General features: G+C 40.8%; 4 protein-coding genes across 4 annotated transcripts in view; 1 reads left to right on the top strand and 3 right to left on the bottom strand.

Annotated features, from left to right (window-relative positions):
- gmds (GDP-mannose 4,6-dehydratase) overlaps positions 1–19422 on the top strand; it is a 122792-nt gene extending 103370 nt beyond the window's left edge. Inside the window, exons 10-11 of the mRNA XM_044044534.1 lie at positions 18321–18389; positions 18925–19422. Of these exons, the coding sequence (XP_043900469.1) occupies positions 18321–18389; positions 18925–18987 (132 nt within the window). The 3' untranslated portion in view covers positions 18988–19422. The remainder of the gene's footprint in view (positions 1–18320; positions 18390–18924) is intronic.
- A 3999-nt stretch (positions 19423–23421) lies between these two features.
- Positions 23422–25473, bottom strand: LOC122780936 (forkhead box C1-A-like). The gene has a single exon (XM_044044375.1). It carries the CDS (start codon positions 25307–25309, stop codon positions 23840–23842), a length of 1470 nt encoding a protein of 489 aa, XP_043900310.1. The 5' UTR covers positions 25310–25473; the 3' UTR covers positions 23422–23839.
- Positions 25474–34716: 9243 nt separating this feature from the next.
- On the bottom strand, positions 34717–38497 carry LOC122781046 (forkhead box protein F2-like). The gene is made up of 2 exons (XM_044044540.1): positions 37333–38497; positions 34717–35356 (listed from the first exon to the last, which is right to left on the bottom strand). The coding sequence occupies exons 1-2, from the start codon at positions 38303–38305 to the stop codon at positions 35166–35168; spliced, it is 1164 nt and encodes a 387-aa protein (XP_043900475.1). The 5' UTR covers positions 38306–38497; the 3' UTR covers positions 34717–35165.
- Positions 38498–42048: 3551 nt separating this feature from the next.
- Positions 42049–43600, bottom strand: LOC122781029 (forkhead box protein Q1-like). The gene is made up of 2 exons (XM_044044521.1): positions 43588–43600; positions 42049–43557 (listed from the first exon to the last, which is right to left on the bottom strand). Exon 2 carries the CDS (start codon positions 43444–43446, stop codon positions 42526–42528), a length of 921 nt encoding a protein of 306 aa, XP_043900456.1. The 5' UTR covers positions 43447–43557; positions 43588–43600; the 3' UTR covers positions 42049–42525.
- Positions 43601–72089: the final 28489 nt, after the last annotated feature.

Below are 72089 nucleotides of genomic sequence, written 5' to 3'. Positions count from 1 at the left end.
CTAATGTGCTTATGTCTGAAAACATTGCATGAATCAGAGAACTCCTCTGTTAATAATGCTGGAACTTTAAAGTGACTGCAAGTAAACATCCACTCATGAAATGAAATGATGTTGTCAGGAACCAGAGCTAATACCAAAACAAGTTTTGTGCAGTCCTCGTACCTTCGATCAAACGTTTTTCCTCCAGGTCCTGCACTTTAGGTAAAGTTCCATGTGTTTTCATAGATTTTTAAGCCAGCAAATGTAATCAAAGCGGAGATAAAAATTGATTAAAACCATTAACTGAAGCACCACCAGGTGCTCGGGCCATCATTATCACATGTCTACAATATTCTCTTTTGTGGATGATCAGGAACACAGAAGTGCGTTAACTGCTGTGCTTCTGTTACAACTGCAAACTGCCTTGTTTGTAATGGTATGGAGTAGCTACATGTTATTTTTGTGATTCCTTCATTTGAGGTGTTGATGTTTCCTTTATTTAAAGCCTTTATTTGAACATAATTGCTTTCTAGTAACGGCTTAAAAGACAAATATACTCATGATCAAACACTCAGGTGTCAAACAAACCTCATGAAAAACCTCATGTTTCTCCTCATGCAGTTCTCAGGGGTGTTTACTAATATGTGTGCAAAGCTTTCACTATGAATTAAAAAATGAATTCATAGACGCACAATAAACACTGACACAGTAAATGCTTTTGTCACAGGAAATCAAAATATCCCGTGACATGGATGCCTATGTTTTCATGTTCTTCATATGTGTGGAGGTTCTTTCCACATACTTAAGATAATTAAAAACATGTGCAGAAAAGTTTAGAAAGGAAATTATAATCTCAAAGTGACTTCCCAGTAAAAGTAGTTGCAGGTTAAATGACAGATTAGAAATAAATCTATAGGTGGTTTCTATTACAATTATTAGCTGTTAAGGATTATTTTCATTCTTTTATTATTATTATGTCAAAATATATAAGAAATGACCTTGTTTGAGTTCCAAAAGCCCTTAATGAGGGATTTAGATGTTAAAACCAACAGTCAAAAATTCTAATGTAGTCATTTTACATTGATGTGATCAAATAATAATAACCTGAACATAGAAAATGTTGTTTCTAAATAAATGATGAATCAAGGATCCACAGTATTGCAGCATATTCTCTGACACTGTGTTTGTCCGTTCTTTTTTAAGTTAGAGAAGTTGAATGAGACAGGGAACGGGAATAAAGAGAGAGAAACACTTTTCGCCACTCTCTCAAATCATTCAGAGGAAGGGCTTAAAGTGACTGAAGTGTTTAACCTCTGATCCCACGAGACAGGAAGTGACTGACACGGAGCTCACAGCTCAGCGTTGTGCCTCAAGTGAAAAATCTGTCACCCGGCGCATGTTTCATTATGTATTTGCTGTTTAGGTGCAAGAGAGTTTGGTGTGGTGCAGAATGTGCACGTGGCTGTACATGAGAGGAGTTGCTCCTCTGGCTGTTTGCTAATACATTTGTAATTCATCATTGTCCTTGTCAGTGTGTGTGTGTGTGTGTGTGTGTGTGTGTGACATGAGCTCATGTATCTCCTCAGCCCCTTGGGACAGGAGTGAGCAAGCACTGGGCAGACTGTGAGGGGCTTAAATATGCAGGTGTGCTCCACATGTGGTGCAAGTGCTCTTGTCTGTCTGTCTGTCAGTCTGTCTTTGTGCTTTGCACTTTTTGAATCCTATGCCCCGAGGCAGCATGGCAGACAATGAGATTGTCCACAGTCATCAACGCTGTTCGCCCAGAAGTGAAATGCACAGTTTGAAACCAAATTAAAAAAAAGCGAGCAGCATTTTTGTGAGACAGTCACACGTGAAAAACAAAAGGCGTGTGGTTTGAAGCTGCTAGCGTGACTTTGAGTAAAGCTCCAGGTAACTTTCATACCTTCACCAACTGTCATGACTGCTGTTTCTCTCCATTGTGCAGAGCTGGCAGTCCCACTTGTCAACCTGTGGGTCTGTGCCAGCACTCTGCCTTCATCTGAGCTTCAGAGGCGTGTTTGTGCTTTGTGGTCTAATGGGTATGATTAGTTTTGGTTGCCAGGTGATGTATAGGAGGATGACTTGATCTCTGATGTGATCAGATAGGTCCCTTTGTTTGGTTCTAACAGATTTGGAAAGATGTTGAGAGATTTATTAGCCTTGAACTGATAACTGACTCCCAGTGAGCGCCTCCTCCTTTGTCTCATGCATGTGATCCATGAAGTGAGATTCACTCACTTTAAAGTGCCTGTGCTATGCTTTAACTGCAGATTGTTGTGTTGCTTTTTACTTGCTCGTAAAAGTTAGAAATGGCCAAGTCTTGCCTTGTAAAGCGTTTACAATCAATGAGTCGCTCGTCACATCCTGTGCAACCCGCTTGTTTGGCTCCCTTAGTAATATGGTAAAAGTGACGCTACTGGCACAGTGGTGACAGTTGTGTTTACAGCTGCCCCAGAGGCCTCTGGGTAAGAGGCATGCCTTCTGCAACACAGAGGCTCTAAGCAGTTGATTGCAATCGCAAAATAATATGCCAGCTAATCAGTGAGAGCGGGAGGGATTTTGTGGTCAGGTGTGTCTAAAACTCAGCGTTGAGAGTAGTGAGTGTTCTTTGCTGTTTATAAATGGTTCTTTCTATTTGATGTGGGAAGTCACGTGTGCTCGGTGTCAAGGATGAACATTATGTTGAAAGCTCCTCAAAAAAAATGTTATGCCAGAAGCAAGACAATTGCACATTATAGAAGCAACAGAAAGGATAGAAGTGTCGTTGAATTATATATATATATAATATATAATATTGAATGACAGTTGCTTTGAAGAGTCGCATGCACAGGAGACAAAGTCTGGACCTGCTGCATCCACAAGCAGTCGTTCCTTTATTTGATATGTTGACTTCAAACCATTCCACCACTTCCATCTCTACTAGAAACACACACCTTTATATATCTGTAGTACATATATATATATATACTGTATATATATATATATATAATGTAGGCTTCAAATACAAAGTTTCTTGACGAGTCACTTGTCATATAACAGCTAATTGATTTGAGTTTGAGGTTTCCTCTCATTCCCTCATCTGTGCAATTTATCCAGCGTCATAATTAGTCTCAGTTAGCATTAATGGCACTGATTGTTGATGTTGACGGGTTTTGTGTACATGTCATAGAGTTGGTGTCTGTGTCTCCGTGCATGTGCACACTGTGCAAGTGGAGCCTGGCAAGTTCATGTGTCGCTGGAGGGGATAAACTGAAACACAGCGACTGACAGCTCTGTGGTGTCAGAAGAGGAGGAGGCGGAGGCAAAGTGGTGATTAATGGGAAGTTGTCTCTCACTCTGTCTTCATCTGTCTCTGTATCCCATCACTGTCATTGTCTCAGCTCACCCTTTTGCACTCGCATCTCTGTCTCAATCAGAGTGATGCAACAAGAATTGTTTGGCCTCACAGGAATGTCAAAATTCTTCTACTATTACATTATACACACTGACTACCTAGTTAGTGTAGTTTGTGTGTGTTCTCTTTCCACCATTTTTTTCCCCCACAAATTTTGGAATTCAGGAGTCTGTCGCTCCCTCTGATAAACATTTACGGCCAACTTGCAGTACCAACACATCCCAGTAGGGGGCCACAGCCCACACTTTAGGAATCTCTGTAGCACGGTCATTATTGCGTTGCTAAATAAACAAATCTGATGATGGCTTGTTGAGATGTGATGTTTTGAATAGAAATAAATAGAATTCAAAAACTGCTGTCACTTAATTTTCCACTAGTGTGTTGATCTACTAAGAAATGTTTAGCGTCATCACACTGGCACCTTTGCTGTTTCCAGTGAGATGACATTGTGCATGCCATGCATGTGATTGACAGAAAGGAATCACCACCCGAAGTTCCCATGTACTGAGAAACACAAATGTAAATCAGGCTTTGTTAGAGTCACGTACCAGCATTCCCTGCAGTGCAGTCATGTTCTGTTAATACATGACTGATAAAGCAAGTTTATTCTTGTGTGGCACAAACAAATGTTAAAAGCAAGAGGCTCCATGCACAGGCCTGTGGGAGTCAGTGACGAGTATGTGCTGGATATGTGTTTGTGTTCATGGTGAGTGAGAGGACTGATGCTGATCAAATAAACCCTGCTCTTATCTTTGCTCTCATCCAGCTGCTGTATCACATCTCATTCTCAGTAGTTCCCTGCGCCATTCTTCTCTTTTCATTGGCAGTAACAGTTTGAACACAGAGTGGCAGAAACTGGCATGATACGTGAGAGTTTGACACGGCACTTGTTCTGCCTGTTGTATTGTATTCGTTCCACAGGAAAGAATCAAACGCTCCTGCATCAAACCCTTAAAATAGCTCCATTGTGACACACCACACCTTGGTATCTGTCAACTACCTGTCCATGAGTGTATATGCATGCACTGGAATCTCAATTTGAAAGTGGATGATTGTCATTGCGTTAGTTAGAGATCAGTCCTGTCGTCATCGGGAGAGGAGCTCAGACAATGGCACACGTAAGAGAGTCCATCTACCTCCATGCTGCTATTAATGTCTATTTACGATGATAAAAACTTAAATGTCTAATGTCTTATTGCCAAGTACAATAAACACTGAACGCAACAGACAACAATGGAGTTTATCAAGCTGTGTATAAGAATAGACTACAGGCTTCAGCCGCTCTTATTCTCTCCTTTACGCCAATTCCACTCAAAGGGTCCAAACCATGCAGTCCTATTTGCAGTTTTCAAAATAAAGTTCTATCGAAATCGATCACAACGTAGTGAAAAGAAAAAAGTTAAATTATTATGTGATTCCATGTAAAATAAGGATGTATAATAAAACATTAGTGAAATATACTGTGAACAGTGGAGCTATAGTTTTTATATCGTCTGTCTTCTACATTTCTTTGCATATATTTATTGATATTTATTTACCTTATTTCTCTTTTACTTCTGTTTCTATCTTGTTATGATTTTGGCTGCAGTTACACTACAAATAATATGGAAGGAATAAAGGAATCTTTTATAAAGTTTTATCTTATTTTTTGAAAATATGTTTTATAATATATGTTAGTTTATGGTTTGTTTATGGCTTGTACTTCATACACAAGTCATATGAAGTACTTTTACTGTGTGCTTTTCAAGTAACCCGGGGTCAAAGTTCACTTAGCAACCGTTATGAAGTGGACAATTAAGTTTCTAAAACTCCAAAATTATACAGTAAATATACTTAATATTACCTGTATATGAAGTGCAAGAGGTAGTGAGCCAAGGGAAGTGAAATCATATACTACTAATAAAAATGATCGACAAATATTACATTAAACAGTAAAAGTGTTTTATACAACGAGATAAGACTTTACTTTATGTGTCTCATTTGCAGGGTTAGGGTTAGGGGTTAAAGCCAAAAATCACAACAAGGTAGAAATAGAATGTATTCCATAAATATATATATATATAAATGATATAAGACATGTGCACATGAGACACTATAAAACAGGATGAAAGACTATAGCTCCACTATATACAGTCTATACAATACATTTCACCAATGTTTTATTTAACATAATTATTTTTGACATATAATTAACCTTTTTCTTCTCAGTGCGTTATGTTGGCTTTTGATGGAACTTTATTTTGAAAGCCAGATTGGACCGTTGGAAGAGAGAATATCAGCGCACTTCACATTGAGGAGCAGCTGATTTGACCACGGAAAGTCGTTTAAATGTTATTGATGGTGGAAGTTCAAATCTGTGAATATCTTTCTGACTCACGACAGATGATATTTTCTCCGTGGTCATGTCTTCTGGTTTCAGAGTCACCCTCCCGTGTGAAGCTCCTCCCCTGTCACAGGTCACTTACACGTTACGCAACCTTTGGGTCACGTGACTTGTGTTAGATGGAACTGGAAGAAAAGACGCCCTTATTTTGAAAAATGAATAAAGGAATGATACACGGATTAGGAATGAGCAGCTATTATTGTCCTGCTCCATGTCTCTGGCAGTGCAGTGGTGTCAGTCAGAGGCCAGCGGGGCCTGCTGAGGACCGCTGGCTCTCAGAGGTGCTTCATCTCCAGGCTGATGCAGTTAGACCTCGAGGTGAACCGCAGCTGTCTGGAAGTGCTGAGGCAGCAAACTCTCCACTTTTCTCTGGGTGGAGTTCTCAGACTCAGGCAGCGTTGGGAAGCTGGCAGCTGGTTTAGGACTTTCGTATCATGCAGACATCGTCGTCAGTGACTTGTTTTATTCCACATTTGCGTCTTTGAATGGTTTAGCACGCGTGTCAGAAATGAGTCTGTGTTTATGCTTCACCGACAGACTGAGCTCCAGGATTCCTCAGATTCCTTTTCGTAGAAGCCATTGATGAGGAAGAGGAAGTGCGAGGTAATGAGAGACCCTGAAGTTCTGTTTGCCTCCTTAATGGATGGATGTGAATGTGTGAACACCAGACGGACATAAAGAAGCGAATGGCTTTTATGAGCAGCATGATTTATCCATCAAACAAGCCTTTGTCGAGCTGTGCTGTCTGAATGTCTGGCACTCGACACATGAATCAGGGCTATCAGGGCTGAGTTTGACTGTTTGGCAGAGGCCCATGGCTCTTTCACACAGAGGAAGCATGAAATATTAGCATTATTTTAAAAGCTTTCCAAGATGGTTCACAAGGAAAGACATTGATTGTGCAAAGATTGCTGAGAGCCAGGCTCTCTACTGCTCTCACATTCTCACTCATAGTTCAGTCCTTGCTTTTTAATGACTCTAAACTCAAGTTTGAATCGCCCCTTTTTTCCATTATCAGTGTAGCTGTGAACTAACTTTTATATTTAATGTGCATTAGCATCGTCATCCTCATTATTATTATTATTAGTGGACTGTTTATCTGTTTATCTGGTCTTAACTTCCTCTGTGTTTACATGCTTGGGCAACATTCTGAATAAGTCCATGTTAAAGTTTATATTACATAAATAAACGACACTAATCGGTCAAAAACAAAGCAAAGTCCCACCCGCAGTAGGAGGTTTGCTATAAATATAAAGTCTAGTTTGAAGTAAGCACGTGTTTGCATGTGAGAAAATGATCACCTGTCACTTTGACTGACACTAAGCCCTCGCTTCTGCATTTGATCTTGAGACAAACTGTCGTTGTAAAGCATCATGTCACCACAATCACAGGCAGATTGGTGTTGAGGGTTAGTGCAACTTCACCCACATGCATGTGAGGCTCGGGTGTGGTTTTCCTCAGTGTAGAAGCTGTGATTTAGGACAGTGTGCAGTCTGCTGTCACTAAATGGCCTTTCTCTGACACACACACACACTATTTCCTGCATTTCGAGGTGCACATTTTGTGGAATACAGCCAAGTTTGTCTGTCTTCTTCCTCTTTTCCTCAATTTTCACAAAAGTAACTTATATAGTCTTTGTATTATAAAGGACATGATCAACTGTAAATATGTCCACAAAGTTAAGGCTTCCTATTATTCAGAGGAACCATACACATTCTTCAGATTGGTCACAGTTTTTCTTGTTCTTCCCACAGATTATTGCCACCATAGAAATACTCCTATAGTTATCTGTAATTTTTCTGTGAACATTGTTGAAAGTTTCAAACGTACCTGCGCTTTCTTCCCACGACAAAGGTCACAGAGACGTCAGATATTCCACCAATAACAGCGCCGTCCACACCGCGTCACGGAAGATGACCCCATTGATATGTGGCCCCTAATTTATTCTTTTATTATATTCTTTTATCCTTAGATTTTTGTTTATTGTTCCATTTTGTATTAATAAATGCAAATAGAAGTAAATACAATTGATTTTTTAATTATTGATCTTTAAATAAATTTTTTTAAATGAACAAATTAAGATGCAATTATACATTCTCTTTAGTAACTGAACTGAATTGTGAGGCAGCTAAAGATTATCATCCTAGTTTCCACTATTCTCTGCTTTGGCACTGTTCAGGTCGTGAGGTACTTTAAATGGTTCCTGTCATTCATGACTGATGGACTAGAACTAACACAACATGTGACAACACAAAGATTAAAACGTGTGTAGTGAAGCAAACTGAAACGGACAAAGTCATGTGATGTGCTTTTAATGTCACATGTTCTAATGTTTCCTCCTTCCTGTCATAACTGCACTTGCTGGTTGTGTCGTATATTTTGAACGACGCATATTTATAAACCTTAGAAATGAAAGTAAGGAGTTTTTACCAAAAGTTTTCAACAGTTTTTTATTCATGTTGAGATCTTGAGAAGCCCCGTGTTCCAGGTTTGGTTCCAGGTTTGTTCCAGGTTTGTTCCAGGTTGGTTTCTCTTTGCAGGAGCAGGTCATCACAAGCTCAGTGTTACCTCGCTGTAACCTGAACCCTCCACAGCTCTCAAATACAGGCTTAATCCAGGGTGTAACAGAGACACACCAACACAATGGCACAAAGAGGCCAGCAGTGTTTTAAACATGTCCGACCCATTGTGTGAGTGGTCCCTGAGATTGGACAACTGTCTGTCAAAGTGACACTAAAGTGGGTGTGTGGGTGAGAGAGGTGGGAGAGGAGATACACGGCTTCCGACGGATACCGGTCACTTGCCACGCGTGAACTGATGTGAATTTCGATGACAGGAGGCTGTAACCTCTGGGAAAGGGTCTGTTGGGGGGGCGGGAGTGAAAGAGAGGGCTGAAAAATGGGATTGACCTTTAACCCTCAGTGTTAGTAATGTGATACTGGTATCTCTATTGTGGAGGGAGAAGAGTGATGTGAAGGGCACAGGGGAAAGGGAAGGTAGCTTCCAGACCACACAACTGATTAGTACTTCCTGTGGTCAGCCACTTTACCACAAACATAAGCACACACTTTTGTCTAAGAACAAACCTTTACATTTAAATCCACCATCTTTACTGAATGCAATAATGTATGTCAATCTTATTCTACGTAGAATATGAGTAACATTTTAGAAAGAGGTTGTTGTGAGTGGATTTAGTCTCTCAGTGTAGGAACTACAGCAGGACATGGATTCCTCTGTGGCCCGACGCACACGGCAACGTAAAGAAACGTATTTAGTTTCCTGTAAACACTGTGTAGTTTCAGGAAATGTCTTCATCCACACAAAACACCACTGAAATGACTCTCAATGCCTTTGTGCATATGGCAGGCCTGTATGTGACGCTGCAGCACTGCGACAGAAAGAAGAAGACATGGAGCACGTGTGCTGTGTACAGACATTTGTTTAAAACAAAGCTTTATTCGAATAAGTATGCATTACAATGTGTACAGTCTGGTTTTAACCCGACTCTGTATGTGATTAGGTATAGAGTTCTTCATATGAAGGTGTACGTGTTTCAGTTGTTGGGGGAAAGTTAGAGACTTTCAGAATGAAATGAAAGTGAAAATTAGAGGGAGCTTATCTCTGTAACACACACTGTTCAGATGAGTGTGTCAGTGTCAAACAACCTACAAGCATGTGAGTAATGAACCCCCATGTTGAATGTTTTCCATCTTCCACAACTGTGCAAAATATTAACACTTCATCTCAAATTGGAGGCGTCTGTCATTAATATCTATGTAGAAATCTGCAGTTGAGTTGAGATCGGGTTCCAAGTTCCAAGTTTACATACGTCGCAGGGTGTCTCGACTCGTGATTTTGATTGATTTGAGAAAAGCAAGTGGAATTACTGGTGAGAGTGTCATGGTGTTGGCACAGCTGAAGAAAAAGGGGATTTTCAGGCTTGAACTTCGTCTTTTCATAATAACTCATTAATATGCTTGTACCTCGTTTTTAGTCCAAGGGCAGGAAAAAAAAAACCTCGATGGAGGTTGGGCTCATGCGGCAGAAACATGACTCTGCAGTGATTTATTGTTTAACTGAGCCGGCTCTGCAACCGATGCCATAAAATGCCTGGCCTGCAGCCAAACTCGGGGTTGTGTAACACCACAGGTTCAGCTCGCAGAATGCTGTACCTGGAAAATACACCAAATACAAGCCTGGTGTTTTTATTACAGAGACCAATGATGGACTCATTGAATTGAATCGTTTGTGGCAGAGCTTTACTCTGCTTGTTGGAGGGAAAAAGAATAAAGATTGTAGATTGTGTGTGTGTGTGTGAGAGAGAATGTCTGGCAGTTTGGTATTTCCTGAAGGAGTTTCCTCCTACCGTCAGAGCGGAACCACCGTGGGCCCCTCAGCAGTCCAACCCACAGACTGACCCGGTACTGCTCCCAGAGAGCAGGAGAAATGCTTGGCAGTGGTTTGGAGCCACGCTGAATATGAAGGTGTTCAAGTATAAAGCAGCACTGATAAAGATGATGATGATGATGATGATGAACTTTGGAGTGGGTTATTACTAAGGCAGGAATGCATGGTCTCGCCAAGACAATGTCTCCACTTCTGCTCCAGGCCATAGACGAGCATTCAATGTTCTGAGAGTCTTATTGTTTCCGCGTTGCCCATGTTCACATACACTCTGTCGTTATTTGTGCTGCAGGGATAGGTGTACCTTTAACAAGTCACAGTAATTCATTGGCAGCTGAATGTCTTTGAGATAGCGAGGGAGTACCAAGCCTTGTGGGCCAGCATTCCTGTGCTGTTAGCCAGCGTTACCCGGGCCTGATGAGAGAAACCTGCCAGATGAGGAGGAAGGAGAAGGGGAGGAGAGGGTGGTTTGTTGACAGGGTGAGGGAGAGAAGGGTGAGTTATGTCAGGCTGTGTCTTTGCTCGTTCCAGCTGGGCTTCATTACACAGGGAACGTGGCTGCTGGACTGTCAGATGGACGGTCCTCCTCGTCAGCAAATGAGGGGAGAATGTGGGCGGGGCTTCAGGCTGAACTTGGACCTGTGCTTCCTCTCACTGCTGTACGACATGAGAGGATTTTAAAATGTGCTCTTTCAGAAATCGTTTAAAGTTATCTTGAGTTTAAAGGCAGCACCAGGGTTTCAACTTCAGCTTCTTACCGATGCAAATTATACACAGAGAGTCCACTGCAAGCACAGCAGCCATCCTCATGTGTGTCACAGCAACAGAATATGGGCCGTATAAAGAACACAGAGTCATCTGAGGTGACTGTGTGAAAACAGTATGACGGATGAAAAGTTGTACTTAAGTATTGTAATGGGAAACCACTGTCGATTTGCTGCTGTGGTTTTTACTGAAGCAGACGTTCCGTGCCAATGTTTACGTCTGAGGGAAACAGCATCAGGATTCACCATCCTGACCAACGTGCAAGACACTTCACCCCATGTTGCTCCTGACTATGAGTATGAAAGATGAATGATAGAAGCACTGTGAGTAGATGCTGTGCTGCTCCGGTCTCTCCCGCATAGATTTGGAGGTTATATGAACACGGCCATAACTCTTATCACCGAACTCTCTTCAGGAAAGTGGAAAGGAAATGACACTCCACTCGTGGTGTCTCTTTATTTTTTATACAGCGTTATTGTGGAGTCACAAGGAGACTGAAACACAGCTACAAGTCAATAAGTCAATTATCTGGAAAAGGCAGGAAGGAAGCGTGTCAGTGAGTGAAAGATGGAGGTGTAATATTGTGTGTGTGTGTGTGTGTGTGTTTATGAATCAGTGAGTTAGTCAGTGTGTGTCTTGCAGAGTTTCCTGCAGTGTAATCGGAGTCTCTGATGGAATGTGTGAACCACATCCGACTCCACTTCTTTCAAACTCCTGACTCACTCAATATCCTCAACAGCTCAGTTCTGCCAGGACTTCTGAAATAGGACAGGTATAAACCCAAAGTGAGAAAGCATCAGAAACACAAAAGCATGCAGAGACCCACATCACAGACCCCAATCTCATTTTCAGCATGTTTGAAATGACCTGGAAAACTACAGCAATTCATAAGAGAGGAAAAACAAACATCAAAACAGTGTGACAGAGGTCACAGACAGCAGTTGACCTGTAGACGCCTGGTCTCATCACATCATCACTGCATATGTCACTTACTGTGTTTTTGTCACTCATAGTTCAGTGTGTGACGTTCCATTTCTGGCATATGTGTTCACACCTGTTTCATTGTTCACTTCTTATTATTATTACTGTACATTTTTATTTGATTCATTTTTATACTGTATGTTATGTTGCTTATTTCATATCATAGTGTAGTACTGGCTGCTGTTGTAACCAGTGACCAAAGCTAATTAGAGCTCTCCTCTCTCTCTCTCTCTCACACACACACACAGCACACACACACACACACACACACACACACACACACACACACACACACCATGCCAGTTTCTTGTAACTTGTAATTTGGTAATTCAGCTTTTGCAGGTAATGCCTATAGTTGCAGTGGTCATATTAATATGACTTGATCCAGAGTGAAAAGTCATAGCAAATACAAAGAGGGAAGTGGGTAAGACTCTGTACAGACAGTAAAAAGCCTGTTTGAAATATCAGCACTGACGTCATTATCACTGGTTTTTGAAAATTCCCTCTCTGAAGTCTTCCCTTTGCCACATGCTCTCACAGTGCCAAGTTTGTGTCTTGCATCGTAATTAAATGAAATTCGATGATGATGATGCGTTTCATTTGTATAGTTATCACTGTTTAAAAACATTCTCCGCAGTGAAACGTGTAATATATGATAATTATGTATATAAAATGAACTCTAATATTCTCGGCTTAAACTCACAAATCTGGATCTGTGGAAACCTAATGTATCCTCCTGTTTTACAAAAGTATTGTACCTATAGAAGACCGTTCTCTCATTCTGCCCTCTATGTCATCCAACACCCCCCAACACCAACGTTGGCCTTGTCCCTCCGTGCTGTAGGGGAAAGATAGAAGTGAAGGGATCAGGGATTGGAATCATCTGACCTGAGACATTCAAGCCTCACTCCCTCTCTCCTGCTCTCACTCTTCTTCTCACTGTTGGATTTAATGCAAACCCGTTCAATAGTGGAAAATTATATTTTTGACTGTGTAGCACTGCAAAAAAACAACACTTTTCACTGAAATCCTTCTCTTAGCACCAACATAGCCCAATAGCAACATACATACAGTGTGGATTGTCCAGATTAGCCATAGTTGGGCAATGGTGTTAGATGTGTTATTGTTCACCAACAAAATCCTGTACACAAATGTGTCAAAGTTTGAACTTTTTTTGGCTGCATACTGTTAGAGGAGAGTGAATGCGTAGATGCGTGAGCTGTGTAGATGTGTGAGCTGTGTAGATGTGTGAGCTGTGTAGCTGTGTGAGATGTGTGAGCTGTGTAGATGTGTGAGTGTAGATGTGTGAGCTGTGTGTAGCTGTGTGAGCTGTGTAGATGTGTGAGCTGAGCTGTAGATGCGTGAGCAGATGCGTGAGCTGTGTAGATGCGTGAGCTGTGTAGATGCGTGGAGCTGTGTAGATGCGTGAGCTGTGTGGCTGTGAGCTGTGTAGCATTGTGAGCTGCGTAGCATTGTGAGCTGCGTAGCATTGTGAGCTGCGTGAGCTGTGTAGCTGCATAGCTGTGTAGGTGTGTGAGCTGTGTAGCATTGTGAGCTGCGTAGCATTGTGAGCTGCGTAGCATTGTGAGCTGCGTGAGCTGCGTGAGCTGCGTGAGCTGCGTGAGCTGCGTGAGCTAGCACAGCGACCCCGCGACCCTCATGTGGAGGATAAAGCAGTAGAAAATGTATGGATAGATAGCGATGGTAGCTCAGTAGTGGAGCGAGTCGCCTTTCAACTCGAAGGTTGTGGGTTCGATTCTAGTCTACGTGCAGCTTTGACTAGATCAGTGCTATATAAACACAAACCATTCACCTTTTGGCGATGCTGTGTGCACTTTTTCCCACAGTTGTAATTATATAGAATATAAATCTGCTTAAACACTAAGACCTTGTGTCAAGACTTAAATACAGTGCCTTCTATTTTTAATGTAACTGCTGTATTGTTCTGATGTCTGTCAACATTTCGACCTGATTTAAAACTTGTTTTCAAACGTGTTTGACTGCCTTGGTCATGTTAGAGTATTGTAATGAATCTGAATATTTAAAAACGCAGATTTCTTCCCTGCCTCGCCTCCTCACTTCCTGTAGAGCACAAACAGCTTTTGTGCTCTACAGGAAGTGATAAGTTGAGGTGCATTAGAAATTGACCAGCTGTGAATTTCAGACTGAACAGTGACGAATGATGAGGCTTTTGTGTTACGCTCACAGCCACTGTGTTTGTGTTTGATGGGATTAATTGTTGTTGTACGTTGACTTTGGGTTTGAGTTGGTGTGGGAACCCGTTGTTTGTCCCTCCTCTGTGTCCCCATCACTCTCTTTAAAGTCATTTATTCGTCGTCAGGATCAGGGTGGAAGTTCTTCCATCAGAAGTCGAGCAAGGTTAAAGGTCAGAACATCTGGGTCTGGTTGAAACATCTGGTACTGCCGGGGACACAGAGGCCGTGGGCTCTTGACTCTCACTGTGTTCTCGGACTCTTTATCTGATTGTCTTTGAAGTCTCATGTCCGCTGCTGTACAAATACCAGAGATGCTACTGGACTTCCAAAACCACATCACAGCCTCACAGCACGAGACAACCCTCACAGAGAAGTGTACGTCTTTGTTTCTGAGAATCCTAATCCTGTCGCTTCCCAGTACAAAGAAACGTTGATGCATTTTACGCACATTCTTCCACCTATCCTTACATACAGCTGTTGTGTTTACATGCTGCCACATGCTCGTGTGTGTGTGTGTGTGTGTGTAAGGATCAGCTCCTGTGTGCTGTCTGATTTATTGGGCGGCCTTAAAGTGATACCAGAATTCCTTTGCGTTAAATGCCTTCTCCTGCCTGTGCCTTTTATGCACCACCGTTTATATATATATATATATTTTTATGGCTTCTCATGTTTATTTGAGTGGATCTGATATGTGAAAGGATGGGACGTGTCCAGTACTTAAGGACTCTCTTCCCTTCAGAGTGTAATCTGAGAAAAGCAGCCAAGTAAGCAGAACCATGACAGTCCCAGTTCGATGTTTGTAATCAACAGAATGATATTGTGCTTATTGACAGAATTATTGTTCACACCTGGTACCAACATCCGCCCTGAGAGATCCAACCACAGGTGGCGTCATTAACATGCAGATATGATGCGAGCGCCTGTAACATGGTCTCAAATGTTCAGAAGATGAGGAACACATTTTGTCACAGCTACGTTGTTGTGGTTTTGGTTTTTACCCGTCATGATCAGCGCTGCATATTATTGGATTCATATGAAGATTATATTGTGCCTGCGTCTGTGAGTAGTCCATGTTCAGTCTCTCTCTCAGGAGTGAGTCCACTTGGCTGCAGAAAACTCTTGTTAGTAGTTTGGAAGCAGCTTTGCTTCCACCACTAAGCTACACTGCAGATGGATGTGTGTGTGTGTGATTCAATGATTTAAAAAATATTGTATTTTATTGTTTGAAAATACACTTGTTCTTTGCGTGTGGCAGCTTCCTAAGGCCCGCCCACAAACAAAAACCCTAACCCGTATTTTCAAACAATAAAATACAATATGTTTTGAATGATTAAATTGATATTTTATTTGCTTCTTAAAACGTGTTGCATCAAAATATTGATGCAAATCAATATTTATGGCAGGGTTAATATTGTCCTGGCATCTCTGTGGTAGATGCACACATGCACAGGTTAGTGGAACACTCTAAAGCAGTGCTCTCAAAGTTGCGGCCTGAGGACCACATGTGGCCCTCCAGTCGATTTCATGCGGCCCTCCAAACCATATCAAGTTGTATCGAGTCATTTCTATGTGTTTTTAATTTTAAATGAATAAATTAATTTTGCATCATAAATAAGTTTTTTTTTTATCGTTGCATATTAAAACAAGCACTTCTATTTTGAAATGATCCAATCCAAAGTCACTGTAGGTGTTCATCTCTGTGTGTTGACCCCTCGCCTTTCACACTGCGTCAGCTGGGATTGGCTCCAGCGGCCCTTATGTGGAGGATAAATCAGTAGACAATGAATGCATGAATGAGTAATGTTGTGTGTCCAGAGGCATGATAGCGTGCTGCCGCTGACTAGTGCTGCTCAAGTATTGCTTATTGGACCTTTGAGAAAGAGTAGAGACGACTGACAGCTGTTCCACAAAGAGAGATGTTACGTCTGAAGATACTGTATCTTCACAGTAGATATTTTAAATGACCTGTGAGAAAAAAGCCGGCCAAACAGGAAACACATGAATTCGGTAGCTTCATGTTGCTCCTGGCGGCTGTGATGAGCTGCATGAACATGAGGGCGAGCGGCAGACGTGTCGTATGAAGCAGCTTTGAGAACAGAAACCAAACAAAGGCTCCTTCACAGCTCTTCAGCAAACCAACCTTCTTACGTTGTTCCTCTTGTGTTTTTGGCGTCTGCCTCTCACAGGCTCCGCCTATCAGATAAGACCTGCCCTCTTGGCATTTACGCAGTCAATCAAATCATTACCAATCAATGATCAACAGTGTTACACAGTCATTTAATGCACCATTCATTTGCAAAGCAGCCGCTTGATGTTTGCTTGATGTTTTGTTTTTTTATGCCCCTACAAACTTACAAACTTTAATAAGTATAATTATATAGCAAGTGGATTATTTAATGTAATTGCAGGGTGCGTCGCCCTCACGTACTTACATTAAGTCAGATAATAAATTATGTCTAGTGTGTGTAGATAAGTGTTGTGAAAATGTTTCCAGTCATGGCCTTGGAGGTAAAAATGTAATAAAGGTTTTGTGTGGAGCTGCTCACATGAGAACGAGCTGTTTGTCCTGCTGTTACAGATGCAGGAGGAAAACAGGGCTGCGGCTTCCATCTGCCACTATTTAGTACGCCATATGAAGTTAAAAATAAAAAGCCTGCTCACCCGGAAATGAGCCAGGTTTTCAGCTCCAGCGCAGTAATCCCACTGTGTCACAGATGAAATCAGCCTGTGTGTGTGTGTATTCAGTGTCTCTGTGAGACATGGGGTGCCTCTTCTCTAAAAGGCTGAACGATGCCAATGTTGCTGCGAGCGTTCTTCTGTAATAAGATCACCAAGAAGAGACATTTTCAGGCGGTCCGGTGTCAGATTAAACAGTTCTCTTTATGCCCTTAATGCCCCCCTGTGTGCTTTATTTCTGCACTGCTTTCAGACCATTGGTCAGGATTGGATCAGGATTCTACTTCCAGTTAATGGAAATCTTGTGTGTTTTAAGATTTGTGTCAGGAATTTGGAGAATACAGGTAAAATGCAGATGATGCGCTTCCCCACGGGTATTAATAAAATGACCTTAACCTTTGAACTTCAACGTTTTATCATTGCAATGCCTGCCTGCACAGAACCAGGTGCATAAAGAATAAAAGCTATTCTTTATGCACCTTTCTGTGTGGAAGAGAATGTCGCCCCCTGACAGTCTAATTCTATATATATATAAGTCTGAACATATATATATATATATATGATAGTCTGAATATATATATGACTGTCTGAATATATATATAAGTCTGTATATATATAAAAGTCTGAATATATGTATATATATACATACATATATATACATATATATATATACATATATATACATATATATATATATATATATATATATATGTATATATATATATATATATATATATATATATATATATATATATATATGTATATATATATATATATATGTGTGTGTGTTTGTGTGTATAATCAGACAGATATATGTGTTATATATGATTTATGTTTATCTCCCATTAAAGGATCTCCTTTTATTTTGGAATTGCCTTTAGTAATGAGGAACATACTGTATCAGGGAGGATCTTTCATGACAGTGTTTTATGAAATCTCTGGGGGCCAACACATTTCTGACACCAGAAAAGAAAAAAGACAGAGGGAGGTAACATTCAGTTTATACAGGGAAAATCTCTATTTCTTCCTCTCTGTCTCTTTGGTGGTCTGAACCAGGGTCTCACCAGATCTTGAACCTGGAGCAAAACACAACAGGGTGGGAAATGAGTGCAGGGGTTGGAGAGTGCAAGGTTGGGGTTGAGTGGGGGCATCTGGGGCCTTCACTGGGAGTCCCACATTTCCCACAGAGTCCTACAATTCATCATACTCTGGCACCAACAGCACTGTGTCTGGACAGGTGGTGGGGAGCCCAGAGCAGGGGAGTGATGGTCAGTGAGACTGTGTGACCTCTCTCCCCTGAGAGGGCTGATAATGTGTGTGTGTGTGTGTGTGTGTGTGTGTGTGTGTGTGTGTGTGTGTGTGTGTGTGAGAGAGAAAGAGAATAATCACTCTTCTTCCACTGCTCCCTTTTGAAGACATCATGTTTGGACATCAATTTGAATTCAATACGTTTATTACAGTACATCTAATCAACCCCGCCCCCTTTCTTTCTCTTCAACAGGAGTACCTACAAGGTGACAGCACCAAAGCTTTTCAGAAACTGGGTTGGAAGCCAAAGGTGACTTTTGAGGTGAGTGTTATTATTATATGTTGGTTCAAATGGTTAAAAAGACAGTTTAGGACTAAAACATGGCTGCCAACAGGAACACAAGCAATAATATCCCTCGCATAGTAAGATGGATGATAATCAGTGACATGTGACACTGTGGCATCAGTGAAGCTGCTGAGTGAGTTTGTGTCACTGAGGTAAATAAACAAAGGATTTCAAAAAGTCACAAAATAAACTGCTGCAAACAGCTGTGGATCAACAACTCAAAATCACCACTTTTCTCTGTGGTCTTTGGTTTACAAAGCAACAGAAACGTTAATTTCCATTTGTTAAAGGCTGTCTAATGGAGCAATAAAGCATTCTCCTCAGAAATCATTGGTTTAAGCATGTGTAGATGATCTAAAGTCATCTGTTGGTGTCTGAATGTTTGACTCATCTAAGGCTGAAATGTTAGTCAAATCCTTTTATGATCGATTCATTGGTTGGAATGTTTTTTGTTTTTTTTTATTAAATCATGTGTGTGCGTTTGTGTGTGTGCGTGTGTGCGTGTGTGCAGGAGCTGGTGAAGGAGATGGTGGCTGCAGACATTGAGCTCATGAAGAAAAACCCCAATGCCTGATTGGTCAGCAGGAAGGAAACATGTGAACACTCCAATCCTCCATTTCTTCCATCGCTCAGTGACACCAGCTGAGGAAGGAACATGCTTTTTTATCTTTCCTGACTTTTACTAATGAAATCTATTGTTCTTTTTTTATTATGATGGTGACAGTTATTGCCTTTATCTTTTTGTTTTTTTTATCCTGTCACTGATTTAGTTTTGTCATCACATCACGATGATGCCTTACATTCCTGCAGAGATCATGTCATAAATTATATTTCAGGGAACATGAAGTTGTTTGTTTTTTATGTCTTTTAGAGTTGATTTATATGTCTGCTTTTGATGCCTTTTTAATGGATGAAATGAAGTAACTATTTGAGTAAATGTGAATATATGGGTTTATTATTGATTTGACAAAGTGAATTATTTGGTGCAATAAAATCAGAACTTTCCACACGTACTGTCCTCGTGTGTTTACTTTGATTTTAGACTTCATCACAAACTGCAAACAAACCGTTCTCCAGGTTTTAAATACATTTATATAACACTGTTCTAGTCTTGATGACCACTCAAAGCTGTTTTCACTGTGTGTGTGCGTGTGCGTGTGCGTGTGTGTGCGTGTGGATGTTTCTTTTCTCTTTGAGCCCACACTCCCACAGATCCCGGCAGTCAGAGATGGTGTTGACCTGGATTTGCGCCAACTATGCTTTTCATTCATCTTATAGACTTTGTTGTTCACCCTCGCTCAGGTGTCTTCTTTCTCTCAGACATGCAGCGACATATTTAGCCTCCACTTTTGTTTCTTTGCAGTGAATCCTCATATTAATCAAATTTAAAGTCAGCTCTTTTTGTATTTTTGCATAAGCAGTTTAGTAAAAAAAAACAGGTTTTTGTTTTATGAATCAATGTCATCTGCTTTCATCCTGCTGCATTATTAAATATATATATATATATATATATATATATATATATATATATATATATATATATATATATATATATATATATATACATATATTAATTACGTACATTTAATGATGGCATTTTAGGGGGAATTTGGTATATTAAAAAATACTATAAATTAATGTATTTATTAATCTATATATTATAAATTGAGCAATTTCTATTTATATAAGCATTTAAGAAGATTATTAGGAAATCCACAAAAACAGCATAAAACACTCAATATGTGCCTCAATAATCCATCTCCTCTAAACTCAGGCCCTGACAGTCGCCAGCTTTCTTGAGCTTGGCATTAAACACACACACACAGGCAATAATAATAATATAATAATACTAATAAAAGGTATTTAGTTGTCGTTAACACCAGAGAATTTGACTTTAATATAGAACGTAAAAGACACAATATTATTTAAATGTAGTTGATGAAGGTTGAGTCAGTTGTATAGTTTTACACTGAGCACTGTTTATAATTAGTCTGCTGTTCATGACAAGTATTAAAAAATACGTTCTATAGACGCGTTATATACAAGTAAATGACATGAGGTACACATCATTAAATAATAAAGTCTGATTCAGCTTCTGTTTACACTGTCTGTTCTCACAAGATCAGCTCAAATCTGTAAATGCAATGTCGTTATTTATTTCAAAATAAAAACATGCACAGTTTGAAATTCGATTATAAATTCTAGTATTTAAAAGTAAAGTGATTATTGCTGAAACGAACGAACCGACGTGCCTAAAGTCCACAATGCGTATATTATTATTATTAGCATTATTAATATTATTATTATCATTATTATTATTATTATTATTATTATTATTATCATCATCATTATTATTATTATTATTATTATCATTATTATTATTATTATTATTGTTATTATTAGATGTTAGGGGTCAGCGGTCGGTGCACGCGCAGGCTGAGCCAGGTGGGATTTTCGGGGACATTTAACAGTGACATGGATACAGCGCTGCGTCTGTGTCGCGTGATGAGAAACAGATGACATTGTGAGGTCGTCTCGGCCTCTGGGCGCGCGCGCACACTGAGCATGAGGTCTCCACACAGGTGCACCTCACGCTGCCAGTTGTTATCGGGTTCACTGTTGACATGGTAAAGAAATGGGGAAAGAAATGCAGATGTGGACAATAAAGACAAATGTCTCGTGCAGCTAATATTAAAACTGATCATTTGTTCTCACAGAAACGCTAAAAGGAACTAAATATAATGATGTGATGTGATAATAATTAGAATAATAATTCAGTGAAACACATGATCTCTGCGAGCTGACGCATGAACACATGAATGCGTCTCTAATAATAATAATGATAATAATTATAATAATAATTTTAGCTGAGCTCCCCTGAGACACACACACACAGATTTCACTTGTCAGGCCTTCAGTGTGAAATGATTCTATTATTAACGCTGTTTTGTGATCAGATTCTCATCCTCTTCAGTTTATTTAGACTCGTTTTATTTATTAGAGATGACTGATTTGGGTGAATGTTATTTTACCTGGCTGTTGTAAAAGGTGCATGTTGTGAAAATATCGTTTCATTTATTTTTATATTAATGGTCCATTTGACTGTTTATACTCCCTTATTATATTTGAATTCACATCGTGTTTACTTATGATTTGTATATGCTGCTCTAACACGTTAGCTGGCTAAATAAAGTCTAATATCTCATTTAAATTCATTTAATGCGCAACAAAGTGAAATTTAACAGCTCGGGATATCATTTGTGAAGGATGAACTGCTGTGAGTGTGTGTGTTATATTTGTTAGTGTGTGTGTTATATTTGTTAGTGTGTGTGTTATATTTGTTAGTGTGTGTGTGTGTGTGTTAATGACAGATGCGGTGACAGCCATCATCAGCATCAGCAGCAGCAGCAGCAGCAGCAGCAGCGCAGCTCACATTCCACCTCAAACCTCAGCGTCGTGTTAACATCGCTGTGTTGATCCCTTCAGGCGCTGTATGTTTGAACACTGCTGTTAATTATCAGAGCTAGTGAAGTGACGCGGTAGCGCAGTAATTCCTTAATCGCGTTTTTTTTTGTGAATGAATGTGGTGTTAAAGCTGAGTCTGACGAGGCCTCCTCCTCCTCCTCCTCCTCCTCCTCCAGCTCCGACAGTTACAGCCGTGTTCTCTGTGGTATGGATGGTGACGGCTTTTACTGCGTGCGCCTCTCTGCGCACTCTCCTGAAGTGCATCGTTGATCCTCAGCACTGACCTGCACCCGCTTCTTCTGTCTCGTCCTCGTGATGAATAATGACTCGCGGCCCTGAGTGAACTGTCATTCCCTTTTCCTTCCTTTCCTTTCCTATATATCTATATACATGTATATAGATATATATATAGCAGCAGCTATATATATATCTATATACATGTATATAACCCTAAACCCTAACCCTTTATATATATATATATATATATATATATATATACATTTATATATATACATATATATATATATATATATATATATATATATATATATATATATATATATATATATATATACATAATATATATTACATAATATATACAGCATCAGTGCACAGGTTATATTGCTACATATAAAGGAGTAAATAAAACAAAAACTATTATAGTTGATTGTAATCTAACGAATAAGTCCATCTTTCAAACACTACTACAATATACCATTCTTTTTTGCTTTTATTTATTACTATTACTATTAATATTAGTTATTTTTTTCATTTATATTAGTTTTTGATTGTTACTTTTATATATTATATTATATTTTATATAAATATTTATAGTGTTATACTATTATAGTATTTATAGTATTATATTCAATCAGTAAATTATATTCATATCACATCATAATAGGGCGTGCACTGTGATTACAGAACCTACAAGCGAACGTAATACATGTTTAATTTCTATTTATGAATTCTATGAAAATATGAATAAATATAAATATGAGGTGAATGACGTGTATAATTTGCAAATATAGGGATATCATATATATTACATTTACTTATGTAAACAAATGAGCTATGTGTGGTGATGGTGTGTGTGTGTGTGTGTGTGTGTGTGTGTTGTGTGTGTGTGTGGGGGTCACTACGTTGTCAAGGAAACACTGACAATAGTAAAGTGAAATGCTGATGATTGTCAGTGAATGTGTCTGACGGACGGAAGCCTGCGCGGTTTGCGTTGACAGCCTGTTCGTGAGTAAACTGCTGTGCACCGCTGCCACGTGCGTGTTTACTATATTTACACTCAGGCCCAGGCCCAGAGATTTATTTTGAAACCAAATCTAGCCTTTACAGCGCAAACCATTGAAATGAAATATGAACAACTACTGCGTTTCATTATTATTATTGTTGGCATAAAGAGTAAAACATTAAAACTACACAACATCTATTCAAAAAGTCTGTGACTTTTAATTGAACCTGAATTGAACACAATCAGGTTGTTCTGTCATATGTTTGAAAATAGCATCCCTGTGCTAATAAACCACTCCAATTAAAATCAAATAGGAGGCATTTATTAACCAAACAAATGTAACGCCTTAAAAAAAAGACAAAGTGAATCAAATAAATCAGCTTAGGTTACAAAGTTATCCCTCAATTTCTGTACAAGAGCTGGGACAAATAACGGCAGCAACGAGAGAACTGGAGAAAAAAAACCGTTTACGTGTGTTTGGTCCTCAACATCCAACCACTCCCTTTCTCTAAAATAAATTACTATATTAGATTATAATTTACAGTCAGTGGTCGCAAAAGCTGATGGTGTTTAAGTCAACTTTAAAAACCAGTTCTCAAAGCGAGAGGAAAGAAAACTTACGTGTTTGTGGTGAAACACACGCGCGCCGTCCGTTCATTCAGCGTGTGAATAAAATAATATAAAAAACATATATATTAGTGTTGATTTCAAAAAGCTTTCAGAACTTGCTGCAGTCATAAACAAAAGCTCCTGAGGTTCGGTACAGTGACTGACCGGAGGGGAAGGCCATCTGACAGCTATTATTCCCGTTGACCGGGGAGCCGTTCAGCCCGATCCGCTGCGACTCGAACATCTCCCGCACAGAGTGAAAGTTCTGCTGCTGCGCCGGGTAACCCGGGCTTAAGTGGGTCAGGTCCCCGTACCAAGAGGCCAGCCGTCCCTGGTGCGCGTGGTGACCGTCCTGGCCCGCCTGGCTCACGTTGCCATGGCCCAGCGGGGACGCGGTGGTTGTGGTGATGCAATAGTCGGACAGCGCTTCATCCACTGTGGTGGACGGAGCCAGGTGTCCGCCGGACACTCGGTCCCCTGCGTACAGGCTCATGGCCTGCATGTTGCAGTGATAGGTGGCGTTGGCGTTGGTGGAGATGGAGTTCTGGTTGCAGGTCGCGGGGCTGTAGGCGGAGGTCTGGTTGGGGCCATAGTTCAGCGACAGTGATGGGGCGATACCTGTCCGCGAGGAGGCGATGAGAGGCGGGGAGAGCTCGGCGTGCGGGGACCCCCGCTGAGAGGTCATGATGTTGTCCACACTGAAGCCCTGCACCGAGGCCTGGCCGTGTTGATGCTGCTCGGGTCCGTCCATGCTGAGTGAGCGGGTTGAGGGTACACTGTGCGGGCTGCCTGCAGCCATGCTGCTGCTGCTGCTGCTGCTGCTGCTGCTGCTGCTGCTGCTGCTGCTGCTCCTGCTTCTGCTGTCGGGGCTCTCGATCTTGGGCACGGCGGCGCTCAGGGTCGGGGACGCCGCCTGTGGGGGCGTAGAGGTCCCGTTCTCAATCTTAATATCCTGGATCCGCACTGGCTGAGATCCCTGCACCGGCGGGTCCGGTTCCCGGCCCGGGGAGCGGGAGGAAGGCTCTTTCCCCTGCGCGCCCCGGTCACCCTTGTCCCTCTGCACGTCCTTCTTTTTGAACCTCCTCCTGCGTCGGAGAAAGCTGCCATTCTCGAACATGTTGTATGAATCCGGGTCCAGTGTCCAGTAGCTGCCCTTTCCAGGCTTCTTATCGTCCCGGGGAACTTTGACAAAGCACTCGTTGAGGGACAGATTGTGCCTTATGCTGTTTTGCCAGCCCTGCTTGTTGTCCCGGTAGAAGGGAAACCTCTCCATGATAAACTGATAAATCCCATTCAGGGTAATCTTCTTCTCCGGTGAATTCTGGATCGCCATGGTGATCAGGGCAATGTAGCTGTACGGAGGTTTGACCATGTCTTTCGGCTGGTGCTGAGGGTTGTACGGTCCATACGCCCGGGCCATGCTGGCCGGGTACTGGTCATGAGCCGTATGAGTGTACATGCTCATGGGCGCAGGCATCCCGGTGTAGCCGCCGCCGGCTCGGTAGTAGCTCTGGTCGCTGCTGATGTACGGCACAACTCCCAAAGTGTTGGGGCTGGAGACAGAGTAGCGCGCCTGCATCGTGCGCAGTGCGTAAAACCTCCCCAAACTGCGTCCTTCCAAGAAACCCTCAGTGTCTCTGTCAAAGCCCTCGCGACTTTCGTTTTTGCTGTGAAAGTGTCTGTTTTTGAAAAGCTTCACTTCGTGGACGCTGCTGCAGTGAACATCTGGGACACTGAGAAAGTTCAGAGTCTACAAAGCAGGCAACTTTTTTTTTTTACCCTTCACATTATCCTCCCTTTGGCTGCCCTGGATGCTCCTCCCAGAAATTGAGCTCCATCATCCAATTGGAGGAAGAAATTAACCTGTAGAAAGCGCCCCCCCCTCCCCCATTAATGTACTTAATAACATTATGACAATGCGTTATTATTATTTTTAGGTTTTCGGAATATTTAACTACAGTAAATGACATTTAATGTAAAAAAAATAAAAAACAACAACAATGAGAGTTTATTTCGTTTATTTTTAAGACATTTAACTACTTTAAATTGAAAGATGTGCAGACAAATCTGGGTAAAAAAAAAATGGTATCCTCTAACACATTGTGTGATATCTGCTCTTTCAATATCACACCTTCACTTTTAGTTGTTTCTTTTTCCTAAGTTGAGGATTTACATCTGTGTTATTTAAATAAAGCTCAGGGTTCAGTGAAGACTCATCAGTCAGTTATCCTCAGAATAAACAGATGGACATGAAAGAGCGCGTGTGTGTGTGTGTGTGTGTTTGGGGAGAGATCATTTGGTCGCTGGGTGGGAAAAATTGATCCTTTGGGTGCGAGCTCGCGCTGAGGCCTCCAAATGCTGTTAAGACGGCGCGGGTGTGAACAGAGACACCAGAGACCACAGCACTGTCGAACAGCGCGCGCTGTTTTCAGATCGTGGGAATAATCGTTAGAATCCACATTTATTTGGTCACCTCTTGATAATTTAGTTTTATTTTTATCATCTTATAATCACTAGAAAAAAAGCGAATAATTAGCAGGATAACCACATTTTAGCGATGTCTTTCCTTCTTTTTATCAACTCAAATTATTTGTCTTCACATTTGCTTTGAATTTACTCAAAGATAAGTGTCACAAGAGGAACCTGTTGGATTGTAACATGTGTGCGTGGGTTTTCTCCGTGTTTTCCTCCCACAGTCCAAAAACAAGTTCCTTAAAATCGACTAAATAAAGATAAATGTGTAATGGACCTTATTTTGGCAGAATTGAAGATTGTTATTGTACAGAGGTTAAACAGCTGTAACATTAAATCCACAGGGAAATAAGAGAGAGATATTGTCCTATAATATTTCATTATTATACAGATATTCAGCCTTAGAATATATGGATATAGTAATATTAAATAAATACATAACCACATAAATAAACGATATATGCACATAATATTTACAGAATTATAAAGATATATAATATGTGTTATTATTTTACTATATAAAAAAACATATATTGTACCTGTGGGAATGAAATATATATTATTATATATATTACATTTGATATGGGAACACACACACACACACACGCTCTGTGATCCAGTGAAAGGAGCTTGTATATTTTATAAAACGAAAATCAGGCCTATAGTTGTGGTCATGTATATAAAAAGGTTTTTTTAAGCGTATTTTTATCTCCTCAGTGGTTCATCAAAGCTGCAGCAGAGGAGATAAGAAGGAGATCATCATCATCAGAGAGCAGTGATTTTCTCACTTGTCTTTCTCTTTTGTTCTTTGTCCGGTGATTTGCACGTTTTACTGCCACAGAGGAGGCAGATACAGAGGGACTGTGTCACCTGTGAAGTCCAGCCTTCTGCTGTCCCGGTGCGGCCGTGACTGACCAGTGACCCCCGCTGTGGCAGCTGGACCAAGCGAGGCTCTCTCTGCCGCGCTCTCAGGGTCTGTGACCCCCGCTGACCTGCAGGATTATAATTCTACTAGTGATTAAATATTTAAAGGGTGTTTGTTTTTTTTTGTTTTTTTTTGACTGTTTAAAGGCATTTGAGTTTTAAAAATGTCCGTTCACATCTGCAGCCACAGCTGACACCTCCATGAAAACACACCACGTGACAAGCAACACAAAAACAACAAACACATGTCAGTTGTGTTTCACTGATATAAATTGACCATATAATAGAAATGAATCACGTCTTCTTTGACCTGTTTGTAGCTGTCTCACAGTCACGCCAACCTCATGTTTTACCACGACACACGACTGACTCCCAGTGGCCAGGGCCTGGAAATGCACGTCATTAACGCAGCAAGCCTGGTTTCCACGACAAGGAGGTTTATGACTGGTGAGGCACTGATGTACAAATATGAACCCAAAATAGAAGCTTCTGTTTCAATGTCGACCTTAACTGAAACATTCCTTTTATTATGCTTTAATCAATTCAATATTGTTCAACAATACAATAGCAAGAACAACAAAATAATGTTTTTTTATTATGTTTTCTGGCTGATCTATTTTTTTTATTAAAATGAAAATGGTGTATGGTCTTTTTATATGTATACTATTGTAAGTCCATGTGCCTACTTCTCGCTGCATAGAAGAAGAGCATGCAGAGACGTGCACCTATTACCTGTGCCTATGGGGCTCAGCAGTGCCCCCCATCAGTGCGGCACGGTACTCTCTGCCTCACCCTGTGCATTTTCACTGCACATTTACAGACAAGGGGGACTAACTTTGTGGCAGCTTAAAAGAGATGAAAGCATGCAACTCAGACAGCACAGTAGTTCGGAAGTACCTTCAAGAGAAAGGATGTACTTGGTTGTTCACCCCTCCTCATGCTTCCCACATGGGCGGCTCCTGGGAGCAGCTCATTGGAATTACCAGGCACATTCTAGAAGCTATGTTGCTTCAGACATGTCCAACACACCTTACACATGAAGTCCTGAGCACCTTCCTGACAGTGTGATACTGCTCAATTGTATGGAAAGCAAGTTCAAACCTAATGTCGAAGAAGAAGGAGGTGTTGTTCAATTGATTGACAGTCAAACCCACAGAAATGAATGGCCCATGGGACTGTTGTTAAGGCATTTCCAAGCTGCAACGGCAAGATTCGTAAAGTGGAAAGGACGGAACTGCCAACGTGTTCTTGAGACCAATCTCTGAGATTGTTATTCTTGTTTCAGAGGCCTTATGAGAAAATGTCTTATGTGACGTGATTAGACATTCAACTTTGAGTTTGCATGCATAATGGTAGTGGTAGATAATGGTATTACATCAAGCGGCAGTGTGCTGTATTGTAAGTTAAGAATAATAATTTAATGAAGTTAAAGTTAAATAGTTTGTTAAAATGAAACAGAATGTGTACTAAATTTCTGTTAGTTTGTAGAAATAGCTGCAAAGTTAGACCTTGTGTTGGTTTGGTTTTGGAAATAGAGTCAGAGTGAGTGCTCTTACTGCTGTTCGTACCATCTTTGAATCACGGTGCATTGAGGCTAAAATGTGTTTTTCTCCGGAGACACAGCAGACAACTTATATTACTAGTTATTGCTTTTAATGTTTTCTACTATGCTATACTATATGAGTAGCTGCGTGTATTTTTGTTAAACATTGTAAGAAAACTAGTAAAGTCATGACTCAGAGTTCAGTACTAGCTAAGCTAGTTAGTGATTCACCTGCAGGTTGTAGCTGCACACAGAATGTTTCTTTGCACTGACAACATTTTATGTTTTGTATTGTTTGTAATGTTGCAATTGTACACATGTGTAAGACAGTTACTCCAGTAAAAGCAAGAAAAGTCAAGCCTTGTGACGCTACTGACTCTACTGATCAACATCCCACCCCTCCTGTGACCCATGGTTTGTTGATAAGCAGAGGTAAGCCCCTGATTCCTCTATTTTTGTTTACATGTTTTGTTTTCCAACATATATATGTAACAGTGTATGCACTTGGTTTTCATTGTTAAATTCTGGTTAAACTTGGGCCTACAACCGCATCATTGTGTATTTTATTTTGAAAGTCCACAGCGGAAGTTAGTGTTGCACTTAATGCTGCTCATTTTGCTTAGCTCTCAAAGTTGCCGTCCCGCTCGCTTGTAAATGCAAACTATGTTTCATGGATGTGTAAACTCTATTAGCATTTACTGTATAATATGTTTGTTTAATGAAACGCTGGCAAAACCTGTAGTTTTATTGCTTTACGACGGATTGCTAGCTACTGACAGCGCGAGGTGTGCCTGGTCTGCATGTACTAATACGGAACTCCTCTTATATAGTTTAGCGGGAACAGACTTGACAGCTTATTAAACATTCATTGGCTGCCAGCCATTTTCAGAGCGGTGGCCGAACTGACGTCTATTGCAGTCAATGGCCACTGCGTTGAAAACGGTTGGCAGCCAACACACAACAATATTGCACATTCAACAGTACAAATAACATACCTGCAACATGGGGCTAATACACAATCAGTGTGCAGTTAATATGTGAATGCGAAACTGAGCTTTGGCAGGTGAATGCTCTGATTTAATGTCAGATTAATGTAATGTAATTTGACTGTTACTCATTAATACAGATCATTAAGATATTTTATGTTTTTATATTTTATTTAAAATATCTTTTTCTAAGCAAACGATGCCACTATACGATCACTACGCTCAGACTCCACATCTTATTAACTACACACTGGTTGTGTATTTGTGCCATGTTCCAGAAATAAATCAGTCGAGTGCTCCATTCAGCCTGTCTCCGTGAAGTTTATGCAAACAGCAGCAGAGTGTGAAGCATTTGTTCTCCACCACTGTTTGTGCATCTCTGCTATTTCATTAAACACAACAGATGACTCCACCGACTCGCCTCGGCACGATTAGGTTGCATCTCCACTACAAAAAAGTGCCTACTTAACGTGGGCGGAGTCATCACTGCACGGCTGAGTGAAACTGCGGTGACTTCGTTTTATACGCGACACACACACACACACGAGTGACTAGTGACTTTACAGCACACTTCTGTAGTTGTTGGAGATTAACCATGTTTTTAGGGTTGTTAATTTATCTACAGTTCGGTGCTGTTCGGCTTGTGTGTGATATGATATGTGTGTGGGAGGTCACTTCCTGTGACGGGACTCAGCGGCTGGCAGTCTGACCAATCATCGCATAGTACCTGCTACCTCGTCAGTACGTCGAGTACCTGGTACCAGGTACTAGGCTAGTGGAAACGCTACTTAAACCGTGCTGTTGCGAGACGAGTAGAGCTGGTGGAAATTCGCCATAAGTGTACCGAAATCAAGATTTTAGACATTTCCTTGCTAATTGTTGGAGTTTAACTCACCTTTTCTGTAATTTTAGGTCTTTTGAACTGATCTACAGTTTGTTAATTAGGGTTCGAGCAACTCTGTTGCAAGAACCCTATTGTAATCGTAAGGATTATACTTCTTCTTCTTCTTCACCAAAGTAAATCGCGTTTTAGAGGCCCTGAACATGGCCCAAAACTCACCAATTTTTGCAACCGCATCAGACCTGGTGTAAAATTACGTTTATTAGTGTTTCGGGGAATGTGAACTGAGTGGTTCGTTCGTGCAGTACCCTTTTTTCGCCACATGATGGAGGCAGCTGCCTACAAATCTATCAAATCTAACATTTACAGTTTTTCATGCTGCTCTAACAGGGATTGTTGTATCCACTTGAAACTTGATATGTGAGACCTCAGACCTGTCCAGAACATGTCTGTAGATGACCTCCCTACAGGAAGTAGAACTCCCGAAACAGGAAGTAAAGTCTAACTTTGTCCGATCTTCACGAAACTTGATATGTGAGTCAAGGGACCGTCCCTGAACACGTTTACGGACACACCTTTCACCCAACAGGAAGTCGGCCATTTTAAACAGGAAGTGCCCTCTAACTTAGCACAGGGACGCTGAAAATAGTCCGAGCTGAAAATAACTAGGACTTAAAATAACTAGTACCGCAAGCGGTGAATGAACAGGAGATGAGCTAGAGGACTCGCGCGGCGACGTGGACGCATGGAGCCCTCGAGCTCAAACCCATTCATTACCGCTTGCGGTACTAGTTTTTTTTTGGATTTGCGTAGGCAGTTTAAGCAGCCAAATCACACGTTCAGTGCACAGTACACTCACAAGTCCATATTCATCGACAGTTAGCAGTAATATTACTTTTTACTTTGTTCATCTACGTCAGGGGTGCTCAATACGTCGATCTCGAAGGTAGTGTGGGTAGATCGCATAACTTGATTGATATACAGGGCAGCCAGTCAGATGACAAATTACTTTTTCTGACTCTTTGGTCACTGCACATGCGCAAACAGCGGCGCTATGTGCAGCAGCAAAACTAACAAGATAGCTAGCGAGTTACCTCCGGACCAAGTAACAAGAAAAAAAATTATCACTTTCATACGGAATGGGAGGAGGACTTTTTTTTCCACAATGACATTTTTGAAGTGCGTTTGATGATCATTTGGAAGTGTGCTTGAGGCTGGCTGTCAGCAGCTACTGTCCGGACTATGCATCCCTGGCTGATTCCATTCAGTGCAAGTCATCAGAGTAAAGTCTGGTAATGACAACAAATGTGCATAGTTCATTGTGTTGTGTTGTGCAATATGGGCTCATATTGTCTACGATGCCCTTGCCTAGCCCTGCAAACCTCCATGTCTGGGTGAAGAATGAAACGCCTTCCTGCCCACATTGCTCTGACAGTGGCTCATTAGAACATCTTCTCAGCAGCTGCCTTAAGACAGCACAGGGTCGCTATCAGTGGCACCATGACCATGTGCAAAGTCCTCAATCAGTTGGGCATTATTGGAGTAGCAAAGAAGAGGGCCATTCAATCTGCAAGTGAAGCTGCAGAAAAAGCCACTAGGTAGCTTTGGTTGAAGAGGGCTGAGGGTGTATGAGTGCTGGACCATGTCTAAGGGATGTGTCTGAGATGTAGTCGGGGTCTGATCAATCCTGGGTGAGGGTATATGATGTGAGATCTGAAACACTCTATGACCCCAGGATGCATCACTGATGAAGCATCCCAGTGCATCCAGGTGATGTTTCTTGAATAATATCACATTACAGTCCTGAGTTATCGCAACAAGGACCTGCTGAAGGCTCACTGGTACAGCACAACTGCTTACCTCTGCTGAATATGACTGGCTGGCAAAGTTGGGCAGCCCATGGCTGGAAAGGAATTGGGTTTGTAACCATCCCAGGATTTGAATCCACATTTCCCTCAGGCGCAAGTGTTGCCCACTGCCTCTGCGCTGCGTTTGTGTGTGTTCACACCTGATGTGTATAAAACCATGGTTTAAATGCAAAGGCATTCACTGTTATTAATTGGTGTGTGTACAAATAAAACGTATTCTTATTCTTATTAGTTCTTAAGTTGAGGGCACTGCTGGAGCAGATGATTTCCTGTCCTCTTTTTTATTGTTTTATTTTCTGACGAATACAATTATTATTAAGAATAAGAATAATAAGAATCCCTTTGTTCAGAAACACTGATACATCTGAACTTCCAACACATTCTCTTTTTTATTTTCTCAACTATTATTACAATGTTCATTTGTTAAAGGAAGTAGGGTACACATGGGCAGATTTGTTTCCCCCTTTGTGGTTGTCTAGTATCCCTCCAGTAGATGGCACCCTAGGCAACTGCATATAATTATGGCCTAAACCCACAGTCAACTATGCTGTCAGGTATGAAGGTGCCAGGCCATTGAGACCTTTAAAAGCAAGAAATAAAATCTTAAAATCAATCCTTAAATATACAAGCAGTCAGTGTAACCAGAGTTAAGAACATGAGTGATGTATTATATGTTTTGTCCCTGTAAGAGCCACAGAGCTGAATAACAATAGTCAGTGGAGACTCTGGAAGAAGCTTGTTTTCTTTATTTCATACTAAATCCAGTTAATGTCAACATCATGGCAGCACAAACTCAGGTGCATAGCTCTAACACATTCCGTGACAATCCACTATACTGCCCACTCATTATTTACAAATGTAGTTGAAGCAGCTCTGTGGTAGAGCGAGTCATCTTTCAATCTGTATGTAACACTATCAGCCACTAGATGGCACAATACTCCACTATATTGAAAATAATATTTTTTTGTCATGGAACGGCCAGCTGTTGCAAGGCCAGTGTTATGTGACTTTTAATTTGGTATTGTTCTGGATGTTAAGATTTCTTACCACACAACCCCGCAGCCCTCATGTGGAGAATAACGCGATAGAAGATGGATGGATGTAACATACAGCTTATTATTATAGGACATATATGATAGATGATATTTGTATGGGTCAGCTTGAGCTACAACAGGAAAACACCCTCTCACGTTCTTCAGTCTGATTGGTCTTGGCCAGTTTTTCAGTGCAATCACTTTTGTGTGTCTGAGAGAAGGTTCAAGGTCCATGACGTCGTTCAACTCCAAATAAATATTGAAGTAACAGATATTAAACATCTCAGAGTTACAAAATGACGTGTGTTCGTCCTGAGGGAAGCTGCACATGAAAAACCCCTCAGAGACAAAAAATAGAGAAGCAATACAAGTCTCATCTGTTTACTGCACTATAAAAATACCTCGAGAAGCAGATCCTGTCCTTTTAATGGGTTTACATGCATATTGAATCAAAGTCATAGATGTTCGAATCACCTTTATGCAACAAATAAACAAATAAATAAATTGCACAGTCACTAAAGATGACACTAAAGAGAGTCAGTGACCTTTGAATTTGTGATCGAGTTATTTCTCATTTTTACTTTACTTTGACTTACTTCTCACCACTCGGCTTCACGTGGACAGTTAACTTGGATCATTGGCACAAGTGCTTGTATTTTACTTTCATTGGATTGTATTTCGCTCATGCTACTTTAGAATGTCATCCTCACCACATTTCAGTTACTCCATTTATTTAAGAAGGAATTAGATTTCATGAACAAAACTAAACCAACCTGCAAATCTTCGTCCTTAAATTAAACTCTTTGTATGAAAGATTATAATCTTTATGATGATCATAAAAGGGGACAACAATCTATAAATATTATATTATTCTCATAATAGAAATCTAACAGGGTCACTCTATTATTTATGTCGCTTTTGATTAATCACGTACCTGCTAATATTCACTATATGGATTTAAATGCATGGACTTTCAGTTGTAGTGGCATATTTGTATAGTTGTACTGACACTTTTATTTCTTTACAAGTCAAAATTAAGACAATTCTGTATATTATTAATCCATAATAACAGCTTGCATTCCAGTGTTCTATTGAGTAAAATTCAATATTAACAGTAGAGTGTGTCATGGTTAATGCAAAAAAAAATGTTGATATCAGTGTAGGAAATGTAATTATTAAAATTTGTACATCTACAATCAAACATCAAGTAAATATGAGCTCAAACATTTTAAAAGTCATGTCAAGCACACGTTTGTGCAAATGAGTGAATGCACTAAAGACATCAGAGACATTAATAATGTGCAAGTCAGGGCAGAGATCTGGCTGTAGCCTGAAATATATATCAGCTTTATTGCAACAATGACAAATGATTATACAAGAAGTGCAATTTGTGTTGTGTGTGTGTGTGGTTACTCTGATAAGACACAACACCGTTACATAGAATACAGTTTGTTTGCAAGTATACCACCAAACAAAGTCTGACACTTACTTTGTACGACAAAATACTGCAAACAGGCAAAGTGGTTTCTTTAAAGGCTTCTGTGTGTTCCTTCATTTCCTTCAAAATGCATCGTTTCTCTTTGGCTGCAGGGAGGAGGTGAAGGCACGAGCGCACATACAAATCCTTCCTGGTATGAATTCTACCAGATAATAGCAATATTTATATATGTATATATATATATAAAAACTATATATAATGATAATAAAATAAAATACACTTTCATCTCATTTCCTCTGTGGTTTAAAGTCCTCGGTGACACAAAGTGCTCACATGACGCACGGTTTGATGTCGTGACACACGCCCTGCGGACGGTGGTAGTGGTGGCGGTGATGGTGATGGTGTTGGTAGTAAGATCCACTGGCGGAGGAGGGGTGGAAGGACGAAATGCCGTTAAAGTTCAACAAGAAATCTTTCCTGTCGCACACCGACGAGTGGCTCTGATACCGTGAAATCCCCACTGCAGGAGAGAGAGGGCGGCGGACACAGGACACGTGTAAGCAAAAGTCACGACAGAGCAAATACGGACTAAAACAGTAAAGAAGGAAAAGAGCATAAAATGTCAACATTTGAACATTGAAGGCATTAACAGAATTCGATGTATTTTTACACATACATTAGAGATAGTGAATTATTGACTCTAAGTACTACACTGTTCAATCAGGACACGCCTATTTTTATTCCATTTTAATTCTTCTCATATTTGTATTGTTTTTTTAATGTAAATATTCGCATTCATAAATGAGACCGCGCTAGTTAAGAGCGATGGGTCAGACATTGAACAAGCCGTGATCGTGCAGCTTTCCCTGGGTGGAAACGGAGGCGGGTGCCGCTACAGCTGGAGCGAATGTCCGTTGAATAGCCAACCTGAAACTAATATCACCTCGGTAGGATTGCGTGCCTTGCTCAGAGGCACTGGTCTGTCCCGACCTAAAATATTAAATTTAAATTGACTGTGTACATACTGTATATCCTTATAGCTGTCCCACTGATCCAAAAACATCCTTCTAATAATGAATGTGTATTCTGCATTCAACTAATCCAGTGCAAAACATTTCTCTCTAATTTGTGTTTTGAAAGATGGCGCACCTATCGTTTACAGATTGAACGGCTGTAACAGAAGTGATGTGTGAGTCATTTTCCCTGGAGAACTCCAAACCTGGTGCGAGGCTTTATTTGACTTAGGTTCAGTGGCGGTCACTTTTGTCCGTAAATGAGCCTCTCTTTCCAGAGACAGGAAAATAAATGAGGAGGCTGCTGCTGCGCCAAGGTCATAAGGACTCCAGATGTGACTGTGTTTTTCAGTCTGTGTGCGGCTGTATTCTGCGGGTCACTGCAGGCCCGCTGTCTCCCCTCCACGCACCGCAGCACAACAACAACAACGTACAGCGCTTTTTCACCGACGCACATAGATCCATTAAAACACATGCGTAAAGTTTAACTCGGCCTCCAGTCTGCGGTGCGCGCTGGCTGAGCTGCTCCACTGGTGTGGTCCGACGTGCACAATCTTTGTTTAGATAAGCTCTGGGACCCTTTCAGCTCCAGCTTGACTTTGCTCGCCTTAGTGAAATCCCCAGTCTTAATAATAATAGGTAAATACGTAAACCCTCACTATTATTTCAAAGTAAATAAACGTGTGGGGTGGAAGGCAACATGGGAACAGAAACACGCGTGGTTTTTTTTCTTTTTGTTTTGTTAATACAGTACAATATTATTAATAATGAGTGCGATGCTGTAAAGTGAGCAGTTTGTTTTTCACAGTATAAATATTGTCCCTAGAAATAATTTAGGAAAGGGAGGCTGGTGTTTCACGTTGATTTATAAACTAATAAACACTTACAAAATAATGTTAATAATATTTACTGTCTACAGACGTGGAAATGTGCCGATGGCTAATAAAAATAATAATGTTAATAGCATGTTTACAAATTCAAAACAGTTATTGAATTTTGTATAAAAGGGTTGCTGCACCTATAGCTTATGTCCGAGGACACTTTTATGAAAATAAACTATTAATCTTATATGTAGCCAATTTGTGCATGCATTTATATGTTAAGTATAAATATAAAGAAATAAAATAGATTTAATTTAACGGTATTTGATACAATTGTAATTATATTTATTCCAAGTAGACAGTATAAGTCAATTAACTAATTTCCCATCCCTTTTTATTATAAGTAAGCATTAGAATCCTAATTTAAATGTGTATATATATATATTTATATATCATACCGAATATATACATATCATTGAAAGGCCCATGTTGCACATGAACAGGTTTTGGTATAATTTGCATCCTGCGGTTTTGGCCTGTCTTGCAAAAATGATGGACATACAGGTTGTGTGTGTGTGTTTGTTCCTTAATTTCTATTTCTTAATATTTAACAATTTGGGCTTGTTTGTGGTGTAGTCCGTGTGTCCTGAGTGAGCCAGTACCTGATAAGTCGGTGGAGTTGCTGTCTCTGCCGCTGTGGTGAAGGTAACTCTGCTCCAGGGAATAAGGCGACATACCGGAGTGTAAACTAGAGGATGCGGCACTGCTGGAGCCGAGAGGCTGCTGCTTGATGTACGGGGACCCGCCGGAAGATGCCCAGTGTGCCGACGTACCAGCGTACGGGGAGTGGCAGTCCAGCGCGCTGGCCATGGCAGGAGAGGACGGTACGGGGCTGCTGCTGCTGCTGCTGTCCGGTCCATATTCCCCGTTAGGCGGCACGGGACAGCTCGCCATGTACGGAGAACCGGGGCTCGGTGACATGTGTGATACGTGGTGGCCGCCGTTGAGACCTTCGTATCCCCCGGCCATCGAATTGCTCATATCCAGGCTGTTACTGTGACAGGCGATGGTTGCAGATGGAGCCTGGAAATCAAAACTCTGCGGGAGAATGGATGCGCCGAAGCCTATTCCGTTCATCATCCGATACATGGGTTTCAGAGCTTGGCATTTTCTCCTGAAACCTCTGGGTCTGCGACGAAACGAGCCTTCTTCGAACATGAACTCACTGCCCGGGTCGATGGTCCAGTAATGGCCTTTCCCCGGCCTCCCCAGCCCTTTAGGCAGCTTGATGAAGCACTCGTTGAGAGAGAGATTATGCCGGACTGAGTTCTTCCATCCCTGATATGAGCCCCTGAAGAACGGGAAGCGAGTCTGGAGAAACTGGTAGATCTCACTGAGAGTCAGTCGTTTGGTGGGGGAGCTCTGAATTGCCATAACAATGAGGGCAATGTAAGAGTATGGAGGTTTTTCCGGTCGCCTTAAAACAGAACTTGTCTTTTTCCCTTTGACGACAGAGGACGACGCTTCTGCAGCGGCTTGTGGGCTCAGCATGGCGGGGTGCAATACGCTAGACCCGGGGCTGGATCTCAAAGGAGGCGGAGGGTCCAGCTGTTGCTGAGGGGTCTCGGTCGTCATGTCTGACGTACGACTGGTGCAGAGAGCAGGGAGGGAGGGAGAGAAGACGAGCTGTGGGATGTTTCACAAGATAAATATGTCGATCTCGATCAGTGTCCTTGCAAGTGAGCGTTAAACATCAGTGGTCCTCGGAATCTCAGCGCAAATGGAGAGAAATCTGCAGTTACGCACGACTCTGCCGTGACTCACGGAGCTTCCCTGACGCATGAAGAACGCACGGCGTGTGCGCACGGACAGAAGGAGAGAGAGGAAGAGGAAGAGAGAGTGGGGGGAGCTGGTTATCCAGTGGACACGTATTGTCCAGGGCTTTAGTTCGTCATAATGGGTCACCACAGCGGCGCTGAGTGGTGCTGTGTGGTGTGTCTCTCTCTCACACACACACACACGCACACACACCACAATCCGCGCCTGCAAACTACCTGCAGTCAGAGCCACCATCCTCACTCCTCTTGCCAAAACTGGACCAAGTGCACTTATTATTCTCAGCAGAGTTAATGCTGATATTTCCCGCCTCTCACTGTGCGCCACACGCAAGTCGCGCATGTTCAAAACGAGACTTTCACGCACTTTTATGACACGGATAAACCACTGCAATATTTTCATAAATATCCAGCTTGCAACTGAATCCACCATTGTCAAGACATCCCGACACAACATACTATGCACAGGAAGGCGCCACAGTGGAGCAATGACAAACGCACGCTCGTGCGTTACTTATTACGTTACGTATAATTTGTGACGATCGTTTCCTCGTGAACGAGTCCTGAGAATAACAAAAACAAACTGTCGCGGTGCCGGGCTGCAGGGGCGAGGCGTGTGAGCGATGGAGATGTGGCGGTGTTTGCTGTGCATGCGTGTATAAAAGAGGGTCTCAGAGTAAATTACTTTGACATGAGTGGAAGCAGGCTTTTTCCATCAGGTCCGGCCCTGGATACCACACACAGCGCGCCGGTGTCAGTTTACCGCCCCAAGCCAGAGCTGCTCCCATGGGCCCCGCGTTCATTTGAGACAGTCGACAGTTTCCTCCCCTACAGAGACATCACACACAGATTTGTCCGACATGATGGAGTTTTATATCCCATAAAGGACAATAACAAAATCCGTGCTGCGACAGCGCCGAGATCATTGGACTATAAGACTGGCTGAGTTGTCTCTACACGGTGAGCTTTGTGATTGTGCTGTGCATAAGTGATTTCTATTCCACGGATTACACACTATAGGGCTTGTGGAAATACAACAATCCTCAACACAGTCTGATTAAAAAACGCTGGTTTAAAACGAACAAACAAATAAAAAACATTCAGCCTATTTCTCATACTGCATTTGTGCGCACGTGTTCGCCATTATTGCCTTTTTTAAGTTTACATATAGCCTAGAGGATTTTGCAAACAATGACCAGCAGTGGCACCAGTAACCTTTGCACTTCTCACAACAAAGGATGTGCGGATAAAATCATTTCCAGCCTGAGACACACAGAGCGGCGTGGAGGAGCTTAATGGTCCCAGAAATTTCCTGAGACATCAGAACTTACGACCCCCGTCGAGATCAGGATGCCTTGCAGAGCAAATCTTTGTTCTGTTGGCGCTTTGAAGACGGCGCCGCGGCCGCTTTTACGCACCGTCCATCGACATTAAACGAACTCCCGATTTAGCTTTTGGAAAAATAAAGGGAGCGAGCCGCCATCACGGAGGCCAGGCAGAGGTGTTTGTAATAGAAGGGTTTGCCTTTCAAATCAAACCACGGCTGAGGCACCACTGCCCACATAAGAAGGCCTTTGTTTGAGTTCATGTTCAGACAGAGATGATCGCTAAATCCTATCAAATATTAGACAGATTCGAATTTTCGAGACAATATATTTGACAGCAGGAAATCCATCACATACCTTTTTCAAAAAAAAAGACGTAGAGCATAACACATGGACTAGCCTGCAGTTTAAAAATAAACACATGTCAGTAACAATGAAAATAACAAATACTGTGCTCAAGTTCTGTTCGTGCTAATCTAATATTATCCTGACGTTTTCTCCTCCGCCTGCATCAGCGGCCTCACCACGGCTCTACACACTATTATGGCTTTAGTTCATAACGGGTCACTACAGCGGCACTAAGTGTTGCTGTTGGGCAGTGTACCCCGCAACAGACTTGAGTTCAAAGGCCAATGTGGAGTGCGTGGGTCAAAGGAGACGCAGCACATGCAGGGTCCGTTTACAAACGCCAAGGATGACAATAATGACGCTGACAACACCGGGACAGTGTAAGGGCAGGAGTAACGTGACATCCCCGCACACAGGTGTGCTGTTCTGGCGTTTCACCTGCAGGTCGCAGCACTGTCCCTGAAAAAAAGGAGCGAGTCTCACCTGTCACCTGCAGCTGCCACACTTCAGCTGCCTCCCTGCGCGCTCTGCTGCTGCTGCACATGCACATGCACAGTCACATGGTCATGACCTGGGTCATTCTGTTGGCCTGTCAGTGTACGTTTTCTCTTCATTGTTTGTAAATCCTCAAATGGGCTGCACCTACACAGCCCGGTCAGAGCGCTTAGGTCGACTAATCAGCTGCTGTTCGATGTCCCTGAAACGAAGCTGAAGACCAGAGGTGTCAGAGTCTTTGCGGTGGCAGCTCCTCAGCGCTGGAACGCCCTGTCCTGGCACATTAGAGGCACGTATGCACTTGTTTTGTTGCGTCTTATGTGTTTTACTATTATCTCTATCGTTTTAAAATGTTTCAAGTTTCTATTTTTATTGATTTTATTTTGGTATTTGAAGTCATTCTGTACAGCACTGTTTTTAAATGGGCTCTATAAATGAACTTTGAGTTTAGTTGACTTTTAATATTGTGGCTGACTTCTTCTAAATTACACTCTTTCTCTTTGAAATTCAAAATTCATTTATAATTTTCATTCATCTTCCTTGATTTGTTGTTGTTGTGAATAACCCTCAGTTGTTTTTTTTAGGACAAGATGGATGTTAGGCCAGAGCCGCTTAACTTTCTTTATACAAACAGTTGGGATGTCATGCGAAGCAGCATGTTACTGGTAATTAAAGCTTAAAGTAAGCTGTAATATATTATTAAGGTCAATGTAGATATTGTTTTGAAAATTAGATTTGTTTTGTAAGAACGTGGTCTGAGACACAGTCTGTGTTTCAGCAGCAGTAAATAACCTTCATATATGGAGAGATATAAAGATATAAACGAACTAACAGTTGCGACGAATGACTCCGTTTGACGTCACCAAATATGTCATTATTAGTAAGTTATATTACACTAAATATTTTAGTCAAAATAAAAATTAAGTGAGTAAATCGGACACAGGTGTTGTATGGGGAGCCTCACCCTTTGTCACGTGTAGAGGCAAAATGACAACGTAAATGATTTAGGCCTTCAGGACTGAAGAGGCCTAAACGTGTTTCACTTGAACTCACGCACATCTGAGGAGTGAAGGTGACTGTGACTGAGCACCTTCACGGAAATCAATGTCAATTATATTTTCACAAATGTCTGTATTTTTTAGTATAAACTCATAAATGTGGGCCTGAAGCGCTGATATTTATTCTCGAGGCGGTTGATTGTTGTTATGTTTACTATGATGATTAGAATAAAGGACACAAGTTTGTGAGACCATTTCATCCCATGTCACTTCCCCCCTCTGCCTGCTGGTGTACAGGTGTTGACACCCGTGCACGTGCTCCTAATATAACGAACTCTCTGACCCTGTTGCGTCTGCAGTGAAATACTCATTGAATGTCAGATTCCTGTTTTCTTTATTCATAAAAAGTACCGGGGCATGAATGCATGCAACAATCTCAGACAAACAGGACATTTTCCATGCGTTTGTATAGTGCAGCACCTGGTTTTCACTGAAGCTCAGTCAATTTGTTTTTTTTTAATATTTACATTATTTTTTTTACAGTAGGTCACACAAAACATGAACATATAAATAGAAATGAGCAGTATTATACTTCAACGTGGCACTTGGTTGCTGTCAAATATTATAAATGCGCAGTGAATCATTGACACTGTGCCCTCCTCCATACATAATGACATGATGTCCTGCGATGACAGCACACTTTTTTACTAGTTCTCACAGTTAGATCAATATTGACGACATGCCATGTTGTTTTTATCCACTACAGAATGACGTATACAACAGCCACGAGGACAGTTTAACAGTTACAGCTCTGAAAGCATGAGGAAAGTGCGCATCACGGATGAAGTTTAACTTCAGGACAACAGGGAGTCTATATGGAAACCCGGTGCCTTGTTGGGCATCTTGAAAGCGGCCTCGGGTGCGCTCATGCTCGGGGGTCTGTGCTGGTGCTGGTGCTGGAAGTGTGTAAGTGCGTCTCTGCTGCAGGGCTCCGAGCTGCTGAACGTTGCTTCTGACACGTACATGTGTTGTGCTGGATAGTTGAGAGGATATGACAGTACATGGGCCCCTGGTGGCCAGTGAAACGGAGGGGCGTGGGCGTGTGCGCGGGCGCGGGGACCTGCATCAAAGTGACTGTCCTCCCTCTGTTTGAAGGGTGTGCTCAGGATGCTGTCGATGGCGAAGGAGCTGGAGAACTTGGCCCCCACCCTCTCCTCCGGGGCCGGGAGGCGGGTGTCCTCGGGGAGGATGTCCGGGCTCTCCTGTTCTTTCAGGGGCCTCTTGGTGATGCGCTTCCTTCTGCGGCGGAACACCCCATCAGCGAAGGTGTACTCGCTGTGCGGGTTCAGCATCCAGTAGTTGTCCTTGCCCCAGGGCCGGGATGGGTCCCGCAGCACTTTGATGAAGCAATCGTTGAGTGACAGGTTATGGCGTACGGAGTTCCTCCAGCCGGTGTAGCTGCCGCGGAAAAAAGGGAACTTCTTCATCAGGTAGTCGTTGATCTCTGCCAGAGTGAGGCGGCCGCTGCTGGACTCCCGGATGGCCATGGCGATGAGGGCAATGTAGGAGTAAGGGGGTTTTGGTCTGCGGGTGTATGGCTTCCCCTTACTGCCGTCGGCGTCCTGGGTGACAGGTGCCGGGCTGTTGGCCACGCAGTCCCCGTCAGACCCCAGCTCGTCCCCGGACAGAGGAGACGGGACTCCTCCCTCTGCGTCCATGCACAACTCCAGCGGTTTCTGTGCAAAGTGGTGCGCAGAGAAAACTTCAAGTTTCATGTTTCCCAGAAAAAAGGGAAGATAATCTCCTTTCACTGTCTCGTCTGAAGTGAGACACGGAGCAGGATTAGCAGTCCTGACAGCAGAACAGGTCTGTGGAGTTGGTGCTGTTGAGACTCACGTGGCGCGCTAAAGGCAACCTGAGTGTGTGTGAGTGGAGCAGCTGAGTGTGGATCGGTCTCCTGAGACAGGCTGTGATATAATGCCACGGTAAGGGACGGCCCCCAGGCGGGGTTACAGCCCATATCCATTCAAGCGATTGCGTGGAATAGTGTTTCTGTGTTTACAATTGGAGGAGGGAGGAGGAGGAGGAGGAGGAGCTGGTATATGAAAACAATTCACCCCTGAAGTCAGATCGATAGATAGATAGATAGATAGATAGATAGATAGATAGATAGATAGATAGATAGATAGATAGATAGATAGATACTTAAGATTACTTACTGTAAGAGAATCTTTGGGTGTAATAATGTCCAAATGTTTAATTCTATAATTCACAACATGTGTTTCCACCTCACATTCAAAAGAATTGCTGAAAAGAACAAATGACCTGAAAAGATAACTAGTTAAAACAAGTTAAACTAAAGTGGACATTTACATGTGTTTTTCATGTTAGCAAATTTAGATAAAAAAAAAGTTAATAGACAAATGAAATCACAAGAAGTGAAAACAAGGCTTCACACTGGAGAGCACTCCGCTGGCAGAAAACATTTTACCTTCCTGTACATGTAATAAATAAACTGATTTGTCTGGCACCCATAAAACCAAATATGTGTTTGTCCTAGTAACTCCTCTCCTGTCAACACATCTCAGCCTGATGAAGACACAGAGAAAGACTAGAGAATTCCCATGAGTTATGAGCTGGGCTCCAGGCCAATAATAATCATTAAACTGTCTTTTCTGGCACTCCTCACTCTGCTTCTCCTCCTTCTCACAGCTGTGATCACCTCCCTGGGACCTGGATGCTACAGCTCACTGTAGGTCTGCACACTCTCACGGTGCATGCATGTAAACAACGCACAGGGCTGTTACCTCACAGTCATGTTAATTAAATGTTCTGATCACATTATTATTATTGCCCATGGGAAAGATGGTCAGATTTGGATGGTAATCACTGGAGTGTATTGACAGTCTGGTCATTTGAGCAGCCTTGACAAAGTTTTCCTCCACTAATTATATGTGAAACAGGTCACCATGTACCGATAGTGCGGACAGAGTGAGTCGAATGATTGAATGGTGGATCCCTTAATGTTGGATTTAAACATTTACAAAGCTTAGGTTTTACCTGTAATATAAAAAAACGTAAACTTAACAAACACCTTTGTTTTAACATAAAGGAACCAAATGTGGAACAACGGATAAAAGAACATACGAGTTGTCCAATCTTCCATCAAATCAAGGGCCATGTCTCTACTGGTCTAGAACCATGTTGGTATCATTCAGGAAACCAAAGGTGGAAACTGCTGTTGTCTGTCACTGGGACGATGCTGTACAAAACCAAAATGTGTTTGTTGAAACTCAGTGGAGCTGAGGAACGAAGCAACTTATGTGCTGTCGTTATTATTCTGACAAGACAAGACGAGAATTTCTCGTGGTTTTTTTTCTTTGCAAAAATGTCTCACACACACCAAATGTGATGAAGCTGTATTTGATTTCATGTTATCCTGCCAGGACGTCTGCATACACCTGTGCTGCAGTTATTTTCTGTGAAAGGCAGCACACCTGTTTTTCATTTTTAGCTTCCACATGGCAATTTGAAATCAGAAGTAGAGATTAGATTTCCCTTTAGGTTAAGGCTTGTTTTTAGAAACTCACACCATTTAAGATCATATTCTACCCTCTGGTTCTCGTGTTAGATATACTTAAATGTAATGCCATGCAATGACTTCAATGACAAGTTCATTGAGGTCAGAAGAGTCAATTCAGTTTTACAGTTAGACTAAAGAAACATGCTCGAAGAATCTCTTGTGTCTAACGTTGGCAGTTAGTTGTTTTGGCTCGTCTATTGAGGAGTGTGTACTTTGAGCAGCAGGAGAAATCTCTTATGTGCTGACATGAATGGAATTCCAGTAATGTAAATGCATGGGGTGAATCCCTCACAGCTCCAAAAATAGCCCCACCTTTGTGGCGGTCTGTGCTCACACGCTAACCCCTGTCTGCATGTCACTGGCTGACTTCTTACCTGTATCTCATCTGTGTTGTCTTTCTTCTTTGTTTTCCGTCTCCCTTGTGAGTGAAGGGTGTCCAGCCCTCATGTCTTTGTATAAACAAAGTACAGGCTGTGTGTGACAGGGAGAAATATCAACAAGAAATGCTGCGTAGCTGAGATTCCCAAGATTCCCTGTAGCAGATCTAGACTCTGACAGAGGCTGCTGATAGTAGACATGCTTCATCAGGGCACACTACCAGGTACTGCAGGATTTCTACCCTAAAATCAGACTTTTTCACACCAATTCCTCTCATTCCTTCACTCAGCACAGTAGGCACCGGTATAAGGGTTTGTATATGTTCTTCCTGCAGCCGTGTGTCTGTTCAGGTGTGCATGTGTAGTATTTTGCACAAGTCCAACACAATGCTCCCTGCTTTGTGTTGGAACAAAAAGTTCTATATGGAATGTACTCGTTCAACTCAGTGTCAAAAATGTATGGTTAGATACCTGATACAGACAAAAACAATGTAGTGAGTAACCTAAGGCCTCACTTTCAACTGTATTTGAGTGTAAATCTTTGCTGCTTCTGTGCCTGTGATTAAATGACATGTGATGAAATGAAGCAGCATATCCTGCAGTCGTTTGGCAGGTGCTAGTTGCTATTTTGGGTTCTCTTGCATTCTTACCTGAGGTGTTGCCAGACCGACAGAGAAAAAGATACATACGCGTAAATGGGGCCAAGGAAGGTATAATTAAAGTAATTAAGGAAAGAGGTGAAGTACAGGTGAAAAGCAGCCACTGCTGGGACCTGTTGAGACTGCAGTGATGTAATATGGGGTCCCCCAGTATCTTATTTTCTTTTTTTATTACTACTGCTAAATAACGGTCGTAACTGCTGTCTTAAAGGGGACATATTATGCAAATCAACCTTTTAACCATTTCAATACTTATTTTTGGGACTATGGACTACCAGTCGCTTAAGTGTGGAAAAAGAATACTCAGTCATGTTTTCGTGGTCCCCCTTAGTGTAAGTATAGGCGATAAAACACTCGATGTTGAATTCCCTGTGCTTATGACGGCAGCATGCGCATTTCACCGCGAATGTTACCGCCCACCAGTAAGTTTACTTTGCGAGCAGTTTATTCAGCTCGCTGCGCGCCGCTGGCGATCAGCGGTGGTGATCAGCGGTGCTGTTCATAAGTGTTTTTAACTGATTTACAGTTCGGCACTGTTCGGCTCGATCCTTATGTAGGACGTCTCTTCCTGTGACGGCACTCTCGCTGTTTTCCGCGCACGCTGCCATGTTGATATTGTCAGAGAACTAGTGGAGGGAGGGGGAGACAAATAGAGCTGTAAAGCGCTGTAAAGAGGACAAATCAGAAACCCCCTAGATAAAGTGGGTGTGTGTTAGCCTGTGTCTCATTTGCATATAAAGGGACCATGCACGAAAACCGAGCATTCTGAAAGGGGCGGGTTTAGCAGGGTTATTGAACTACTTTGATGCTTCATCCTTATGGTATTTTGACCAAAGCATGTCACTGACATGTTCATTAGGTCACCAGGGAACTATTTTAATGGGGGAAATAGGGTATAATATGTGCCCTTTAAAAACATATATATTTAAATGAAGTACATAGTACTTACATAATACTTTCATAGAGCTCAAAGATGTTCTCTATAGGCATCGGTGTGAGAATGTGTGTTGTACACATACAACTTCGGGGTTGTTGTAAGTATTATTAGATGAGCCTTACGTTAGGAGGTTAAAGTTGCACTTGGCAAAGTCAGTGCTGACTCCAGATCACTCAAAGCTGCTTTTCACTACAGTTTTTGCCCTTCACCCATTCTATGTGCAGCATTTCTTCTACCGCACATCTTTCATAACCATTCAAATGCTGCCAGCGCAACATGGAGTTAAGTTTCGGCATGTGGACTAGCAGAACTGGTAATCTAACCTTCCACAACCTTCCAATTGAAAGATGACTCGCTCTACTACTGAGCCAGCATCACCTTCCAAAAGTCCTTATGACTTTAATGCAAAACAATAAATCTTCTTACAAAGTTACATAGACACTCACTCCTAATTCTTCAAAGCTGCATGTTTTCTAACTGTGCTTGTACAGTTTATCTAAGTGAGCCTGAGTAGATGTCTATGCCTATTTGAATTCCTGACGTTGCACAGCCATAAGCCCGCACCATTATCTGACACCTCGAGAGGCCATTAATAGATTTACGATTCCTTGAGATCGGAGGATGGTCTGCAGTCTGCATGAGGTGGAACACAACCCCAACAAAGGTTGACACAGACACTTAATGCACCCCTAATTCTGCCTGTGAAATCTAACTGTTCGTACAAGTCTGTGAATTAACTTCTGCCATGCAGGTAACACGAGCCACCTTCTGCCTATCTGTTGTTATCGTCCATTTCTGCTCTTCACACGCTAGGGTTCCCTCACATGCTAAGCAGGGAGGCATTGAGGCAGTTTGGGTGGGGGGTTAAAGAAGAAAGTGGAGCAATGCTTGATCTCAGCCAGAGACACCTCTCTTTATCACTGCAGCTGATAGGACGTACCTTCATTCAGCGGAGCTGCAGGCTGTTTTGTATAAGCATAAATACAGGGCCAAATCAGTACCTGTGCTGCGCTGTTTACCCGACAGCCGCTCAGCCCCTCTCTGTCTAAACTTGAAATAGGATCCAAACACTCTACTCACGCATAGTGGTTTGCACGAGATGTTTCGCCTGCCTCCCAACCTGCCGCAGGGCTCTGCAGCTCTATTTTTGCACCGTCTCTACCTTAAGTGCCGTCTTATTTCTTTGATTAGGAGGTGGAACATTTAGCTCAGGGGATTTAACAGCAAACATAGCAGCACATTTGAGCTGTTACCTGGGAATCTTTCCACCGACAAATCTCAGCAAATGCCTCACTGATTGATAGGCATAGTCTGTGGGTTATATTTAGATTCCATTTTTCAACAGTATGCTGGGTGTTACCTCAATTACCTACTATCAAAGAACTTAGCAGGGCCTATAACGTATTTGAATATATGACTTTTCTTTGATCATTCAGCCCATTATAGTACATTCCTCACAGAATTTTCTACTTTAAAGCCAATAATGTGCAAGAAACGTGTTGTTTCTTGGACTGGGGTGCCCCTGAGCAAGGCAACCAATACCCCATTGCTCCCCGGGCACTGCTCCTGTACCCAGCTTGTGTGCATTCACTACTGGTTTAAAAAGGATGAGTCTCATTGCAGAGGTAAAATGAACTACAATGAACCGGTGTGTATCCAAAATAACTCATATGGCTCATAAACTGAGGCAACGTTCCACCACAGACAAAGTTTGTTTTGTTCTTGCAGCCATTTGCTGTGTGTCCAAAAAACAAAATTCTTCTTCAAAAGTAGCTTCATACTGGCCAGAAAGTGAAAACATATCTGTGTATGTGTGTAGCCCAATTTAAGTTTGAATTCAACCATCCCAGAGTGTTTCACTCAGCTTAGGAAATATGTCATTTGTACCATAATGTATTGTGCAGCTCAAGTCTTAAAAGATAAACCAGATGTTTGACCTATAGTTTGAGACATCCAGTGTTAAAAACATGTGCCAAGGAGTAAACAGTTATTCCAATGAATTGCATGTACACTGGTGATGATTTTGTTTAGATCTTGAATATTAGATCGCGAACATTCTGCATGTGAATCCCCAGTTGTATTTGTGATACAGCTACCATGTCGTTTAGAATCATATATCTGTGAGAAGAAGCACCAAATGTTCATCCATGCACCTATCTGTCATATCAACGATGGTGCCTAATGCCAAAGTCAAGAAAATCTGGACAAACTATTCTTCACAAGGTTGTTAGTATTTGCAAGATTTCTTTTTGTAGACTTTACACGGCTGACTGCATGGACAATTAGAAACCTAGTCTACTGAGCAGATGTTACTGTTTGTTGTAAGCGCTATTAGATATTGATTTGGGAATAATTCATAAAGGAATATCATTAAGGATCGGAAGTTTGATTGGGGAAAACAATTCTAATCTCCTCCAGTTGGTCATGGGGATGTAATGTATCCTGCCTCCGCTCAGGCATTGATCCACTGCAGCAAACAGCAGCTGCCAGGCTGCATGACAAACCACTGCTCCCATCATCATAATAAATATGAGATAATATAAAATCTTGGACGGTGGCTTACGTATGACAGTATTACGATGTATGATAATGACAACAGGAGTCTGTAAAAGAGCAAGCGACACTGCAGCAAATGCAATCGATACATCCAACGCCCTCCTGTCTGCTCTCTTGTTAACACTTTGCCCTACACACACACACATACACACACACACACACACACACACACACACACACACACACACACACACAGCCTGACCAGCAGAGTGGAAGAAAGAGGACTCATAATTACTCCATCATACCTGAATCACCTGTAAGAAAACATTCATGCAGAGCCACGCTTGGTTTCATCCTTAATCGTTTGGATCCGAATAAGCTTTGCTTATTACAGTATTGTGATGACAATGGATGACTATCAGGAAGTGAAGAGGATTTTATCAAATACCATAGAAACAATTTAAGGACATTTAAGTATTTAGCCCATACACTACTAATAATCAAGGATTTTACTGTGAAGAATCAAGCTGGTTACCCAACAATGACTTAAGAGTTATACATCTATGTCTTAATTATAGTCTCAGTGTAAAATATCAATTTCATATTTTTGATATTTAGAAACACTTCTTTGCATATATATATATATATATATATAGATAGATAGATAGATAGATAGATAGATAGATAGATAGATAGATATACATATACATATAATATCCTAGTGCAGTACGGTCTGCTCCCAACCCTGCTGCTGTAACAAATGAGTTTCCCCAGTGTTGGATCAATAAAGTCAAATCAATTCCAGTCTCTAATCTATTCTAAACTTTACATGTACACTACACACATATCACTATAGAAAATGTTATTCTTATTTTTCTATTTTCCAGTAAAGAGGAGCACTGAAGCTTATCCCTCTGAGATTGTTTAAACCAAGCAAAGCTGTGTCAATATTGAATGAGGTCAGACATGCTCAGGACCTGCACCAGTGCTGCTTTGTGCAGTACAGAAAGTATACTGTTCATTATGTTTTGTTTAAAATGTGGATAACTTTGCATATGTAGAGGATGTTTGGGTAAATTCTCTGTACAAAATAAATCTCTCTTTAATAGATTTACTGATGAAAACCTGAACTGTACATGCAAAAGTACCCGCGAGCCGTTGTTGTATGTTTTTAGACCAATCCACTTCTGTCTGTATTATGAATTAAATCCAGCCATTGACACAAATTGTTGATTGCCAGAAAAACAGGTTTGGCTGTTGGGACGTCCAGGTGGATGTTTGAGTTAAAAACATCAACATGCGTGTTGATTTTGAAAACCGGCCATGGGAACGTGGCACAGTGGAAATTCAATGTTAGCTAATTCAGCATTGAGTTGCCAAGTGCACACGTGGGCTTACTCACAGTTCCTTAGCTTTATGAATGCAGGAATTAGTGGAAGTGGACTGGGAAAGGAGTGTCTGGACTGTTCTGCTTAGACTGATGCTCCCGCAACCCGGACTTTGATAAGTGCATGAGGAAGAGATGAGAGATGATGCTATTGCAGCCGCCCAAATAATCTGTCATTGCTATTGGGATAAACTGTTAGTTACAGGTTAAGTGCTGAGATGACACCAGTGCAGTTCAGAGAGAGTAAAACTGGAATTAAATCAAAGAGAGTTAAAATGAATTGTGTGTTTCTGCCACATTAGAGTTCAATAATTATCTAATAACTTATTTCTATAGTTCCCAGAGTTGTAGTCTGAGTCAATTATCAGGCTCCTCTTCTGTGGAACCAGCTCCCATTGTTGGTTCGGGAGGCGAACACTCTCTCTGTATTAGAAGTTAGACTTAAAACCTTCCTTTTGATAAAGCTCTCTGTCTCTCTCTCTCTCTGTGTGTATCCTCAACGTGCAGGCTGCAGTATCCAGATCCAGTTTGAAGCTATTATTATTATCACTAGCAGTACTATTATTGTCATGATTATTATAATATATTATATAATTCAAGTTTGGTATCATTTTTATATTCTCTCACAACAATCTCTGCTGCTGCGTGTATAAATTAAATTGTTTTTAATTTTTCACTTCCTCTCCCCCACCTCTCCTCTGTCTCTCATTTTTCCTTTCACCCCAACCGGTCGAGGCAGATGCACATCTTCACATCTGAGTCTGGTTCTGTCAGAGATTTCTTCTTCTTTTAAAATGGAGTTTTTTCCTCTCCACTGATGCGTGTTCATTGTGTGACCTTGGGTTTCTCTGCTCTCAATCACATCATAACGTTTTTTCAAACATAATATGAATGCAAAATACAAGGTTTTGAACATTTTAAACACGTGTTACAAGTGGTAACCACTGGGAGATTTGTATGTGGAGTTTTGAAAAATGACATTCAGGTTCAAAAACCTTTTCTGCAAGGCATTATTAAAACATAGGCAGTGACTATTTATACAGCTACAAACCTGATCAGGCATCTATCCAAACAAAAGGTCTTGAACCCAGCCCTTGCGTGCCTCTCCAACTCAGACATCTGATTAATTATAGTGTGGCCTTTAAACAAAAAAAAAAACAACTACCTGATGAAAAGTCAGTGAGTCTGCAAGCTCAACCTGCCCAAACAGTATCATGCGTGTTAGCTGAAAAAGCCTTTATCCTGCCCTGCCCAAACCCCCACCTCTGCCCTGTCTCCGTGTCTTTCCTTCCACCTTCCCCCACCTCCGCTCCAGGGCCATTCGTGCAGACAAGGTAAAACATCTCCCGTGCTGTGTCAGAGCCGCACAGGTGGGCCCCGAGTGCTCAGGTAGATAATATCACTGTTACTATAGACTGTGTTTGGGTTTGCTTGAAAACACTTTTCACAGCAGCAACAAAACAAAGTGCTTTGCAGTGCATGATAACAGCAGGAGCTGCTCTCTACAAATGAACCTGCAGAAAGACTTTGGTCTCACGAAACACACACTGAATATCTACTCGGGTTTTTTTGTTGTTTTTTTTACAAGTTTACATGATATTTCTCTGAGAGCATGGAGTAATTCTATGAAGTTTCCAAGGATTTAGGACATTTGTGTTCTGTGTAATCCAAAGAAAGAAATAAGCCTTGAATGTCTGGTCAGGGTTTTGCTGCACGTCCATATTGAAAGCATAGGGTTGATTGGACTAGTCACTGGATTTTCTTGAAACAAAGAATGCATAAATAGCTTGAATGTGCTCAGAGGCAGAGGCTGGGGTGGCTTCTATAAACAGATCACCAAGGTGGTCCATGTGTGAGTGAGGGAATGGAGTGCTGGTGGAGAGGCCTTGTGTGCTGCTGCAAATCATAACCACATCTTTATATTTCAGGAGCAGAGGTCTGATCTCCTAAAGTCACACGGATCAGACTATTACTTTAAATTACTTAGTGGTGTAAAATAATTCTTCATGCACAAGAAAATTCAAGACAACCTGAATTGACTTTCTAGGACACAGCACATGATTTGAGCAACACACAATGTTGTGTCACTGTTTCAACTCAGCCTTGTGGACTGTAATCCAAGTCAGAGGACACGCTTTCAAAATAATCCTGTAAATTTCATTTGGAGTAAGATTGCAAATGAAACAATGGCAATAGTGTTTCATAGTCTTTTTTAAATAGTCTTTTTTAAATAGTCTTTTTTTTTTTATTAAAAAGGCAATAATACATCAATCCGTCACTGGTTTTTAAATCAAATATCTTTTAATAGGATAGCATCAAACCAAAACATACAATATCTCAAAGCATTTTACAGAGTAAGAAACATGACACTATTATAATAATTACTTATATCTTTATTAGATATTAGTAAAGTATGAGATCAGATAAATATATCAATAATTACAATACTTTTGTAGGTTGAAAGGAACCACAGTCTCAGTTGACAGTGTGAGAGGTCATGTTTACTTTGGACAGATGGCTGAAAGAAAAAGAAAAGCGAGATACCTGCCAGTACCAGTGCTGAGACACAATGGCCAGTAAACCATCTCTAAACTTTCAGAATAATCATGCCCTAGAGATTACAAGAAAATACCTCATCCTGATGGATTATAGTGTGAAAAGGATAACATGCCATGAGTCAGAGAGACAAACACAAGCAGATCTCAGTGCAAATACTCTGATGAGGACATGGAAGGTGTCAAAAAGGGAGGGACAGAATACTATATTGAAGACTGTATATTATATAATATCAACAGAACCAACACGAGAGGAGGGGGAGGAGATCTGCACATGAGCAGTGACTTCAAGTGCAAAGGAGTGTATTATAGGAAAACCGGAATCGAGGATTTAATGGAGTGCGGTGGAATTTGAAATGAAAAATAAAAAAACATCATTGTAACTTGTGTATGAGACTTGAGACTTCTGTTGTGTATAAGAACAAAATCAATGTATATAGTACTTTTCCAATAATCAGCTACAAAACAAAGTTGTCTTTCAAAAGGAAATGGTTTGATTCAAATAAGAAACAAAATTTCAAGAGAACTAAATGTAAATTTGCTAATTAAACAAAAGCTTTCCTTTATTATGTTTGTATCCTGTGAAGAACTTGTATTGTCTTGTATGAAAAGTGCTGTATAAATAAAGTTTGATTGATTTGCTGTGGTGGGCCAGTGGCTAATCTTTCTGTATAAAGTTTGCACGTGCTTCTGATGTGAAATGAAATGAAAGAGTGCTTTTTAAATACTTGACGTAACATAAGGGACAAATATAGACCGTTCACCGCTTACCTTGCTGTGACGTGTGATTTTGGGAAAAACAAACTTTCCAAAAAGAACCTTGTGGCATGAGAGGGTCATCTGTCAACATCAAGGTTGTGGGCTCGATTCTAAATTCCACTGATCTACATGCCCACTCTAAAAAGTATTTACTAATAATATCAGATGTCTGTGTGTTTTATAGCATTTGACATCATGAGTCAATTATCATTATCGTGGGTTGAGCTTCAATCTAGTATCCAAGGCCTGTGGGGAGTTTGTGTTCTCAGATGATTTACTTACAGTGAGCGAGACAGTTGCCCTTGTTTGTCTGAAATTAAGATTAGCACGAAATATGAGACGGTTTGTGACTCAGAGGGTAATTGTTTCACAACGCTTAATACTGTCAGATAATAGCTGTGAGTCAGAGTATGACATATGGGTTAGGGCTGTGAGTGTGAGTGTGTAGGTGCTATTGGAAAACTTGGAAAAGGTTTTTTCTGAAATGTCGTTTTGACAGATACAGACAGCACCAGACACTGGGGGATTCTTCTTTAGCTTTAGCTTTGGTTTGAGGGCTCCGGCTGTAACGCCAGGCTAATGAAGCTGTTGTGACATTACTCATGTGGGTTTGGACAGAGGGTTAGAAGGTACATGTTTGTCTGTGGTTTACAAAAGTTTCTGTTATTGTTTTCTGCTCCACACGTTCACGCTGTGATTGCAGCTCTAAAAATAACACTGAGTCCATAATTATGGTTTAAACATTAAGCCCCCCCTCCTTCCCCACTCACACCTATTATTTGTGTGTGTGTGTGTGTGTGTGCGTGCTAGGTGAATTGCAGCATTACTGCAGTTAGTCTGAGTTTGAATAGGAATGCAGCCTGTGATGTCAGAAACACTAGATTTGACACTATTGTACGTCTATGGAAACTTTGGCTGATGACGTGAAGTGGTGTCCTTTGGACAACAAAGATGGGTTTATTTATAGTGCTACTGTTGTGCTGGCATGCAAGGTGTGGCACTGGAGATAAACTGACACCTCTCCAAACTTCTCTGCTGAACTATGTTGACAGTAAACAGCATGAGTTTGTGCAGGTGATATTTATATAGAAGTTTATATTCTTAGATGTGAGATGGGGGATATTTTGCAAACCAACATTGACGACTTTCCTGGGTTTTGCTGTTGTAACACTGATGTAAGATGTCAGAAAATGTATTTCAGTATTTGTCAAACCTGGAAATGAAGATTTTCTCAATTGTTTTGTCCACAAACCAAAAGGATTCAGGTTGGTTTAATGATTTCTTTGTTATGTATATCTATTGCTTTATCCTCCGGAGGGTGCTGTGCCAAGCTCAGCTGACATAGACGGGGTCACACATAGAGACAAAAAACCATTCTCTCTCACACTCATGGTCAATTTAGAGCGACCAATTGACCTAATCCCCGTGTTAAAGTGATGAAGAAGAGAGTAGACTCGAGCTTCTACCAGGTCCTGGAATCAATGTCCTGTTACAGTACTCAGTGAACCTGGTAACTTTTTACAACAGCATAACTAAAGTTTGCTGTAGTTTCCCCCAGAAAAGGGAGAGACATTTGTTGAGAGTTGTCAGTTTTCATGACTCTAGTATCGATGGAAGCCTTTAGTAAACAAGTATGAAAAACCTTCCAGGTTAATATTTAGACAAGAGAAGAAAAAGGATAATTATCAAGATGGTTTCTCAGCGCTGTGTGCTTCACCAGCACTCTGAACCACACATGTAACAACAGTCTTATCATATTCCTCTGCACACTCAGTAGAGCAGCTACACCAGAGGCTGGCTGCTGCATTATCAGTGCCTTCATCTCTGCTGTGTTTCTCCTGTAGCCACATTATCAGGCATGCGACAATAACGTGCCAGGGTATGCGGGCATTTTCTGTTAGTTCAGAGCACTGGCACGCTCAGCAAGCCGTGTGACGTCACAGAGGTGAGGCTACAAATCTGATCTGGATGTGTGGAGCGACACACAGCACAGCATAGCATGACAGCACAGTCCATTCTTTTGAACTGACAATAATACCTGAAATACCTTTACAGATATCCTACACATTTTATTTTATTATTGCACATGAGAAGAAAAAAAGAAATGTGGACATAAATGCATATAGTGAATGGAAAATAACTTTGAGTTAGAAAAGTACTGGGGAGAAGGAACCAAAAAACAACAACAAAAAATGAGTATTTTGTACGGTCTTTTTAATAAATGTTTATATACTGTAACTATCTGCTAAATGTACTGTATTTACTGTCACAGCTTTATGACTGGTGCATAAAGCTAAGATTTATATAGAATATGTCCAGAAAATGGGGCCACACAGTGGTGTAGTGGTTAGCATGGAGTTTGCATGTTCTCCCCGTGTGTGCGTGGGTTTTCTCCGTGTTCTCCGGCTTCCTCCCTGTCCAGGGTGTGCCCCGCCTAACCCCCCGTGACCCTCTGGTGGACGATAAAGCGGTAGATGATGACTGATGACTGACTAAACCAGGGGTGGTAAACATACGGCCCGGGGGCCAGAACCGACCCGCCAGAGGGTCCAATCGGCCCACAGGATGAATTTGTTAAAATGTCACACTAATCTAAACGTAATGTCAAATGCTCCAGATACCCGTGACTAAATGTTTGTGCCTTTATAGATCCAGTGTGCTGTGTAAATAGTAAATTTAGGCATGATATTGTTGAAATTGCACTTATTTCTCAAGAAATTTCATGTTTTGTAAAATTATCCTTCAGTATATATCAAACAAAGGAGAAAAAACAAAGGGGTTCTTGTTGTTCATAGGTTATTATGCTATTATTTTACTATTTTTACTGGTCCGGCCCCCTTGAGATCAAATTGTGCTGTATGTGGCCCCTGAACAAAAATGAGTTTGACACTCCTGGACTAAACTATGACATTTTTGTCAAAATTTGGACAACATACTAAACTATGACTTTTTTGTCAAAATTTGGGCAACTTACTAAACTATGACTTTTTTGTCTCATTTTGGAAGACATACTAAACTATGACATTTTTGTCTAATTTTGGACGACATACTAAACTATGACATTTTTGTCTCATTTTGGAAGACTTACTTAACTATGACTTTTTTGTCACATTTTGGACAACATACTTACCAATGATTTTTTGTCAAAATTTGGGCGACTGACTAAACTATGACATTTTTGTCTCATTTTGGACAACATACTAAACTATGACTTTTTTGTCAAAATTTGGGCGACTGACTAAACTATGACATTTTTGTCTAATTTTGGACGACATACTAAACTATGACATTTTTGTCTCATTTTGGAAGACTTACTTAACTATGACTTTTTTGTCACATTTTGACAAAATTTTGACAACATACTAAACTATGACTTTTGTCAAATTTCAATTTTATTATACTAAACTATGACATTTTGTCTAATTTGGACTATATATACTAAACTACATTATTTTAATCCTTACTTCTAAAGACTTACTAAATCCATGACTTTTTGTAATATTTGGACAACATACTTACCAATGATTTTTGTCAAAATTTGGGCTTTAATTGACTAAATCCATGATTCTTTAGTAAATTTGACAACAGACTAAACTATGACTTTTTGTCAAAATTCTGGGCTACACTGACTAAACTATGACTCTTTTGTCAAAATTTGGACAACAGACTAAACTATGACTTTTTTGTCAAAATTTGGACGACGTACTAAACTGTGACATTTTTGTAAAAATTTGGACGACATACTACATATATATATTTTGGGCTTTTTGCCTTTAATCAACTGTACAGTGGAGAGAGAGACAGGAAATGGGGAGGCAGAGAGGGGGAAAGACATGCAGGAAAAGGCTGCCCAATGTGGGATTCAAACCTGGGCCACCTGCAGTGAAGACTGTAGCCTTAACATAGTGGGGCAGCCCTACCAAGTGAGCTAAACATCTATGACTTTTTTTATCTCATTTTGGACGACATACTAAACTATGACATTTTTGTCTCATTTTGGAAGACTTACTAAACTATGACTTTTTTGTCACATTTTGGACAACATACTTACCAATGATTTTTTTGTCAAAATTTGGGCGACTGACTAAACTATGACTCTTTTGTCAAAATTTGGACAACATACTAAATCCAGATTCTTTTTGTCAAATTTGACAACATACTTACCAATGGATTTTTGTCAAAATTCTACAACTGACTAAACTATGACTCTTTGTCAAAATTTGGACAACATACTAAACCATGACTTTTTGTCAAAAATTTGACAACATACTTACCTTCAATGATTTTTGTCGTGTATTTAATTGACTAAACTATGACTCGCTTAATAAAATTTGGACAACATACTAAACTATGACTTTTTGTCAAAATCTCTGGGATCTATTATTACTAAACTATGACATCTTTGTCAAAATGTGACTATTATTACTAAAACCATGACTTTTTTAATAAAATTTGACCACATACTAAACTATGACTTTTTGTCTAATTTTTGACTCCATACTAAACTATGACATTTTTGTCTCATTTTGGAAGATCTACTAAACTGACTTTTTGTCATATTTTGGACAACATACTTACTGGCTAACGATTTTTTTGTCAAAATTTAACACTGACTAAACTATGACTTCTTTTGTCAAAAATTTGGACACAATAGACTAAATCCATGACTTTTGTCAAAATTTGGACGACGTACTAAACTGTGACATTTTTGTAAAAATTTGGACGACATACTATATATATATTTTGGGCTTTTTGCCTTTAATCAACTGTACAGTGGAGAGAGAGACAGGAAATGGGGAGGCAGAGAGGGGGAAAGACATGCAGGAAAAGGCTGCCCAATGTGGGATTCAAACCTGGGCCACTTGCAGTGAATACTGTAGCCTTAACATAGTGGGGCAGCCCTACCAAGTGAGCTAAACACCTATGACTTTTTCTATCTCATTTTGGACGACATACTAAACTATGACATTTTTGTCTAATTTTGGAAGACTTACTAAACTATGACTTTTTTGTCACATTTTGGACAACATACTTACCAATGATTTTTTGTCGAAATTTGGGCAACTGACTAAACTATGACTCTTTTGTCAAAATTTGGACAACATACTAAACTATGACTTTTTTGTCTCATTTTGGAAGACATACTAAACTATGACATTTTTGTCTCATTTTGGAAGACTTACTAAACTATGACATTTTTGTCAAAATTTGGACGACATACTAAACTATGACATTTTTTGTCAAAATTTGGACGACATACTAAACTATGACTTTTTGTCAAAATTTGGACGACATACTAAACTATGACTTTTTGTCTAATTTTGACGACATACTAAACTATGACATTTTTGTCTAATTTTGGAAGACTTACTAAACTATGACATTTTTGTCAAAATTTGGACGACATACTAAACTATGACATTTTTGTCTAATTTTGGACGACATACTAAACTATGACTTTTTTTGTCAAAATTTGGACAATGTACACGCTCTGTACATGAAAACATCATGGAGAGCAGAGATATCCAACAGTTCACATAATGGACAAACACTAGGCATCAGTGGAGAGAACAACTCCCTCTTAACAATTAAATCTTCCTAAAAGGACAAGAGGGAGATGAGGTAGAGACAGAAGAAAGAGACCAGGAGCAGATATACAACAATTGTATCAAGTTATAAGTTTATACAGGACAGTTCGAGTCAGTGATGACATGTTTATTGAACTACAATTTCATTTGTATAAGAAGCTGCTAAGATTGTTGATAAAAATTATACTGTTGTCAACTTTAATTATAGCATCATAATCATGGTGATGACATGATATGATATGAATGATAATAATAATAGTAGCCTCAAAATTCCCCCAGCAGTCTAGGTCTATAGCAGCATAATTAAGAGATGGTCCAGGTTTCCCTGAGCCAGCTCTAACTATAAGCTTTATCGAAAAGGAAGGTTTTAAGTATAACTTTAAATACAGAGAGAGGCTAAGCCTGTCATTGGGAGCTGGTTATTAATAAAACAAAACAAACACAAAAAAAATGAATTGTTTTCCATATACTAAATAATAGGTGGGATGGGGTGCTGGTGATGATTAGAGTCTTGGATATGTCAAACATTTGATTACATTAGTATTTTATATGTAGTGCCAGATACTTTCTCTGGACACCTTCATGGCAAAAAAACACATTTAATTAGATTTCAAATAATTAAACAGGCATTTAAATAGTTGGTAGATTTGAGCAATTTTTTAAGTCATTTATGAAAAAAAAGACATTGGATTTCAAAATATGTTACTATAATGCAAAATTCATGCCAAAATGAGAGAACATTTAAAAAAAAATGACCAAGGGAGACACAGGTGCAAAAATTTATTGAATATCAATCGTCAGATTATGTTGATAGAATTGTTGAAAATGATCCCTTGTTTTGCTCCCATTCTGTACCAGGGAAACCCGCTTTTCCTTCCATCCACTGTGAAGTATGAACAATATTCTCGCTCTTCTCTGTACATTTTGAATATATATTTAATTTACTGTGATAGTACACACACATTTGTGTGTGAGAAAGAAAGAGAGAGAGAGAGACACACACACACAGGGACAGAGACACCCACACACAAACACCCACATTCTTAAAGGGGTCATATTATGCAAAATCAACTTTTTAACCATTTCAATACTTATATTTGGGACTCTGGAGGCTCTACCAGTCGCCAGAGTGTGGAAAAAGAATACTCAGTCATGTTTTCATGGTCCCCCTTAGTGTAAGTATAGGCGATAAAACACGCAATGTTGAATTCCCTGCGCTTATGACGGCAGCATGTGCATTTCACTGCGAATGTTACCGCCCCACCAGTAAGTTTACTTCCGAGCTCCACCTTAGCTCCACCTTGTCCCTGCGAGAGTGCAGGCGATGGAGGAAGAGCAGTATTATGTCAACGCGGGAGGACAATTCAATCTAATTCAATTCAATTTTATTCAATTTTATTCAATTTTATTCAATTTTATTTGTATAGTGCCAAATCATAACATACATTATCTCACTTTAGTCAGTGACCGTATTTCACTGACGTACAAACACACACATTGTTAAGAAAAGGTCACATAGCTGACCATCCTGACACGTCCTAATTAAAAATATTTGTTCAGTACGTCCTCCATGACTGGAGCACAGACTCAGTCTGATACAGTCACATACAGCAGCAGTTTATGCAGCTGTGATCAGCGGTGCTGTCCCTAAGTGTTTTTAACTGATTTACAGTTTGCAGTGTTCGGCTCGATCCTCATGCAGGACGTCTCTTCCTGTGACGGCACTCTCGCTGTTTTCTGCGCACGCTGCCATGTTGATATTGTCAGAGAACTAGTGGAGGGAGAGACGAATGGAGCGGAGGGAACAGGGGCTGAGCGAGTGAGCGCTGTAAAAAGGACAAATCAGAAACCTAATTTTCAAATGTGTCTCATTTGCATATAAAGGGACCATGCACAAAACCAAACGTTCTGAAAGGGGCGGGTTTAGCTTCATCCTTATGGTATTTTGACCAAAGCATGTCACAGACATGTTCATTAGGACACCAGGGAACTATTCTAATTGGGGAAATAGGGTATAATATGTCTCCTTTAAAGCTAAGAAAGACAAAGACGAAAATACAACAAACATCCTCCATGCTCCACAAAGCTGCGTGAGAATTTACACTTCATTTAATGAGTGCTCTGTTCAATCAGATAAGCCGTATCAGACCTGTACTCTAGTCAGTCTGTATAAACATCCAATATAATCTCTCTCTCTCTCTCTCTCTCTCTCTCTCTCTTTCTTTCTAAGTGCACCAATATGCCAAGTACAAGTGTGGAGAATATGTGGTTGCATGTTTATATACTACAGACCTCAGAGCAAGAGCTCAGTTTAAATCCAAACAGGACAGTAAATCCAAGCTGTCAGACTGCTGTGGGGCAACTGGGGCTGTGACTAACAAGGTCTCCAAATTCAGCGGACCCCGCCTCCCAGGTGATTCATATAGTGCAGGCCAGGTGCCTGTGCCTTTGCTTTAGAGCTCACTCGTATAATGACATGTAATGTAATCATGTCCAAAAATGATCTGCTGTGAAAAACCATTGTTGTATAAATAATGTTTTATTGCTGAACACATTATTTCTGTTCAAATCTTAAATTGTCCATGTTTGTCTCTAAGTATGAGATACATCAGTATATATTAGTGTTCCACAGAGCACAGCTCTCATGCTCCCTCTACAAGTCTAAACTGTTAAAACATCTGACGAGACTGTAGAACTGACCGTTGCCATGTTTACACATAAATAAACATGCACTTCATGATTGACACCAGTGGCAGAGCCAGACATTTCGAATGAAGAAGCGCTTCAGAGTGACGCATGAGACAGACTCACTTGCTCCACTGGTTGATGTTATTGTTTTCTTTTAGGGCAGAGTATGTGTTAGTGACAGCCAAACAATGATCAGCCTCTATCATGTCAACAGTATCAAGTAGATATAGAGTACTGTACAATTTTTAACCCTTGTAAGGTCCTCCAAATTACCATACACCTTTTGTCCTCCAAATGAATCAAATCAAATCCATTTTCACTTGTATAGTGCCAAATCACATTATTTCAATGCAATTTAAGAGAAAAAAACAGAAACTTATCTGTTCATACAATGAAAAAGCATTGACAGCATGACAACACTACCATGGATAAAATAGTCTCACAATTGGATCTGATGCTGTAGCCGTGGATGCAACTGTGGGCAACCGTGGAACAACTGTGGAGTAACCGTGGCGCAACCATGGAGCAACAGGCATAGTACCTGCAAACTACCTTTTTTTTTTGATTGTCCAAAAAAATTTTTATTACACATTTAAATACATTTAAATACATAAATACATGAAAACAAAGGTATTTAAATACAATTTACAAAACTGGGACAAAATAAAGTGCTAATGCAAAGAAATATTTAAAAATAAATACTTAATTCAGTCAAAAAAGGTACAGCACAAAGTATACTATTAAAACACCAGCAATTTGTAAAAGACTTGAGGTCACCAACATGTTAACAAAACCTGAAGTCCAACCAGAGTCGGGCTTGGAGGTTCACTAAAAACACTGCCATTGCTTTGTGCCCCATTTCTGTTATGCATGCATGTTTTTCAGCTCACATGTATTGATTGCCATCTTTGCTTCACCATAAAGTTTTTTTTTTTTAAAAAATGTTTCTACTTACTTCACAGTAAAAGTGAAACTTGTTAGTCACTTGCACTCAATACAAACATTCAATTTTCAATTCAACAGCCCAACATCAGAAACACAATTTGCCTCAAAGGGTTTTACAGTTTTCACAGCAAGTGATATGAAAAACAGGGAAAAAATGGAACCTCAGGAAGAGCCACAGAGGAGGGATCCCTCTCCCATGACAGACAGACATATTTACAAAGAGAAGAAAATAGACAAATCAATAAAATTAATAAAAATGATCATCATCACTATTTAATCTCATCCAGGGTGTGACACACGCTATCGTCATCTGGGATTGGTTGCAGCTTCTCATGTGACCCTCAGAACAGGAGAAGCCATGGATACCTTTCATCTCCAAAATCTTAGAACAAACAGTTGCAGCCCAGGTCCATGCACCTTCATCTCACCAAAAATAATCTTTACCAACAGTTTCAATCTGGTTTCAGATCCTCGTTAAGATCACCAACAACCTCCTGCTGGCAGCTGACTCTGGACTCCTCACCATCCTCATCCTCCCAGATCTCACTGCAGCATTTGACACCATCTCTCACCCCAGACAGACTCACTTCACTCGGTTTCTCTGACACTTGTCTCACCTGGTTCACTTCCTATCTTTCCGACCGCTTCCACTTTGTTCATATCAAGCACTACAGATCCCAATCCTTCCCAGGGCTCCCCAGGGCTTTGTCCTGGGCCCCCTCCTATTCATTATCGATCTCTTTCCACTGCTATGTGGATGACACCCAGCTCTCCACCAGGTCCACTTCCACTCTCCCACTGCTTAAAGGAAGTCCAGTCATGGCTCTCCTCTAACTTCTTCAAACTAAACAACAATAAAACTCTGACCATCGGTAACTCCACTGTCCCTCCTTCCCCTCTGGTAAAGAGTCTGGGTGTCACTTTCCTTCACGGCCCACCTCCATAACATCACTCCGAACACCCCACAGCACTGCCTCGTCCGTGTACTGGTGACATCCCATCTTGATTACTGCAACTCTCTCCTCTTTGGTATCCAGTACAAAACCCTCCAAAAGCTGGTCCAAATCTCGGCAGCCCACATCATCAGAAGAACCCCCTCCATAGAACCACATCACCCCCGTCCTCCAACAACTTCACTGGCTCCCTGTCACGTACGATTTCAATACAAGATCCTCCTTCAAAACTTTCTTCAATCTTTGCCCCTCCTTCATCCTCACACTCCCTCTCATTCTCTCAGATCATGCCAAGGTTATTTGTAAGAAAACTGGTGGAATTTGAGGGATTGAACAAAATCAGGCTGATCTGGAGACAGAAGTTCATCAGAAAGATCACAAAGAAGTGACAGTGACAGCACCATTACAGTTTAAGCTCAGTGGTCAATCCGTAGATATGAAACGCATCTAAATTCAGTCTGGTTTTGTGCTTCATTCGCATGTTACTTCTCACATATTTCGAGACTGTATTTGTTTTTGTGATGAGAATTATCAAGCGATTGTACGGTGTGTGATCCCTGTCTTTTTTTCCTGTGCAGTGATAACTGAGTGACAGCACGTTGTGTCGTGTTAGATGCATAGCAGTTCTACGAATGTGAATAAGACGATGAATAAGCTTTGAGACATTAAATTTCAAAGTGAATGAACCTAAGCACAATCTGCATGTCTGCAAGCCGAACCATGGCAATCCAAGTCACCCTCTCCTACTGAAGAGATCAAAAGCCTTTCTTCAAATATTGGTAGACCAAGTTCTGAAAGCATTTGAAGGTTGTTTTTTTTATCTTTTATAAGCTTTCGAACATTACATTTCAAAATATTATGGACCCTAAAAAACCTTCTGGAGCTCATAGAATCAACAAGAACCTTCTAATATTTTGTGTACACAACTGAAAACAGCAATTTTTGTTAGATGAGAAGGGATGAGAGATTAATGACTCTCGTGGGCAAAGTGGGAGAATCATTTTGTAAATATAAAAGGATGTTTTTCATAGTTTATGAGGGTGCATGACATTAATAACAACAAAGACCTAAGTTTTCAGGCTTTGTCATTTTAATGCGACTTGGCGGTACATCGGGGTTTGGAGTTTGAGAACATTGTTACTGCTGTTGTCTGTTTTCCATTTCTGCTGCTCCTTCACCACTGACTTCTGTTTATGCAGAAGCTTTGGTTCAGCTTCATCTGCCCCTTCACAAAAGAGGAGCAGCTCATGCCACTCTCTATGTTAATAGCACTGTATTTGTTCACGTGCTGCACACAGAGATAACTCCCAGCTTTCATCAAAGTCAGTGTCTTGGGAGTGGAACATTCCCTGTGCCATACGTGCAAGGATTAGCTACAAGGGTCGCGGTAACAGAGTCTAATCTGGAGCAGGCCTGTTCTCTGGCAGCTCACCACATTGAATGCATCTGAATTATGCACAATAAATGTGCCAGACACCCCTGCTCTGCATATGCAAGACTTTATTACCTTTAACAATAATAGGCAGGTTTTTGAGTGACATGTAGCTTGTTATACACTGTAAAAGTAGCAGTCATTTCTGTTTCGTGCAGTTAGGTGTGCGTGTTCAGGTGCTTTCTGGACCACAACTGTTTATCTGTGCAAAGAATCCATTTTGGGATTGTATTTAGGTATGTAATGTATGAATTGATGCACATTTGTTGCGTCAGTGTGACTGACAAACCCACTGTGCAGCCTGCTAATGGCTGAGCGTAGACACAAAGAGATTTAAACATAGAAAAGACAAGATTGCTAATAACAATTACATTACTTTTTACTGCATTGTACATACATTCATTCATAAGTATAACATACTACATTCCCCTATATCTCATAGATGCTGTATATATGGATTTGAGAAACACAGCAGAATTTGAAACATATTGTGTACGTTCATGTTAACAACAAAATCAGAATAAATCACCTTTTCATGGGTCATTAGTATTTCTATTGAACTGCTTGTGTTTCTCGCCACACGGTTGGTGTAGTGGTTAGCACTCTTACCTTTGCAGCAAGAAGACCCGGGTCCGAGACCCGGTTAGAACATGGGCTTTTCTGCATGGAGTTTGCATGTTCTCCCCGTGTGTGCGTGAGTTTTCTCCATCTTCCTCCCAAAGCCCAAAAACATGCAATATGGGGATTAGGTCAATTGGACACTGTGGCGTCACCCTATGTCAGCTGAGATTGGCACAGCTCCCCCCGCGACTCTCCAGTGGAGGATAAAGCGGTAGATGATGGAGGGATGTACTTCACCTGTTGGCATAGCCATATCTAGCAAAATAACACTGATTTCATCATTCATCTGAACACAATATCGCACTTCAAAACTTTACACACGAACAAGGTCAGTTGAACACTAAATGAGCTGCTTGCTTAGCTATGCAAAGCTATTAATTGTTTATGCTCAAGACTTTCAAAATGACATGTTTCCATGAGTCATCATTACTCTGCAGCTTTGTGTCATTAAACAACTCTGTATTCTGACATCTGTTTTTGGTACAAGTTTATCACAAGACCACCGTCTGAGGCTGTCGTTCAGACGGTAAAGGTGCCACATCTATGCAGCTTTTCCTATCATGTCCCTTTAAGGTGGATTGTAATGAATAATTATGTGTAGCTCACTTTATTTTCATCCTTCTGCTTCTTTCATACTATGTCAACACTTTTGTACAGCAGGTCTCACAAAGTCCCTTCAATGGCCCGTTCCTGCACATCAGAATAAATAAAGAAAGAACACAAAGAAACTTAACTCTATGGCAACGGTGGTCCAGTGTCGATGATGAGAAACTGGTCTTCTTCCTAATATTTATTGACCATTATCCACTTCATTCACCAACTTAAAGGCGTTGTGTTTGACGGCGAATCGTGCTATAGAGCAACATTTTGTCACAGCCTCTATTGGAAAGAAGAAGAAAACAAACATTTTCAGCCATTTCTAAAGTTTAATTTCAAGCTTGAACACAGTGTGTTCTGTCAAGTAAAGATATGGAACCCTGAAATATTGAGTCTCTATACACTGATGAATATTTCTAATTACAATGACTAGCCAAATAAAAGTCGCCACTTGGATTTAACTGATGAAGTGATGCGCCCATCATGCCCAGTGCCTGCTGTAGGAGCCTGTGGGGGCGGTGCTGTGAACTGGGGTTGCTGCAGTTGGTCCACGTTCAGCTGACTACCTGAATATACTGAATGACCAGATTATTGACGCTACGGGCATATTCCAAGATGACAATGCCAGGATTCATTGGGCTCAAATTGTAAAAGAGTGGTTCAGGGAGCATGGACGGAGTGCCGTAATCAAAGCTAAAGGCGCTTCTTTTGGCTTCTTTCCTTAGGGGTTGCCACAGCAGATCATCTAAACAACATAAATAAATTCCCATAAATACACAGGGCAGGGGGCATCTATGGTATGTTCTGCAGTCTTCTGGACCAGCAGCTCCTGTGATAGCCCATGCTTCTTCATCAGCCTCAGGAGGTACAGTACATCCTCTGCTGAGTTTATGTTAGTGCTTGTCTGATAATCTTAGTGCTCCTCCTCCATTAATCTTGGAAAAAAAAAACATGACTTTCCCAACTGCATCAGTTAGTAAGTTACAGAAAACTAGACCTGTACTTGAAATAACCCAGATATCCCATCAAAAAGCAGCCTCACACCATGCAGCCCACAGTCATGTGAACCCATATCCCATCACTTGTCAGTACACAATCCTATCAATTGTTTTGTGCTCCCATGCTGCACATGTCAGTGTGTACACAAGACCACACACAAATGCACATTGTTGTGTGTGAGATCTGGTGTCTAACAGTGAATTCTGAATCCTTCTTTAGAGAATGGTGTGGGCAATGACCAGAGAGAAACACGATGTGCTCCTTACAATATACAGTATGTTTGTCATGTAAAGGATGTGCCTGGGAAGCAGGATGTCTTCCATCCAGTTCAGCTGAGGGATCAAAGCTAAAAAGCTACTTGGCTGAAACTGACCTCAGTTTGCACTACTGCCCGCTCGGCACCTACAACACACACAATCCTGTAGTTCCCCTTACACACCACACCCACCACAACAACCCACTGAACTACACACTTGTGCTCTTTTCCCGTCTTGTCCTATATGCCCTCACGGCCTCATCCACTTAACACAGGAAACCTCTCACTGCCTCCAACCATTAATAATACAATTTCAAATCTAACTTGTGTTTATTTTGGTTGAGTAATCTGTTCACAATAGCATCACACCACGCTGCACTTCAAAAAGCAGCCTATGTTTAGTTTCCTCTCTGTCTTCTTTCTCACTGTTTTCACAACAAACAAGTCCTCAGCCACCCGCGCACACTGTCATGTATATACATACAGTATGTGTGTACGCACATATGCACAGTCATCACCATACACACACGTGTGCAGTTAAATTAAGCAAAACTTTTTTTTTCTTGCTGATTTGAAAGGCGAGTGATTGACTGTGTGTTGATTTGTTACATTTGTTGTGCTTTACACACTGTATGAATATTAAGGCTTAATATACTGCAAACTGGGAAGTGATGTTAGTCTTCCATGGTTTTGTTCCTGATTTTATGCCTTTATATAAATATAAAAAACAATACATGCTTTTTTTTTATAAATATATTTAAATGTAGGTTTAAACATTGGTTTCCTTTTGTGCCAAAATATCATATTTCTATACAGCGCTTATAGCCCCAATTCTTATAGGTAATAGGTTATATATAGGTTAATTCATAAAGGTGTTATTTTGGTTTGCAGCATGGCATGTCTGTTATTTAGTCATCACAATAATGAATGTGTCAGTTAATCAGTGATCATTCATCAATCATTTCCCAAAATATTGTTTTCCTCTCATTAACTCACATCCTTTCATCCACAGTGAGTGAGAGACTAGTTAATAAATGGCACTCTTGGGCGCCCCCTGCAGGACTGAAGCCATGTTTGATGATTTATCCTCTGTAAATATTTGTACCTGAAAGTCAGTGAGGCTGCCAAACAAGGCCCGGATCCCAACTGTTGTTGATTTATTGAAGCACAATTTCGGCGTAAATGTAAAATCACAGTTTTTGAGAAATACAAGTTAAGAACCCATTCCCACACTGAGCAGACACACAGCAGCTCACTATAAAACTGTGTCTGTCTGCATGTGCAGTACGTTTGATTCCATGTCCATACACAGTAACTTGCTATACTGGAAATTCATGTCATTGTAGGATGATGAAAATCCAGGTGAGAAGACAGAGCAAATGTTTTTAATGGCGCTTTTTTCTACTGGAGTCCCTGTGACAGTGGTGCATCCAGAGTAACCTGGATCCTGCTGTTCAAACGTTTTAATCTCTATAATAAGTGACAGAAGTGGCACTGTTGTAAAAATCTTACATCTGAGGCCAATACAAGCTAAATTATAGCTATTACATCAGTATGGACAGAAGCTGCTCCACTGTAGATCAGTAATAAACTATGTATGGTCCCATTTCAGCTCATAAAAGTGATCAGTTAATCATCTGTGTATCACCGTTTGTAAAATCCTTCCAGTGTGTCCATCATCATTAGTTACAGTATATTATCCTGCTACTGTGTCACAGCACTCATATTGAAAGACTCTCCCATTCCCATTGTGCTCATGTGGATGCTTTTCCAACCTAAGCCTGACACAGACCTTGATTAGAAATGCTCAAAATATGAGCCGGGGAACAGGACTCCTGCACAGGTGAGTTGGACATGGAATGTCTTTCAGGAAGCAAAACAAACCAAAGTATTAGAGGTTTATTTAAAAACCTTTGTATATAGCCTGTAGTGCTACAGGCTAGTGGTTAGCCACACATTGGTCAAGGGTTCCTTCCCTTGTATGTTATATTGCATATTTTATAAGAAGAAAATACCAGCAGGAATGGAATTCATGCAGAACCGTTGTGACAAGAATGGAGCAGCATTGTGGGAGAGCTGGTTAGAATGAAAAACACAGCCATATGCTATATGTACTTTGCAAAAGCTGAGATCTGCACAGGTTATTGTGATGAAAACTGTTCAAATGGACTGAGCAGGAAGGAAGTGTTCACCCACGGCTCGCCTGCTCAATCTTCAGGAGCTCTATCAAAGGGAGGGAGGACTTCAGTGCAATATTTACTGTGACCTCTTCCTCTCACTGGTCAGGGGCCCATGGGGAAAAAACTGGAGTAGACAAACAATGAACAATAGCGTTCAGGGATGAGCAATGGTGCCAGCCCTGCATGTGCCATTACGGGATGTGTATTACAGATGGCTGGAGACACCTGCTCACACAGCCTGTTTTTACAAATACTACTCAGCCATCACACATGCCACACTTGCTAAATGAGAACATTAGCAGCTCGTGCAGGAAAACATTTGCTAGAGGAGGTTTAGCAATTCAGAGTGAGTTTGCTTTCTTGACCAGATGAGGTCATTGATACCATTCTTCTGTTTTCCATTTGTGAGATTGCATTCTTCAACTGGCCAGTGAAACTGTTCCTGTATGTAAAGGTATTTAAATTAACAAATCATCATTTGTAATAAACTAGAACATAATACACTGATTTGCAGGTTCAGTTGTTGGTGTAATGTGCCTCTGATGGCAGAGGCAGGACCAAGATAGAAATCTTCCAGCATCATTGCTTTAAGTTGATGTTTACATAGACAAACAGCCCCTGTGTTGAATCAGCATCTGTGCAGGTCTCAGTTTAATCCCTCACTTCAAACCAGCCTGTCAGGACTGGGCATTGCCTTATCTCAGAGATCCTTTCTGCCCTGCTCAATTTGGTGAGATAACAGTAATTGTAGCAGCATTCTCCTGTGCCTGGGTGGTCTGGGTTGCATTTCTAATGATGTTACGCTTTTCCCAGAACAAGTGGAAATACCTCAGTGATCCACCGTGGAGAAAAAGCGAGAGGAGGATAAAAGCCACATTCCCACTGGGCTTTGGATTCTAACACAAGGGATATTAAGTTTGAAGTTTTAAACGACATAATGTGCATTATGAAACTTGTATAACTAATGTTTATTTATCAATCTCCCATCATCCTCTGTTACACACTATATAATGATAAGTCTTGTTTTGTAAGCTGGCATTGCAGTGGATTAAAAAGTGCAATTTACTACTGAATTGTATCATTATAACAGCAACATAGAATGTATATATTCAAATGTACATGTGTTTCAATGTACCCGAGTAACAGCCACAGTTGAGTAAACACTTTAGATTAAGGAACACATATTCACCATTAATTAGTTGCTTATAAGCATGTAAATTAGTAACATTGGCTCTTAATCGTCATAATTAAGTATTTATTAATGCCTTATTCTGCATGGCCTGATTATACAACCAGAAAGCGTTTTGCCTCAATAACCTCAGCATTATTGCTTATTAGTAATAAGTAAGAAAGTTGTTGTATATGAATTATGATCTTGATAAGCTTTGCTTAGTATGGACTTTATA

The sequence above is a fragment of the Solea senegalensis genome, linkage group LG14 (genome assembly GCF_019176455.1).
Source record: "Solea senegalensis isolate Sse05_10M linkage group LG14, IFAPA_SoseM_1, whole genome shotgun sequence".
Lineage (NCBI taxonomy): Eukaryota > Metazoa > Chordata > Actinopteri > Pleuronectiformes > Soleidae > Solea > Solea senegalensis.
This window is presented reverse-complemented; position numbering and strand designations above follow the sequence as displayed.

Coding starts and splice junctions, on each gene's coding strand:
- LOC122780936 (XM_044044375.1), bottom strand. CDS start 25,309: ATGCAGGCGCGCTACTCTGTCTCCAGCCCCAACACTTTGGGAGTTGTG.
- LOC122781046 (XM_044044540.1), bottom strand. CDS start 38,305: ATGACGACCGAGACCCCTCAGCAACAGCTGGACCCTCCGCCTCCTTTG. Junction 35,357..37,332: donor CAACTCCACCGACTTATCAG/GTACTGGCTCAC, acceptor TCTCTCCTGCAG/TGGGGATTTCACGGTATCAG.
- LOC122781029 (XM_044044521.1), bottom strand. CDS start 43,446: ATGAAACTTGAAGTTTTCTCTGCGCACCACTTTGCACAGAAACCGCTG.